A 72089-nucleotide genomic window follows, 5' to 3' on the forward strand; every position below is an offset into this window, starting at 1 on the left:
AAGGAAAAATTCACACTAGTTTTGCTGTCACTCCTCCAACTGCAAAATTAAGACCACAGTGTGTGATAAGTACTAGTTAAGATGAAGAAGGTATTACATTTGTACCATAAAAAAATTTGAGATAGTTTATTCACATTTTTATTATAGTATATTGTTATATTATTATTATTTGTTATGTTGTTAATCTCTTACTGTGATGAAATTATAAGTTAAACTTTATCATAGGTATGTATGTATAGAAAAAACATAGTTTTTTTTTCTATATGTTTCTATAAAAAACATCATATAGTGACTTCAGTATTATCCTCAATTTCTGGTATCCTCGGGGGACATATTCCCTATGGATAAAGTAGGTTTACTTATATCCTTGGATATAAAATTTAATATTTTTTCATATTCTTATAATGGATTTCATTTCTTAATTCATTTGTAAATCTTTTGTTGTTAGCACATAAAAATACAATTTTTGTTTATTGAGTTATCCAGAGACCTACCTAGCTAAAACAGTTTACTAATTTTATTAGTTTGTATGTAGCTTCTTTTGACTCTTTTTTATCTGTATATTCTCATAAGCTGCAAATAATAAAAAACAATTTATTTTCTCAAACTTGTCATTATTTATCTATTTCCCTTGCTTAGAAGTATTGGCCAGGAACTCCAACAATGTTATGATAAATAAATTGACAATAGTAGGCATCTTTGTCTCATTCCCACTCTTTAGGGAAATTGTTCTATATTTCTATATTAAATGTGTTGCTTGCTAATGTATTTTAGTTGAATGCCTTTATCAGACTAAGGGACTTCCTTGGTGGTTCAGATGGCAAAGAAGCTGCCTGCACTGCAGGAGACAGGGGTTTGATGCCTGGGTTGGGAAGATCTCCTGGGGAAGGGAATGGCTATCCACTCCAGCATTCTTGCCTGGGAAATTCCATGCATAGAGAAGTGAATTACTCCCTTTGCAAAATATCATTAGTGAGTATTCAGTTTTATCAAATGCACATTAAAATGTATTAATTTTATGCCAATAACCAAAATATATAGTTTTTAAAACAAAATTTAAGTATGAAAATTGAGTCAAGAAGAAAAATAGGGATTAAAAGGTATAAACTTACAATATAAAATAAGTAAGTCTTGGGAATAAAATGTACAACACGATCAGTTCAGTTCAGTTGCTCAGTCGTGTCCGACTCTTTGCAACCCCAGGGACTGCAGCACACCAGGCTTCCCTGTCCATCACCAACTCCCGGAACTTACTGAAACTCATGTCCACCGAGTTGGTGATGCCATTTAACCATCTCATCCTCTTGTTATCTCCTCCATCTCCTGCCATACAGTTAATAATGCTGCATTGTGTATTTGAAAGATGCTAAGAGATTTTGCAAGTTTTCATCAAAAGAAAAAAATCTTGTGACTATATACCATGATGGGTGTCAACTAATCTTACTGCAGTAATCATTTTGCAATACATTTGGCTCTCTATACTTACGGATTTAACTAACTGTGGGTTGAAATATTTTAAAAAATTGAAATTTCCAAAGAGCAAAACTTGAATTTGCTGCAAGTCAGCAACTATTTACATAACATTTACATTGTATTAGGTATTATAAGCAATCTGGAGATGAAAAAAGTATAAGGAAGGATATGTGTCTTGTATGCAAATACTATACTATTTTACATAAGGGACTTGAGCATCCTTGGATTTTGGTATTTTGCAAGGGTTCCTGGAACCAATCCCCCAAGGATGCTGATGGACATCTGTATATGTAACTTTGATTCATTGTGTATTGAATCTAATATATTGTAGGCTAATTATATTTTTTTAAAAAAACCATCAAGCAAAGAAGAAATGAAAGCTTTATAAAATTATCATCAAATAACTTTAATTTATAGGTGAAGTGCCCAACCACCTACAATTTTCTATGCCCATTTGGCTAAAAATAGACAATTTATCAACTATCAAGGAACAAGGAACAAATAACCCGTAATTTATAGAAAATATTCCAGAGACTAGAAAAAGAAGTAAAACTGACCAACACATTTCAAGAAGCTGCTACAACCTTGAAACCAAAATTGGTTTCAGCTGTTCCAGACAGTAAATATGGGCAATTCTATGAACACCTGCCCTCTGCATATTGGAATTTTATATTCTAGCTTCCATTATTTTTAGATTCTTTTACCTATTTCCATTTCTCTTTTGCATTCTAGAGATTTTCTTTCTTGGCTTTGGTTACTCAACCATTGAGCCAATTCATTAAGTTTCCTTCCCCCTCTGATTTTAAAACCTTTATTTTTTTTGAAATTTGCCAATTATATTTTCATTCCATCCTACTCTTGGTTTGTATTTTCTTTCCCTCAGTTTGTCTCTAAGGACATTTTAAACAGTCTTTAGTAAATTCTCCTCTTTAATACATTCTTTTTTTTGCTGCAATCGCTGATTACATCACAGGACAGTTTCTTCATACGGTTTCTCATACTCAGCGGGGGTCCTTTTGGGGGGCTCCTGGTGTGAATTGATTTGTGGGGAGGTCATGCAGAGTTCTGTGGGACTAACCAGAATCAGATTACTTCTCACAAGTTTCCCAACTCAGGACATTTTGCATCTTCTTAAAAGTGTTTCTTAGGGCCTCATAATAATATCCTTTGTAGCTAGGAGTTTTAATTTCTCCATGGCAACTCTGCTTCTGTCTCCTCCTTGATTAAGTCATCCTGCTTCCTGTCCGCTGTTAGAATACTTCCAGCCTCAATCCACAGGCAGGATAGTTTGCATGACTCTGGGCTTTATGAGACCAGATCTCCTGCAAATATATAGCCATACCTTTTCAGTTTCTCCAAAAGTTATTCAAATCTTACTTTCTGAATCATATGTCTAATACAAATATTCATAGAAATTTAGTTTGGCTTATACTCTTAACTTGGGCCTCCCAGGTAGCACTAGTGGTAAAGAACCTGTCTGCCAGTGCAGACAACATAAGAGACACAGATTAGAACCCTGGGTCTGGAAGGTCCCCTGGAGGAGGGCATGGCAACCCACTCCAGTACTCTTGACTGGAGAATCCCATGGGCAGAGGAGCCTAGTGGCTACAGTCCATAAGGTCAGAAAGAGTTGGACATAACTAAAGCGATTTAGCATGCACACACATACTCTTACTTGTGGGCTTCTCAGATGGCTCAATGGCAAAGAATCCACCTGGCAATGCAGGAGACACTGTTTAGAACGCAGAGTTGGGAAGATCCCCTGGAGAAGGGAATGGCAACCCACTCCAGCATTCATGCCTGGGAAATCACAAGGATAGAGGATCCAGGGGGTTGCAAAGAGTTGGACACAACTGAGCCATTGAACATGCATGCATGCATCCTCTTACAACTGTGAAAACCTGAATTCTTTCTTTTTTCTTTCTTATGTTGGGAAAAGCATAAAAGTATGATGGGGCTGATTATATCGCCTGAATGTCAGGAGTATGAATTAATAAATGTTATTTTTAAAACATATTTATCCCATTTGTAAAATATGTTTATTATTTATTTTGAAATTGGTGAGTGAACTAATGGATAGTGTAGTCCCTGAAAAGATAATGAAATTGTTCTCGCTTCAATTTATAGCTTATTAGGTACTTAGTGCATTTAGCACATCAGATGCACAGTATTAAAAGGAATAAAAACAAACTCACACTCAGCAATGCTTTTCTAAGTCCCATTAGAGCTCATAGAAAAGACCTCTGAAGAGAAAATTAATGGTGATTCTGTATGGATCTTGATATTTAAAATTAAATGCTCCAGGAAAAATCCCTTAAATTGAAGGAATAAAAAGAGTTTTCTTCACTTAGCATCCACTTCTGCAATGTATTTTGCACCTGTATGGGTTACAAATCCTGGGACCAAGGTTTTTTCCCCTATGTAATATTCTTGTGCTTCTTGCATTATTTAGGATGAAGGGCCTGCCTTACAAGTAAGTGAGTCTAATCAGGGTCTGGGTAGCCATCTGGAAGGCACCCAGGAAGAGCTGCCTGGACTCTGAAGTATCACTGTAGACAAACCAGAGTCAATAAGCTGGACTTTTCCTTTCTCATATGTATATGTGTGTTGTATGTGTATGTGTGTGTCCACAGGCAGAGCAATTATGTACCACTGAGAGAAACAGCATCTGCAATAACATTAGAACTGCTTGGTCCAACTGGACTCTCATTCCAGTTAATACTCTGGTGCACTCAAGGCTTCAGTTCAGTTCAGTTCAGTCGTTCAGTCGTGTCCGACTCTTTGCGACCCCATGAATCGCAGCACACCAGACCTCCCTGTCCATCACCAACTCCCGGAGTTCACTCAGACTCACGTCCATCGAGTCCGTGATGCCATCCAGCCATCTCATCCTCTGTCGCCCCCTTCTCCTCCTGCCCCCAATCCCTCCCATCATCAGAGTCTTTTCCAATGAGTCAATTCTTCGCACGAGGTAGCCAAAATACTGGAGTTTCAGCTTTTGCATCATTCCTTCCAAAGAAATCCCAGGGCTGATCTCCTTCAGAATAGACTGGTTGGATCTCCTTGCAGTCCAAGGGACTCTCAAGCGTCTTCTCCAACACCACAGTTCAAAAGCATCAATTCTTTGGCGCTCAGCTTTCTTCACGGTCCAACTCTCACATCCATACATGACCACAGGAAAAACCATAGCCTTGACTAGACGGACCTTTGTTGGCAAAGTAATGTCTCTGCTTTTGAATATGCTGTCTAGGCTTAGTCTGTCTCAAAAGGCTCTAGCTGAACGTCATGGGCTCTTCCAACTAGAAATGACCCAAAAGATTAATGTATTTATCAATTGTATCATGTAGATGGGGAACCTGAGGGAAAAGAGACAAAAAGAATTACAGGTCCCAGAGGATCAACATCTAAATGTGGTCGGTCTGAAAGAGAACAACCCGGAGGTCTCACTTTGGAAACGTGATAAGGAAAATGGCAACCGGAAGTGGACTTCTGTGGACTTCTTTGCGTCTCAGTCTCCTCCTCTTCTCACCTCTCACTCATAGAAACAAAACAAACCCTCATAACTGTCCCCTCACCTTGCAGGGAAAGTGAAAGTGTTAGTCACTCAATCGTATCCAGCTCTGTGCAAGCCCATGGACTGTAGCTTGCCGGGCTCCTCTGTCCATGGGACTCTCCAGGCAAGAATACTGGAGTGGGTTGCCATTCCCTTCTCCAGGGGATCTTCCCCACCCAGGGATCGAACCCGGGTCTCTCGCGTTGCAGGCAGATTCTTTACTGTCTAAACCAAGTTAAAAGCGCAGCCACCTTGTAATGATACTGTTGTGCCCTCAGGATGTGGATTTAGGGTTTTCTAGATCCGTGCTTATCTTAGCTGAAAGTCTCCAGATACTCTCCTAGAGGACAAAGTTTCCACATTCTTAGGACGTCTATCTAGATCAGAGAGGGAATGCTGACTTCTAAGCCAGTTCTGATCAAGGGAAGTGGGGTAGAATCTCAGAGCTCTGAGTGACGAATGCCCTGTGGCAGAATGGAGCAATTATAGGTCATTCATTCCTCGCAGTTCCATGTGGCTCATGCTAGCCTGCATCTTAGTATTTATTTTCTGCACTGACAAACTATTTTAAAATAAACTCTGGCTTTTATTTTAACCAGGTATGGTAAGACACATAGTCACAGGAATGAAAATGTCTCTCTTTCTGACTTACTCTGTTTGACAATCTCTAGGTTCATCCACATCACTAAAAATGATAGCAGTATAAAGCAACTATATTCATAAAAATAAAATGAAAATGAAAAAAAGAAATGATTGTCAGGAAAGAAGTTTTTAAAATAAATTTTTTTATTTTTAATTGGAGGATGATTGCAATATTGTTTTGGTTTCTACCATACACCAACATGAATCAGCCACATGTATACCTAGGTCCCTTCCCTCTCGAACCTTCCTCCCACTTCCCACCCTGTCCCACCCCTCCAGGTTGTCACAGAGCACCGGTTTTGAGCTCCCTGCATCACACAGCAAATTCCCACTGGCTAAAAACTCGAAGTTCCCTAGAAACAGGAGGCATGGCATGCCAGGCAGGGCAACCAAGAGGAGCACCAGGGCCAGTCAGGATGAGGAAGGAGCTAGGGGGAGAACATGACCCAGAGCCCTTATCCTGGTTTCCAAAGGAAAGCCATGAATAATTTCAGCAGGTACTGGGGCAGAGGGGCTGTCCCTAGTTGTGCGAGACCTGACTTGAGCGTGAATAGGGCAGGTGGCTATTGGCCCCTGGAGTGTAGGAGCCAGGTGGAGGATGTAGTTGGGGGTGTGAGCTCTGGATTGGCGAATTTGCACAGCAAAGATGCACTTTCAGACAAGTCTTCAGCTCTTTCAAAGAATTAGCTAGCCCTGGGGGGACGATGGAAGTGGAATTTCTCTCCAGCCAGTGAGTCTCCAGATGCCAGGGCATCCAGCACACAGCAAACATAGTCAATGTGCCAATATTCCTATTTCTGTCTGATTCCCAACAGCTCCCCCTCCCCTAGACTTTGTACATCATTCCAGATTCTTTCTTTCTGGGTCTGAAGCAGACAGTTGGGTTTCTGACATCTGCTTCAGGTGACATTCTCCAGGAGGTGAGCAGCCCTGGGGTTTCCTCTACTGACTCCCTCCCGGTAGCTCCCTCTCTTGTTTCTGTGTCAAGAGAGTCAGGCTCTTGAGTGCGGTGACAGCGGGGAATGACTGGAAGTCTTCATGGAAGAAAGAGATGGATGGAGCCTCAAGCCACTTATGACTTACTTCATAAGGTTATACTTTGGGGAGAACTGGGTAGTGGGATAAGGCATAGAGCAGAAGATACAAATTAGTATCAGGAAAAATGAAGGGAGTAGCATATATATATATATATATATATATATATGTTATTATTATTACTTTAGTTTTTTACTTTCTTCTGTATCCTAAGAGAATACAGTGCTTAGTCAGAGGATCTCAGAATCCTTCCAGCTAAGCAAACTATCTTCATGCCAGTTCTCCTTTTGCAATATAGGAACAATAATAGTGCTTTTGCCTGGTGTTACCAGCCTTAAAGGGGCTTGTGTATGTCCATTTTCTAACATAAGACCTGGCACGGAGTAGGTACTTGGTAAATATCTATTTCCTCAGAATCAAAGAATTGGTTTTTCAAAATCATCTTTGTCTTTTCTTCGGCGTGAGCAGTATCCAAGATGGAAACAGCTATTCAAGCCACGCTAGCAACTTTATACCCCTTGTTCCCAGGCAGAAACATGGACGTTTCCAAACCCAACAGTATTGGTTGCAGTACTGCAGTTCACTAATGAAATTTCCATCATATTTCTGCTGTCCCAGCATTTCCACTCATACTAAGACTTATAAGACCTGAGCTGTTCTTCCCACATAGCTGAAGGGTATTAAAGGCTGCAGCAGAGCATCCTGTGGGCCGTGCAGAACGGATTGAGCCAGAAGGAACAGGAAACTCATGTTATGAGTTAATTAAGATTTAGTGAGGAAATTAAGAAATCATTTTTTACATTGCTAGCACAAGAATGCACAGCTAATGCAGAAATCCCCACAATATTGAAGTACACAGTTAAAAGGCCAACACACACTCGTGAATGTGCACGGCTCACTCCAAGCAACCACGGTTAACCCTTTGTGGCATCTTCCCAGAACTTCTGCTGTGCATCTGCATACAATTACTGAATACACGGCACAGTGGTAAAGAGCCCGCCTGCCAATGCAGGAGACACAAGAGACATGAGTTTGATCCCTGGGTCGGGAAGATCTCCTAGAGTAGGAAATGGCAAACCACCTCAATATTCTTGCCTGGAGAACCCCATGAACAAAAGTGCCTGGAAATCTACGGTCCACAGAGTCACAAAGAGTCAGACGGGGCAGAAGCAACTTAGCACAGCACAGCACAATACAAATAGATACACCCAAATATTTTTAAATGTTACTTTTATAGCAATATCACCCACAGTTTATGTAAATCAGTCCCTTTTGAGGAAAAATTAAGTCTGCTTCCAAATGTCAACCGTGGCAAAAAAAAAAAAAAAGCTTCAAAGGACATACATATTTCTTTGGGTAATTTTTTTTTTTTCTGGGATACTGTTTTAGTTTGCTAGGGCTAACTTAAATGCCACAAACTGAGGAACTTAAATAACAAAAATTTATTTTTTTCACCAGATCTGAAGGCCAGAAGTCCAACGTCAAGGTGTCAGCAGGGCTGGCTTCTTCCAAGGTTGATCTCCTTGCTTGCTGATGGTGACAGACATCTCCATGGCCCCTCCTCTGTGCTCATGTGCTTGTGTCCAAGTCTCCCGCTCCTATTACGACATCAGTGGTATTGGCCAGAGCCCAACCTCAAGGCATCATTAACTGAATTATCTCTTGTAAAGCCCTATCAATAAATAATTATATTCTGAGGTACTTGGAGGTTAGGACTTCAGCATAAGAATTTGGGGGAGCATAGTTCATCTGGTAGCAGCTGGTAATTCCGAAAGATAGTGAAGGACAAGGAAGCCTGGCGAGCTGCAGTTCACAGGGTCACAGAGAGCTGGACATGCCTTAGTGACTGAACAACACGTGCGGCTGGAAACAGTGTTCTGATTACCAGCTGTTTAAGAAATTGCTACCACACTCAGTAGCTGAAAATAACACCAAATTAAATGCAGTCACTGATTCTGATGGTCAGGAATTCATCAGGTCCACACTAGGGACGACTCGCTCCTATTCCATGGTGCCTGGGCAGAAGGCTGGAATCACCTGGAAACTCCTGGGGCTGGGCATTTTCCTGATGTTCCTCTAGAACCTTGCCCCTCCCCTTCGAGAGGCAGAATCTGTTTTCCCTCCTCTGGAATCTGGCCAGGACTTTCTGGCCACCTCTACTGCTGAGGATATGGTTGAAGTGACATTGTGCAAATTTTGAGACTAGCTCAGAAAAGGAAAATCAGATTTTGAATTTTCTCGGGCTGTCGCTCAGTACCCTCAGCTTTAGAACCCAATTACCACACTGTAAGAAAGCCTAAACTTATCCACATCAAGAGGAGCTGAGGCTCCCAACCAATAGCCAGTATCAACCTCCAGACGTGTGATGAAGCCTTCAGGTGACTGCAGTCCCCAGCCTTTGAGTCTCTCAACCAATGACCCATCCTCTTTGAGCAGAGACCAGCTCTGCTGGGAAACGTCCACATTCTTGACCCTATAAACGTCCATATTCTTGACCCAGTGATTATCATAAATGATTGATCATTGCCATGAAGTTTGGGGGTAATTTGTCACCAACCACAGTTGCTATAGTCTACATTCTGGCTCTCCAAGATTCATATCCATTCCACAAGCAAAATATATCTATCTCAAACCAATATCTCCAAAAATCTCATCCTATTAAAGCATAATCTATAACCCAAGGTTACCTAACTCAGGCATGGTTGAGACTTTATGTATGATCCATTCTGAAGTGGACATTCACTTATATACATTTCCATTTCAAAAGGTAGGGCACGGAGGGAAGAAGGGCTCACTGGTTTCAAACAATTTCAGAGTCCAGCAGGCAAATTCCATTAGGTTTCAAGGCTGGGAAAAAAATCTGTGGCTCAAGCCTCTGCCTTCTAGGCCTATACCTTTTCTCTTTACACCTGTATATCTCTGTTACAGCCTTTCCTGGAGCAGATATGGAGAGAAAATGACCAAGATCCTCTTATTCTGATTTTCTTACATGAAGATACAAAGTGAATTGAATTACAGGCTAACATGTGTGCGTGCGTGCTCAGATGTGTACAACTCTTTGCAGTCCCATGAACTTATGCCCACCAGGCTCCTCTGTCTATGGGATTCCCCAGGCAAGAACACTGGAATGGGTTGCCATTTCCTATTCCAGGAGATCTTCCCCACCCAGGGATCAAACCCGCATCTCTGCATCTCCTGCATTGGCAGGCAGTTTCTTTACCACTGAACCACCTGGGAGGCCCAGGTTCATAAAACTCATATGATCCAGGAACACTCTCTTCCCATGCTTTGTAGCTTTGTTATATAGTGCTCTTGATTCATTTGTTCTTTAAACAAATATTTGCTGAGCAAGTTCTATGTGTTATACAGTGAAGGAATTCTGGGGCAAAGCTCAGAACAGTGCAGACAACAGCAAGATACCTGAACTTAGGGAGACCTCATTCTAGAGGAGGAGATGGATATTTGTCTTAGTCAGTTCAAGATGTCACAACAAAATATTGAGTGGTTTAAACAATAGACATTTATTTCTCACAATTCTGGACACTGGCCCCACTCAGACACTGTTGGTGGGAGTGGAAATTGATAGAGCCACTAAGGAAAACAGTACGGAGTTTCCTTAAAAAACTAAAAATTGAGCTACCATTTGGAGGCTAGTCTAAGATCAAGGTGCCAACAGAGACAGTGTCTCATGAAAACCTACTTCCTGGCTTACAACAGCATTCTTGCTATGTGTTCATGTGGCCTTTCCTTGGTACATGCTCTCAGAAAGAGAAAGAGCTCTTGAATGTCTTTCTCTTTTAATTAGGGCACCTCCAATCATGGGGTGTCCACCTTCATAATTTTGTCTAAACTTCATGGTATTGCAAGGACTCCATCTCCAAATACCATCACCTGGGTATTAGGGCTTCAATTTACATTTTGAGGGGACAAAACATTCACTCCATATTCATTAGATAGCAGTAATGGATAGTAAACCTCCCAGGTGGCGCAGTGGTAAAGAACCTGCTTGCCAATGCAGGAGACACAGGTTCAATCCCTGGATCAGGAAGATCCCCTGGAGAAGGGAATGAGAACCCACTCCAAAATTCTTGCTTGGAAAATCCAATGGGGAGAGGGGGCTGGTGGGCTATACTCCATGGGGTCACAAAGGAGTCAGACATGACTTCAGTTCAGTTCAGTCTCTCAGTTGTGTCTGACCCTTTGAGATTCCATGGACTGCACCAGGCCAGGATTTCCTGTCCATCCCCAACTCCCAGAGCTTACTCAAACTCATGTCCATCGAGTCAGTGATGCCATCCAACCATCTCATCCTCTGTTGTCCCCTTCTCCTCCTGCCTTCAATCTTTCCCAACATCAGGGTCTTTTCGAGTTCAAAAGCATCAGTTCTTCATCAGAGTGACTTAGTGACTAGGAAGCAATAATAAATACACAATAAATAGCAAATAAGTAAAAATATAGTCTTAGATTTTGATAAATATTTTCAGAGAAGTAAAATGGAGTGTTGTAGAGAATACTCCTTTAGACTGAGTGATGGCTTGAGACCTAAGACATAAGAAAAGATGTGAAAAGAAGAGAGAGAGGCTTTGTAGACAGAAAGGATAGCATCTAAGAGTGCTTGGAGAGAACTTCCGTGGTGGTCTAGTGGCTAAGACTCCAAGCTCCCAGTGCAGGGAACCTGGGTTTGATCCCTGGTCAGGTAACTACATCCCACATGCCCCAAGTAAAAGTTTGCAGGCTCCAATGAAAACAAAAACAAAAACAAAAACACCCTGCATGCCACAACTAAGACCCAGCACAGCTAAATAAATAAATTAAAATAGCAAAAAATGCAAAGTGCTTGGAGTGCTCCAAGAAGAAACAGAAGTCAGTGCGAAGGAGACTGGTGGGTGACACAGAAAGTGATACAAAATTAGGTAAAAGAGAAAAACAAGTGAGAAATCCTGAGATAAGAAGATGTTTTTATTTTATTCTAAATTCAGTTGAAAGCTACCAGAGTTTCTTTTTTTTTTTAATGGAATGATATTATTTGATTTACATTTTAAAAAAATCACTCTGCTTGCTCTGAAAAGCAAGAGCAGAAGGAGAACAATGATGAGCCTTTAAAGTTATCCTGGCAATTCATGAGCATGACTTGGGCCAGAGTGTTAATAACTTAAACAAAGAAGAATGGAGACATTCAAGATGTCTTTCAAGGGTGCAATCATTAAGACTTGCTGATGGATCAGACATGGCAGCCAAGGAAAAGACTGAAATCCAGGGGCATGTGCAGGTTTTGGTTGAGGGCCACTGGGTGAATGGTGGTGTTGTTGACTCAGATGGAAACAGTGGAGTCTGGGAGAACTTGAATTGCATGACAGGGTGTTTGGTGGGAAGAGGAGAATCACAGGACATATTATTTACTGGTTATGTTTTAAGTGCTTGTTAGTCAAGTAAGTGAAGGTGTTGACCATTGGAGAAGTGAGCTCAGCACTCAAGGCTGATCATATAACTAACTGTCTGAGCAGATATTTGTATATTAGATACACAAAGCCATAAGAGGAGGAAAGATTAAGCAGGAGGGAAATGTGGCCAGAGGAACAAATCCGCCTCTGAGATGAGCCCAGGGCGTTCCAAGGCTTAGAGGACATAGAGAGGAGGGAGAAGAACCCAGATAACGGACTGGGAAGGAAACACCCTGGAAATAGGAAGAAAATTGAGATGTGTGCTGACATTTTCAGAATGAAGTTACAATTGCTGTAAAAATTCTTTCTCACAACGAACATGAATACTGACTTCATATTACTCTTACACCTTGGCCTCAGATCTTAATTCTGGAAAACACATCAAAAAGGTCTAAGGAAGTTTTTAAAAACTTTTGGTATGAAAAAAGAAGGCATTTGGTAGTTGCCCTACTCTTACTTGAATACTGGTGCCACCACTGATGAGCTGTGTGACCAGGGACAAGTGACCTGACCCCCGTGAGCTTCATTTTCCTCACCTCTGGAATGTAGAGTATGACAACTACTTTGCAGGGTTGTGGTGGAATTTGGTAACAATGCACTTCACACACCTAGCCAAAAATGCATGCTCAATACATTGACACAATTATTAGCACGGTCCCCTTTCCACTACAATGGGAAGTATTGATACTTACCCCTACAGTCATGCACCCAAGATTTTCTAAGCTATCATTTCTCTCTCATCCTTTTCTTTTCTCCCTCCTTTGGGCTTCTTCCCATAGCTGGTAAGTTTTCCAGATCTCAAAGAATTCTAAACCAAATAAATATCATCCACGTAGGTGATAAACTTTCTACCATCACAATGGCATGGCACAATGTTTTGTGAAGTTGGGAGCTACTTTGGGGAAGGAAAGTGCAGATATAAGAAATCAGTATCTTGTGGGATTTAATTCCATTTTCACCACTTAGAAGCTATGCGAACTTGGATAAGTCACTTAAACTTTCTGTGTGTCATTTTCCTCATTTGTAAAATGGGAGCAGGAATACCAACCTTGTGGGGTTGTTATAAGGATTACACGAACTAAAATAGGTAAAATACTTAGAACCATGCTGTGTGCACAATAGTGAGGAAGTTTCACTGAACGTGAATTGCAATCTATATTCAGGATTTCAAGCAGATGAATTGGTGACCTCCCTTTCTCAATGTGTTACCAGAGATTCAGGCCTTGTGAAGCAGGTATGGGTTGGCTTTCGAGTTCCCTTTGACTTTGACATTTTCAGATGTGATATCTAATGAGACTCACTGTTTGGGGTGGGCTATGTCCAGAGGTGGGGAAAGCGGGAGACTCCTTGCTTCACAGTAAGAAACTGGGGCACATTCAGGGAGAGCTATGAATTGGGAGTAAAATACCAAAATCACTCCAATTTGAATAATATCTTTTCTTATCAAATGTCAAAACTTCAACTGCTTGTCTGGGTTCATATGTCCCATTTAGCTTTACAATTTTCTTTGGTAATTTTTCTTTAGTAATAGAAGCAGAATGATATAGAGAAAAGATCATGTATTCGGAGTCAATTCTAAATTCAGCTCTTTCAGTTTCTCTACTTACTACAGATTGGCTGAATGTCTCAGAGCCAGAGTTTCCCCTGCCCCACCCACCCCCCTCCCCAGGAAAAATAATAATATTTGCTTTGCAGGGTGATTATGAGAATTAGGTAAAATCATAATAAGCAAAATAATGTACATAAAAGATTTTGAAAGCTGAAAATTATGCTTTCCTTCTCTACCTATCCCGCTGGATTGCATCTCTTAAGTCTGCTTGTTCTCATTTCCTCCCTGAGTCCAAAAATATCAATGCAGATGGCTCTTATAGAACTTGGGGAAACATCTACATATTTGCAGTAGTAGGTCCTGTGATTGGGTGATATTTATATTCTTTAAAAAAAACTATTAAAATCAAACTTGAATGAATAAAAAAGAGTAATTTCTTCAAGTTCTAAAAATATCACTCAGAAATAATGCTCTTTCCAGACCCCTAATGCTGAGTAAGGTAAATCTAACCTCTTAGCTCAATAGGATACTGATAATTCCCTTTATGCCAATGGGAAAATAAACTACTGCCAAGATATTTTTAACTGGTCTGAACAAACACATCTTCATTTGCATCCAGCAAGATGTAACCTTAGCAACAGTGTGTATTTTTGGACTTCTTTTCATTTAATGCAAATGAAGCACCACTGATACACCCAGAATCAGATGACAGAATTCAACCTGACCAATTCATGTGTCTGATGTCTCCAACACTCTTGCCAGCCCAGCAAGATTCTAATTTCCTGTTACTAGCATTAATCAGTATGACCTGAATTGATATTAGTTTAGAGCACTGGTTTTTCTTGTTTGCTTTAAGTCACATTTAACTATCTCCCTGTTATAAAGGGGTCTAAAGTATGGCAGAATCTATACATCAGTGTGGTAAGAGTTCAGGTGTCACATTTTAATGGAGAATAAAAAAATGTGCTTTTGCTTCTTCTGAACAATTGAAAGTCGTTACCCTCAGGCAGTCGGTGTCTTCTATAAAATTGAGGCCATCATTAACTTGATTATTTCCCCTCCCTTATACAGTTGTGTTTAATAATGGATACTATTTCAATATTTCCTTTCTTTAAAAAGGGAAGAGGGAAGTCAGGTTGAGGGTATTCTTTTATAGTTTGCTATTTCTTGTAGCTCAGGTGGTAAAAAGTCCACCTGCAATGCGGGAGACCTGGGTTCAATCTCTGTGGGTTGGGAAGATACCCTGGAGAAGGAAAAGGCTACCCACTCCAGTGTTCTAGCCTGGAGAATTGCACGGACGTATAGTCCATGGGCGTCACAAAGAGTCAGACACGACTGAGCAACTTTCACTATTCTTTAGGAATGGAGAATAATAATAGTAATGATGATGGCAGAAAATGAAGAGAAACCAAAGAGCCTCTTGAGGGTCAAAGAGGAGAGTGAAAAAGCCAGCTTGAAACTCAACATTAAAAATCTAAGATCATGACATCTGGTGCCATCACTTCATGGCAAATAGAAGCGGAAAAAATGGAAGCAGTGACAGATTTTACTTTCTTGGGCTCCAAAATCACTGTGGACAGTGACTGCAGCTTGCTCCCTGGAAGGGAAGCTATGACAAATGTAGCCAGCATATTAAAAAGCAGAGATATCACTTTGCTACCAAAGATCCATATAGTCAAAGCTATGGTTTTTCCAGCAGTCACATACAGAGAAGAGAGTTGGTCCATAAAGAAGGTTAAGCACTGAAGAATTGATGCTTTGAAATTATGGTGCTGGAGAAGACTCTTGAGAGTTCCTTGGGCTGCAATGAGATCAAACCAGTCAATCTTAAAGGAAGCCAACCTTAAATAGTTATTGGAAGGGCTGATGCTGAAGTTCTAAATATTTTGGCCACCTGATGCAAAAAGCTGACTCATTGGAAAAGATCCGGATGCTGGGAAAGACTGAAGGCAAAAGGAGAAGTGGATGGCAGAGGATGAGATGGTTAGATAGCATTTCTGATTCAATGGACATGAATCTGAGCAAACTCTGGGAGATGGTGAAGGACAGGGAAGCTTACTGTTCTACAGTCCACATGGTCGCAAAGAGTCAGACACAACTTAGGGACTGGACAACAACAACTCTGCGTGACACTTGGCATATAAAACTGCTGATGCTCACTTGGACCAATGTTTCCTTTATAGGGTGAAAATGAGGATGGAGGAGTAGGGTTTCTCTGAAGACCGCCCCTCCCATCTTCTGTAGTTAATACCTGGCTTATGTTCCTGTGCCAAGCAGTTCAAAGATGGACATGTATGGAATGGTTTTTCTATGTGGAAGAGCAAGAAATTCTCACTTCTCACCAAAAGCAAAGGAACAAAAAAGCGAGTAATATAGGGCTTTACCAGTCCAGTTTGAATAGCTGAAGCTCTTCTAGCACTAGTTTCTCAGGCTTCTGCCTGCCACTGCCATGACCAGCTGCTCTTTAAACTTGTTTATCTGTTGTGTGCTGGAATAAGTGATTACATGAGTGACTACATTGCAATTTGTCATCACAACTCACTCAGTCATAGGGTCACACTTGGTTAAATCTGTGGATAAATCATGGACTAGGTCAGAGGGCTCAAGAGCGGAAATGCGAATGTATATAAGCATCTCTAGGTGCCTGTGTGTCTGAATATGAACACAGGTGGTCTTGTGTGTATGTGTATTTATGCCTCAAAGTTCAGGAACCTGTGCATGTGACGTTATGGATGAGGGCTGTGAGCATGTATGGAGGTCTGTGAGTTCATAGGGTGTGTCTTTAGTTCACATGCGGTGTTAGTAAATGTATGCCTGTATTTCTGTACGTATGATGTTGTGTAGGAGGAAGGGAGCAGCTGAGGATTAGGTGTCACTTATTTGTTCACTCAAGAAATATTCATTTAGGGCATGAGCAAGCCAGACTTGGAATCTGCGAGGTCATGGGTTTAGCCAATGGAGGAATCATGCCAAACGGACATGAAGAAACATTGGCTTGGCTGGTGTGCTTTGAGCAGTGCAGTGGCAAAGTCCTCTGACCACGGATGCTCCAGGGGTGGCTCTGGAGCTCAGTGATCTCTGCCCTGTGAGTTCTGGACCCCTTTGAGTTTAACTCCATCTCACATCCTCCAGTACTTTACAGCTCCCAAGGCCCTTGGACCAATGCTTACTCTTGTGTGATCTTCATGTACCCCAAATGGGATGGGTTATTAGAACCATATGAATGGATAAAGAGATAAGGTACACATATACAGTGGAATATTACTTTGCCATAAAGAGGAATGAAATTTTACCATTAGCCACAACATGGATGGGCCTAGAGAGTATTATGCTAAGTGAAATAAGTCAGATGGAAAAAGACAAATACTGTATGATTTCACTTATATGTGAAATCTAAAAAGTGAAAAAAAAAAGGAACAAATACAATAAAACAGACACAGACTCATAGGTATAGAGAACAAATCAGTGATTGCTAGAGGAGAGAGAGGTGGAGGGGAGGTGAGGGGAGAAACCCGTGAAGGGGATTAAGAAGTACAAACATCCAGCCATAAAATCAATAAGTCATAGAGATGTAACAGCACAAGGAATATAGTCAATAATATTATAATACATTTGTATTATATGTGTAATCTAGAGAAGTATCATATCAATAAGCTGTATGCCTAAAACTGATATAATATTTCAAGTCAACTAAATTTCAATTAAAAAAATGTAAAATACAATAAAGATGGAGAAGTCGAGGCTCCAGGAGATGGCTAGTGGGTGACAAAACCAGATGCGAAAGTTCAAGTCCAGGTCATCTCAACTTGATTGTGGTTCACATTTCAGGATTCTGCCTGCCCCGCAGGCTAGGACTTACTCAGGGCAGCGCATCCTTGCTGTTGAGCTCCACCCTGACTTGGTGTCTGGGGTTGGATCTCCAGGGTCTGAGACTGAGGTGCAGGAAGCTGATTGGAGAGGTCCTTCATGATCAAAACCTGTGAAGAATGAAGGATGTAGGACCAGGCAAAGGAAGAGGTTGCATAGCAGTGTGGTTGCAAGAAAGGCCTGAGCTGATGCCATGGGCAGTGCAGGAGCTGGGATGGCCCTCGAGTTGTTTCCAGTAGAAGAAAGGAGCCTGGGGCCATTGTAGCCCATTACTAACCGTCGCTGGAGGTGAGCTGCCCCTAGGAAGGGGGTGACCTTGGGCAGTGTGGCTTCATTTAATGAAGCGGCATTCAGGGATTCAAGCAGAGGAACTCAGCTCAGAGCCATCTGTTCTCCACTCCCAGCAGCCAGGGGAATGAGTGACTCAGCCCTCCGGGGAGATCTGGGTGACTCCACAGGACAGTAAGGAAGAAGTTGTGAAATTGACTTTTCTCTGCAACATACTTCCCTGTTCTCTTACCAATGGTTTCTCCTGGAATGTTTGGTTTTTTCCCTCACTGGCTGTCCTAGATTTTTAAACACTGCTGCCTTCTCAGGGGACGTCCCCAGAGGTCCTGTGGTTAAGATTCTGTGCTTTCAGCGCAAGGTGTGCAGGTTCAATCCACGGTCAGGGGATTAAGATCCCGCACGCTGTGCAGTGTGGCCAAAAAATAAATGACACTGTTGCCTGTTCTTCCCCTTCCTCCTGAAACTGCCCTCTGGATATTGCCTCAGCGTGTGTGTGTGCAGGCAGGTGTGCCTGTGTGTGCTTGTGTGTGTGTGTGACCACCATCTACTAAAGCTCATGTGTGTTAGTTTCTCAGGTTGGGAACTCTGTATTTCCCAGCAGCCTTGAGCACCATACAAAAATGGGATGGAAATAATAGCATCCAGCCCTGGTTTTGCTCTGTGTCTGTGTTCAGAGCATCTCTGGGCCCCAAACTTGCAATCTTGAGTGCAGAGCCTCCACCGGAGGAGGAATAACTCTGGATTTGGCAGGTTTGAGGCCTCCTGTGTCCTCTGGGACCTCTCAGGGTGCCAGTAGGGGGGCCTGCTTGGGCAGTGAGGGATTCAGAGACAGATGCTAAGAGGCCGGGCCCTGTTAAAGAACAGTGGCTCCATTCTCTGCAGAGGGTCAGCAGTCACCCTGCGGCAAGTTCACTGAACTCCTGAATTCAGACTCTTGATTAGCTAAGCCACAGGGGCATGACCCCCGGCCCCCAGATGTTCTGTCACTGGACAGATTTCTCTCATGATCCAGGGGTCATGCCAAGGGCCTAATGTGAAAGGTCTTTCCTCCCTGCAGAGTCCATCCTTGCCCCACTGCCTGTGGTTCATACTTTCTAATCGGGGAACTGGGCTCTCTGATTTGGCTAAACTGCAAGTAGGGCAATCCAGCCACCTGCTGTAGCTGCCTTCCAGGCCAACAGGTGGGAGGAGGAGGGCTCACTGTATTCTTGGGCATCTCAGGTCTCCAGAAAGATGCTCCAGAGTTTGCCATGAAATCCCTGCTGGTTGATAATAGAATTTCCCTCAGTAGAAAAACCATATTTTACCAAGGGTAGTGCAGATATAGAGAATACTGTTTAGTAGGATAAGGAGCGAAGGGGTGTCTGATAGTCACTTCAGGGCTCAGGCCAGAGATGTGGTCCTTTCTGGAGCTGAACACGCCAGTGATGGGGAGGAAATGAGTGACATGGAGAAGACTCTGGAAGAGGATAGAGCAGAAGCTGGGAATGGCTCAAAACCAATGTTCCCAAGTTTGCCAAGCTGACGGTGCTATCTCAACCTGGCTGGCATGTGACCTTGGGAAGGTCAGACAGGCTCCAGTGTGGACCTGGTGTTGACCACGGATTGTCTCCTAGTTCCATTTTATGGAAGCTGGCTTGGGAAGACAAACTGTATTTGTAAAATGGCTCACCTCTCCTGGAGTCCAGTGGAGCTTTTCAGGGTGGATGACATCTGAGATGGGGCTTACCTGATGAGTTGGGAGTTCCATAAACAGGTCTTTTCTGTTTTGCTCTGTGCTTGGAGGGGGAGGGGGCAGCACCCATAATTGGTAGGGTCTCTCAGGGATTGAGTTGTAGCCAGAGTCTTCATCACTGAATAGATCAGTAAGCAAGACCTTCCAGGACAAGACTAGTCAGATAAACTCTAGCAATCCCCCTCCCTGGGAATATATCTGGAAAAAAATGAAAACAGTAATTCAAAAAGATACATTCACCCCAATGTTCATAGCAGCACTATTTACAATAGCCAAGACATGGAAGCAACTCAAATGTCGGTCAATAAATGAATGGATGAAGCATACGTGGTATGTATATACAGCAGAATGTTTGTTGTTGCTTTTCAGTCACTAAGTCATGTCTGGCTATTTGCAACCTCATGGACTGCAGCACACCAGGCCTCCCTGTCCCTCACCATCTCCCGAAGTTTGCCAAAGTTCATGTCCGTTGAAGTGATGCTATAAATGGAATGGAATATTATGCAGTCATAAAAAGAATGAAATAATATCATTTGCATCAGTATGGATGGACTTAGAGAATATTATGCTTAGTGAAAAATATCAAAGACAAATACTGTATGATATTACTTACATATGGGATTGAAAAAAATAATCCAAATGAATGCATACACAAAACAGAAACAGACTCACAAATGTAGAAAACAATTACCAAAAGGGAAAGGGATGGTGAGACGGACAAATTAGGGGTGTCGGGTTAATAGATACGAACTGTTGCTCCTGCTGCTGCTAAGTCGCATCAGTCGTGTCCGACTCTGTGCGACCCCACAGACGGCAGCCCACCAGGCTCCCCCATCCCTGGGATTCTCCAGGCAAGAACACTGGAGTGGGTTGCCATTTCCTTCTCCAATGCATGAAAGCGAAAAGTGAAAGTGAAGTTGCTCAGTCGTGTCCAACTCTCAGAGACCCCATGGACTGCAACCCACCAGGCTCCTCTGTCCATGGGATTTTCCAGGCGAGAGTACTGGAGTGGGGTGCCATTGCCTTCTAAAGATACAAACTATTGTACGTAAAATAGATAAGCAACAAAGGTTTACTGTATAGTGGGGAATTTTACTCAATATCTTGTAATAATCTACAAAAGAATATTATCTGAGAAAAACACCGAATCACTATGCTGTACACTTGAAACTAACACAATATTCTAAACCAACTATACTTCAATCAAAAAAGAAAGTTAAAAAGAAGAGGAGGACTATACAAAGACAAACATGAAGACGTCATGCTCTTTGAAAATAAGGGACAATTTTGTTTTATAAAGTTCTTCCTTTTTATGTCTACAGTCAGAAATCTCGTAAGGAGGGATACAGGGAGGATGTGGCCTTCAAGGTTATGATTCCTGGACAGAAACACTTTTGTTTCGCCGAGAAAACTGAGAGCAGGCTGGAGCCTGCAGGAGAGCACTCTAGACAGGGCCAGTGACTGTGCCTCCCAGGGGTTTCCTGGGCTCTCCACGTGTCTTTGGGCAAATGCCTTGCCCTCTCTGGGTTACCCTTTGCGAAATCATAAACTGAAAAGTGCCTTTCAATTCTGACCCTCTATGGATCTATTTTTAACAAAACCAGACTCCCTCCCACACTCTAAGCTTGCCATGGCGACATGTGTAGCTACGCAAGCTTCTCAGAATTAGAAAGAAATAGCATTTGTGAAGTGTCAGCTCATCAGAAATGACTGGCAGCTGGGGGGTTCCAAGCCCCTCCCTGAAACTTGCTCCTGATGCAAACACAGCCCACCTCCCCTCCCTGGGCTGCTGCCGCTCCTATCCTTGCTGACTATGCCGTGTGTTCTCAGGAACAGAAATAGAAGCTGTCTGCCACAAAGCAAGTGTGCTCCTAAGAGGATGGGGTGGGTGCATAATTTTTTTTCTTTTTTTTTCTTTTCCAGCTAATACTCTGTTAAAGAAAACAATCTCTGAAGTGGAAGGTGGTGGCCTTTGCACCACCTAGGAAAAGCTGTGGGCTAACACAACATCTGGGGGACCCCAGCTAGTTGTTGTTCAGCTGCTTAGCTGTGCTGTTGCTGCTGCTAAGTCACTTCAGTCGTGTCCAACTCTGTGCAACCCCATAGATGGCAACCCAACAGGCTCCCCTGTCCCTGGGATTCTCCAGGCAAGAACACTGGAGTGGGTTGCCATTTCCTTCTCCAATGTATGAAAGTGAAAAGTGAAAGTGAAGTCGCTCAGTCGTGTCTGACTCTTCGCGACCCCATGGACTGCAGCCTACCAGGCTCCTCCATCCATGGGATTTTCCAGGCAAGAGCATTGGAGTGGGGTGCCATTAGCTGTGCTAAGTCTTTGCAACTGCATGGATTGGTGCACGCTAGGCTTCCCTGTCCTTCACTATCTCCTGGAGTTTGCTAAAACTCATGCCCTTTGAGTCAATGATGCCCTCTTAGCATTTCATCCTCTGACATCCCCTCCTCTTCTTGCCCTCAGTCTTTCCCAGCATCAAGGTCATTTCTAATGAGTCAGCTCTTCTCATCAGGTGACCAAAGCATTGGAGCTTCAGCTTCAGCATTAGTCCTTTTAGTGAATATTCAGGGTTGATTTCCTTTAGGATTGACTGATTTGAACTTTTTGTTGTCCAAGGGACCCTCAGGAGTCTTCTCCAGTACCAGGATTGGGTGCCAAGAAAGCTCCAAATCTTTCATCAACACAGGGATGTCGTGGAGCTGCATGAGGGGGCTTATCAACATTCTGGGTGTGAAACTGGCAAAGAAAAGCATCACCAGATTATTAGGACACAGATGCTGCCTTCTTCTCAGCTTCAGTTCAGGATTCTCATGAACAAAATTAAGCTGGCATTTCTGAGCTCAAGTGGCCCATAGACCAGAAACCACAGGGTTCTGAGATCACACTTCCCAGTGTTCTCTTGAAGCAGGACTCCCCTCTCAGCCTCTCTGACAAGGGCATCCAGCTGCTTCATTTACCACCTGAAATCTACACAGGGGTCAGCAGGCTCTCTTGTGCCCTCGTCTGATCTGATCTCACTGTGGAGTCTATCAGCAACTTGAAAATCCCATCACAGGGAGTGGAATCAGGAGTCCAAGTCCACAGGTCCTCGTGTCTAAGCTGCATAACCCTGGGCAGGCTTTTCAGATCTCTCTATACATCTAAGTCAGCTGTAAAATGGAGATTGTGTAAGCAGTTATCCTGCCAGTCTTGAGGGTTATCGTAAGCATTGAGTATAGCACTGGGTGTCAAGCTGTTTGAAGCATGGTCTGGGCTGAGTGGATGCTCTGTTCATAGTCCAGGGCCAGACACAGGGAGCTGAGATGGAGGGCTAGGAATAGGACCCAGATGACAGCTACTTGGAGGAAAGCTGGACTCTGGGGCACAGGAAATGGGGCATGGGAGAGAGCAGAGGAGGCAGAAGTCACCCCTCAATCCCAACTCACCCCAGAACTCCCTCTGGACACCCCTAAATCCGGGAATCACTGGCTTTCTCCCATCTGTGAGTTCATGCCTCCTTTCCCTGGGACAGGTCCCTGAGAGGCCAGAGATGCCTGTTTCTGTGTTTTCTCCATAGGAGCATCGAGTTCGACTGGCCTGGCGCATTGCAGGAGCCCAGGAGCCCTTTCAGAGCCTCTCCTCAGCCTCTCTAGTTCCCAGATGCGCCAGCACGGCTCTCTCGTGATGCTTTGCTGTCCCAGGCTGGGCACACAGACACCTCCCTCCCCCCCCTCACCTCTCCCATGAGCCCTAGTGGGACTTCAGCCATAGCTTGTCACCAGCCTCCTTGACAGGCTTGTCTAGGACATTCAACAAGAGTGGACCCATTTTGAACCCCCAGTGGGCACTGGGGGGAACTCAGACATGAGCGAGTATGGTCCCAGCTCTTGTGGAGCTTGGAAAACTCTTAATGAATGAACCCCTACCAGGCCTGAGAAATCTTGACTGGCTCATTACTTAGCTGAGGATGTGGGGGTTCACAATTTAACTAGAGTCACGTCCACAAGGAGCACCCAGAACAACTCCCTCTCATTCATGTCAGAGCCTTTGTGAGGATTTTCATACCCATTTTCCTGATGAGGAAACTGAGGCTCAGCCAAGACTGACAAGTGGCAGAGCCAGGACTAGAAAGAAACGCTTCCAATCCCAGATAATGAATGTTCTTAATAAATCACAATGCCTCACATGGCATGCTTCTTGAGAGGCCCAAGATAAATTCTGGGATGAGAATAGTGAAAAGAGGGCAAAAATAGATTTTGTTCTGCCCAAGGATAAGCAGTTATCCAATAAATGAACATGAGTCAGTGGGGAGGCAGCATCTTCTCCTCGGAAAACATGGGTGTAATTCTGCAATTAGATGTTCCAGTAAAAGTGGGTGGGCAGCAACTCGGAAATATAAATCACTTCCAGGAGGCTCGGATGAGCAGCTGTGGCTCCACGGCTGGGGGCCAGAGAAGGTCAGGAACTTGATGCTTTATGCGGTGACCACCTTGAACCTGCCCCCGACTTTGGCCACATATCCTTAACTGGGATTCCTTCTTCTCTTCTGCTTCTACAGTCCCTCCTCTTCTCCCCATCTTGATGATATTTATTTTTAAAATGTGTGTGTGTGTGTGTGTGTGTACAACCATGTCACTTCTTTAATGAAAATACTTCATTAATTTTCCTAGCTTCACAAGGTGGAATCTGAACTCTTCAGTGTGGTTTACAGGGTCAGCTTGTATTGCCCCCAAAGCAGACCCTGAGATAGGATTTGGGTTCCAGGCTGTCCAATGAAAGCAAGATGCCTGAGGCATTCACCCACCAATCCTAGTTCCTCACTGGTGAAGCCTTGATTCTGGGGGTAGTAACTTCCCAAGACTTCAGTCTGTTCCATGCACAACCAGCACACTCCTGGGAGGAGCGTGGGCCCCCAGAGAGGGAGGTACAGTTGCTCGAGGTACCACTGTGTGAGGAGTAGTCCACAGAGCCAGCCTATAGGATGCGGGCAGCTAGTGTGGCATCTGTGGCAAGGACTCTGCACGAGTCTCCTTCCTGAGCTGCATCTTCTGCTCCTATACCCGGTCCCAGATTTCCCAGAGAGGTCACTCAATGAGTAAGAAAAACACACCAATCACACACAGCTATGTGCCTTAACAATAGTGCATTTGGGACCTCTCTGGCGGAGATCAAGACTTCACTTTCCAATGCAGCAGAAGTGCGTTTGATCCTTGGTCGGGGAACTGAACTCCCACATGCCTTGTAGCCAAAAATCCAAAGCATAAAAATAGAAGTATTGTAGCAAATTCAATAAAGACTTGTCAAAAATGGTCCACATCAAAAAAAATCTTAAAAAAAAAAAAAAGAGAAAAAGACTGTGTTTATTTGAAGACACAGGCAACTAACCTTTCCTCGGTAGATTGACCAGGTTGTAAGTTCTGGACTCTTTTCTTTAACATAAATTCCCACACCCTCAATAAATAACAGGCATGAGAAGAAATCAAATGAAGGTAAAGCTTATAGCAGCAAAAGCTCAGCTTCCCATGCGGTGGGCAGGAGGAAAGGCTGTGAGCAGCGCTCTCCCTGGACCTGGCCAGAAATACCTTAAGAACCTCTTGGGATATAAGTGCATCCTTTGGATTCTCCTTAATAGGACAAAACAGAGATATGAGCAGGTGTCCCGTGGACTGTAGCCCACCAGGCTCCTCTGTCCATGGAATTTCCCAGGCAAGAATACTGGAGTTGGTTGTCATTTCCTTCTCCAGGGGATCTTCCCCATCCAGGGATCGAATCCCAGTCTCCTGGGTTTCCTGCATTGGCAGGCGGATTCTTTACCAATGCACCGCCTGGCTGTTCCCAAACACGCAGTCTTGTCTCAGATCCCCATTGTCTGCACATTCTGTTCCCTTTGCAGAGACTACTCTCTAGGGTTTGGTCATCACCACCTCTGTGAAATCCTCTCTGACCAACACATGTAGATAATCACCCCACCCTCCTTCTTCATCAGACTTGTAAATACTTCATTATAACACTGGAAATCATTAATCTCTTTCTGATCCTTGTTCTATTTTTAATGTAAAGTGTTCATGATCATAAGTCTTAAGGCCTAAAGATTTTGAATCTGTTATAATTTTAATTATTTTAATAGCCAAATCAGATATTTTGTAGGATAATATGTATGCCTTTTTTAATTTAAAATTTTAAAAATCTATTTTAGGCTAGTGGTCATAAAATTTCCATGATTCAAAAACATTTGCTAAATGTCTTTTATGTGCCAGGCTTAGTGGGACACACCTAGAATTTATTATTCCTAACCTTGAGAAATTTATTTTCCTGCTAAAAAATTGACATCTAAACCCAGGAAATAATGCCAGTCACTTAGCAAACCAGCAGGAATTCATACTGCAGGGGAGTTCACCATGAGCTGGGGCAATGCTTTAAGGATGTGAGCCTTGGGGGAAGAATAGAACACAGTATTTTTGATGCCAGGAGGAGGACATCCTAAATGTGCAGCATCAACTCAGAACCTTATGGGAGGGGCTTCCCTTGTGGCTCAGTGGTTAAGAATCCTCCTGGCAGTGCAGGAGACATGGGTTCGATCCCTGGTCTGGGAAGATTCCACATGCCAAGGAGCAACTAAGCCTGTGCACTGTAACTACTGAGCCTGCGCTCTAGACACCAAAAGCTGCAACTACCCACACTCTAGAGCCCATCCTCTGCAACAAGAGAAGCCACCGCAGTGAGAAACCTGCCCGCTGCAGCCAGAGCGTGTCCCCCTGTTGCAGCAGCTGGAGAAGAGCCCTCACAGCAGTGAAGACCCAGCAGAGGGTCTTCAGAAAGTAATTAATTTGAAAAAAGAACCGCACGGGGAACGAGCAAGATACGAGGCTGAGAGAGACGAAGACACTGCCCACCACCTGGAATAGCCTCTTGGTTCTGGAGTGGAACTGGAATGTGGATGGAAGGATGCAGACAGGGGAGAATCTGGATGCCAGCCGGTGGAATCTGACATCTGACTACATGAAACCAGGAACTTTTTAGAAATTATAGGGACATTAAGATGTCTGTGTTTGTGTAAAAGAATGAAACTAGAACACTTTCTAACACCATACACAAAAAAATAAACTCAAAATGGATTAAAGACCTAAATGTAAGACCAGAAACTATAAAACTCTTACAGAAAAACATAGGCAGAACACTCTCTGACATAAATCACAGCAAGATCCTCTATGACCCACCTCCCAGAGTAATGGAATGAAAACAAAAATAAGCAAATGGGACCTAATTAAACTTAAAAGCTTTTGCACAAAGACGGAAACTATAAGCAAGGTGAGAAGGCAGCCTTCAGAATGGGAGAAAATAATAGCAAACAAACCAACTGACAAGGAATTAATCTCCAAAATATACAAGCAGCCCATGTAGCTCAATACCAGAAAAATGAACAATCCAATCAAAAAATGGGTCAAAGAACTAAACAGACATTTCTCCAAAGAAGACACACAGATGGCTGATAAACACATGAAAAGATGCTCAACATCACTCATTATAAAGAAATGCAAATCCAAACCACAATGAGGTACCATCTCATGCTAGTCAGAATGGCTGCCATCAAAAAGTCTACAAACAATAAATGCTGGAGAGGGTGTGGAGAAAAGGGAAGCCTCTAACACTGTTGGTGGGAATGTAAACTGGTATAGCCACTCTGGAGAACAGGGTGGAGATTCCTTAAAAAACTGGAAATAGAACTGCCATATGACTCAGCAATCTCACTGCTGGGCATACACACCGAGGAAACCAGAGCTGAAAGAGACACGTGTACTCCAGCATTCATGACAGCACTGTTTACAATAGCCAGGACATGGAAGCAACCTAGATGTCCATCGGCAGACGAATGGATAAGGAAGTTGTGGTACATATACCCAATGGAGTATTACTCAGCTGTTAAAAAGAATGAATTTGAGTCAGTTGTAATGAGGCAGATGAAACTGGAGCCTATTATAGAGTGAAGTAAGTCAGAAAGAGAAACACCAATACAGTATACTAACACATATATATGGAATGTAGAAAGATGGTAATGACGATCCTATATGCAAGGCAGCAAAAGAGACACAGATGTAAATAACAGACATTTGGACTCTGTGGGAGCAAGCGAGGGTGGGATGATTTGAGAGAATAGCATTGAATCATGTATATTACCATATGTAAAATAGATGACCAGTGCAAGTTCAATGCATGAAGCAGGACACTCAAAGTTGGTGCTCTGGGATAGCCCAGAGGGATGGGGTGGGGAGGGAGGTGGGAGGGGGGTTCATGCTGGGGGGACACATGCACACCCATGGATGATTTATGTCAGTGTATGGCAAAAACCACCACAATATTGTACAGAAATTATCCTCCAATTAAATAAATCTATATATATTTTTAAAAGATGTCTGTGTTTGAGGAAGGTTAGTGTGGCAGCTGATGGGAGATGGATTGGGTGGGGATGAGGGGCTATCCCATTGAGACCTTCGGGAGAACACAGCACAAGGTGGGCATAGAAGAAGGAGATGCAGGTTTGAGGGGATACTGCTCTGGATAGCAAGAGAAGGGAAGGATGCTGTGTGAGGACTGTAAGGTCTGGCTCTCAGCCAGGAGATCAGGTGGTTGTGGTGGTGGGGAGGCTGGAGAAACTGACCCCAAATGGTGAGAGTTGTTAAAGCCATATGTGTGGGGTGTGTGTGTGTGTGTGTGTGTTCAGGTTTTGGTGTGAGAAGAGGAGACTGAAGCAGGGGAGGACACAGAGGCTGCAGAGGTAGGGGATAAAGCTCTTGCCTTTGCACACAGCTTGATTTCAGTCCTACTTGCTGCTTGAGCCATTCTTTGCAGCTCATGGAGGCCCTGACTCTCCAGAGTATCAATAATGCAACATGGAAACTGCAGGTCTGTCACTGAATAAAGACACTGGGATTAGGAAGCGAGCCATTTGAGAAGCTCTCCCTTCATCACCATCATCACAAAGATGGCCTGTGTTCAGAACCTGGTGTGGAATTTGATGCTTTGCTTTTCAATGTATTACTGTACCGTTTTCCTGCTCTTTTGTTTTGAGCGATGACGCTATTTGATTTTGTATGTGAATAAAAATACAACCATTCACAGCACAGACATAAATACATTTGCAGATGTTTTACGTGGGAATCACTTAAGCTCAGTGGCTCTCAAAATATTTTTGCCATGCCAGCACTCCTGAGGGGTATATGAAGAGTCTGTTCATACTTCTCCAACTTCACTGAGAGAGAATGGAAAGACACACTGTCCCTTATTAGTGGAGTCAGAAGCTAGGAGAAAGAGATCAAAGTCCTGCAGGTGGTTCTGATGGTGATTATATATTCTTTTTCAGATTCTTTCCCCATATAGTTTATTGAAAGATATTGGGTATCCCTGAAATGGCAACCCACTCCAGTATTCTTGCCCGGAGAATTCCATGGACAGTGGAACCTAGTGGGGTGACAGTCCATGGAGTTGCAAAGAGTTGGACACGGCTGAGCAACTGAGCATGTGTACATGGTCCTTGTTGATTATCTATTATACATATATGCAGTCCATGGGATCACTAAGAGTCAGACACGACTGGGTGACTTTACTTTCATTTTTCACTTTCATGCATCGCAGAAGGAAATGGCAACCCACTCCAGTGTTCTTGCCTGGAGAATCCCAGCGACGAGGGAGCCTGGTGGGCTGCCGTCTAGGGGGTCGCACAGAGTTGGACACGACTGAAGCGACTTAGCCGCAGCAGCAGTGTATATCTATTAATCCCAAACTATTATTTTCTTGCTCTTCATCCAGTATTTGACTCTCTGAGTGTCTGTATCCCCGCCTAGACGGTGGGCTCCTGGAGAACAGGTGCCACGTTTTATTGGTCTCTGAAGCCTGGCACCTAGTGTAGTGCTTGGCACAGAGTAGATCCATTGTGAAAGCTTATAGATTAAACGACTGGGTGGATGCCTTGAAACACACATCTTGCCACCCTCAGTCCCTCTGCCTTGATTCCCTTCCAGACCTCCGTGGGGGCCCTGGCCTCAGCACCTTGCTCTGGAGTCTCCTCTTTGGGACAGCTGCTGTGTCTGCCTCCTCCATCTTTGGCATCAGGTCCGTGTTCCTCTGAGAGGTTAGATAAAAGTCTTCCCACCTCCGCAGGTTCATAGTCACACGTGAACGGGACACACTATGGTAACTTTTCAGTAGCTCCTCACGTGTGCAGAGTATTTCAGCTTCCCCGGCCGTCGCATCTTTTATTAGCATCAGCTCGCTGCCATCCTGGGAAGCATCATTATTCTGTTACGCTCCAACAGCTGAGGGACTGGGGAGTGCAGTGACCCTTAGGACAGGGACCCTAACCAACTCAGAGCTTGGGTTTTTCCACTTTATCACATTTGATCTTTCTCATCAGGTTCCGTTTTCTTTCTGGCTCTTGGGCTTTGTCCAGAGTTTCTCTCTTGGTGCCTGACCCCTGCCTCTTCTGAGTCTTTGGAAAGGACCCACTTTCCCGAACAGGAAAATCCAACAAGATCTGTTGTTTCTGAGATGCCCGACGTCTGACCTCTCAAGTCTCACGTTTCCCAGTTGGATTCCGGAAGCCAGGCTGACCCAGAGGACTTTGGAGCCTCCTTCAGAGGCTTGGAGCAAAATTGATTGACAAGCACTGTTTGGTATTCATCTTCTTAAAATAGAATGCTAGAATATATGGTGTTCTATTTTTTAAAGTTTTATCTCCTCCTCGCTACTCCACCCTCCTCCTCCTCACCTGTCTATTCTTTGAAGCATTTCAAGCTCATCACAGGTATAGGCAATTAAATGTATTCGCTAAGTCATCCTTTGCTTTATCATAATGACATGGAACTCACAGTTTTCTTTCTGTAAGAGTTTGCTAAAATCCCTGGCTAGAACACAAATCTGGCTAGAAACTGTCATCTGGTCATCTCATCTTAGTTATGGGTTTTGTGACTTCAATGAAGTCATTTAACCTTTCAGTTTTCTCACTGATCACGTTGCTTCTCAATTATTTATTTATATAATCGCCTCCCTTACCAGACAGTGAACCACCAGCAGGAGGGGCGATATTTTGTTCAAATTTGTATTCTCGACACTTAGCACAGTTTCCAGCAAATACTGGTCGAATTCAGCAGAGCACTGAAAGCCAGAAAGATGTTGGGACACAATTAACTGCAGAAAAGGGACACCAAGAAGCCCCCTCACCTATCTGATGCTTCGCTTGATGTTTGAGAAGGACAGTGGCAAGGTCAAGGGGGCAAGAAGGTGTGATACATGTGTGCATGTGTGTGTGAGTATCTGAGTGCATGAGTGGCATTTGCTCTGAATGGAGGACACAGAGTAGTTGGCATAGAGAAGGAAAGGCACCAGGAGCGACCAAAAAAACCTGACTAACCCTAGTGGAGCATTTCAAATCACATCCGACACGAACAGAGGACATTGACTCAAAACCCGCTGGTCAAATACCCATGACCTAAGCACCACTGTATGGCAACAGTGAAGAGTTCTTCTAATTTGCTAGGCGACCAAGTGAAAGTTACCTCTAATTTAGGATGATGATGTTTAAATTTTCAAGAGGGCAGAGACCAGTGAATGTTGCTAGCTGGAGTTGGCAGGATGCAAAAATACACACAGGTTGTTGAATATCATGAAAAATGCACCCAGATTGTTGTGCATCATGCCATTTTCTGGAAATCAGAGACTTACCTGGAGAAGGAAATGGCAATCCACTCTAGTACTCTTGCCTGGAGAATTCCATGGCTAGGGGAGCCTGGTGGGCTGCTGTCCATGTGGTCGCACAGAGTCGGACACGACTGAAGCGACTTAGCATGCATGCATGCATTGAAGAAGGAAACGGCAACCCACTCCAGTATTCTTGCCTGGAGAATCCCAGGGACAGAGGAGCCTGGGGGGGCTGCCGTCTATGGGGTCGCACAGAGTTGGACACAACTAAAGCGACTTAGCAGCAGCAGCAGACACTTATTAGAATTCGCTTGTTTGGGTATTGTTTTATATCAACATTGCTGAGGAAAAAGCTAAAAAGTGCTGGAAAACCAAAATATTAGTACAAAGAGTTACTGGGCTGATGACAAGAAACATCCAGAAGGTTGAAATTGTTTCTGGGAAGAAGATGGTGAACTATATATGAAAGTAAGAATGGCCTAAGTCACCACATGTGATTAGTATAATTGGGGCCAAGATGGAGAAGGCAATCCTGCTCAATAATTTAAAAGCACAAGAGATACAACAAATGGGTCCTAGGAGAGCACTCAGTGCAGGAGATAGGGAAGGGTACTGCGAAGAGAGGAAAGTATTTGCACCAATGGGGAGAGGAGGGTGGAATGTAATTTATGACCTGTGCTTAGTTGCTCAGTCGCTCCTGAGTTGGGAAGATCCCTGGAGGAGGGCAAGGAAACCCACTTCAGTGTTCTTGCCTGGAGAATCCCACAGACAGAGGAGCCTGGTGGGCTACATAGTCCATCAGGTCACACAGAGCTGGACACAACTGAAGTGATTTAGCAAGCATGCACACATGATTGACATATACACTTTATATTGATACCATGCATAAAAAAGATAAGAACTTACTGTATAGCACAGGGATCTCTACACAGTGCTCTGTGGTGACCTAAATGGGAAGGAAACTTGAAAGAGAGGGGATATGTATATGCGTATAACTGATTGACTTTGCTGTACAGCGGAAACTAACAAAGCATTGTAAAGCAGCTAAACTCCAACAACTGTTTTTTAGAAAAGAATAGGAATGCTTCACATCATGTTTTTTTTTTCAGAATAATTTCAACATGAAATTGATTTTCAAGATAATGCAAGTTATTAAATTTATAGAAGAAAATAGTCTGAAGAAAGCATAGATTCTCAGCCATCTTTGAAATCCGTATGTATTCCAAGGCTGTCTCACTAACAGTTTTGGGATTTAGCAGCTCTCTGTTCTCCGACTCTCAAATGCTTTTCCCATTGGAGGCTGCAAAGAGGTACACCTTCATCCTTGTACAGGGATTTGGGGAAGCACTTCCTGTTTCACCTTCTCAAAGCTTCTGTTTTCTTTTGATTATTTTCCCTCATGGAACAGGGAAAACAAGACATCAAGAACAAAACCACGCCATTCCTGTGAGCCTCACACCTCGTACGTGTTTCATAAAACTGCAAATGCTTTCTCCGAGCATCCAGGTAGCTTTCCTGTAGAACTTCAAGTTTTGTCAGTTTTCTTTAAACTTCAGAAGCAGGTTCTTCCCTGACATGATCTGGAGACATCTGAGATAACAGAGAGCTGTGTTCTTGTGTCGATTTATCTTGAAGAGCCTGTTTCTGCACACAGAGCCCAGGATTCCTTCCATATTCCTGACTGGGTCTCACAATGACTTTATTCTGAGTAGATTCTGTTTCAAGGGTCATTATTATGACCCTGTTACCTCTGAGGACCCACGGCAGGATGATGCAATAAATACCATCCTACAACATCATAAGCGGCATCTTTTTTTTTTTTTTAAGCCAAAAAATATTCACGAAAGATATTCACTGTGGCTTGAGGGCTCTTCATAGGGGCATCTGGTTTGCACCCATACTCACCTTTCTCATAACATCAACGAACCATAAATATCAAAGCCGGACTGGATCTGAGACCACCTGTGGCCCAAGTAAGAGAGGGAAATTTGACCCAAGATATCCTGAGTTTGGGACACAAGCAAATATAATTCCTACGCTAGAATGTCTAAAAGAAATTAAACAGGCATTACATTTTCATTTGCTTATTAGAGTGAGGGAGCATTCAATACTGAAATTTATTCATTCATTACTAAGTCGTCAGATGAGAGCCGACCAGGAGTTGGCAAAACTGACCAACTGGAGGAGTTTGCAGAAAGACTCTGGACCAGGGCATACTCTCTCCCAGTCCTCCCTTCTCAATGCACTGTTTTCTCTCTCCTCCTCCATCACAGAAGGTGAGTCCACCTTCATCTCATCTGAAAAGCACCTGTGACCATGGAATGGAAACTGTCTCTACCTGAGACCTCAGTGTGGAGATGGTTGGCCTTAATGCCTACTCAACATTTCTTGACTTTCGTTTTTCAGGTTCACCATCTCTTCTTTGAGCTTCTCAGAGTCCTGGGGTCTAATCACTGCCCTGACACTCACTTACTGTGAGTGATCCTGGGCTATATTTCTTTCTCTCTTAGCCATGATTTCTCTATCTGAATTTTAAGGAATCTTACTAGATGCTGTACTGGAAAGCAGCAAGCAAAACTCAAGTGAAAGGATTTAATATTATGGTGATGATTTTCCAACCACAGGGGAAAGGGTTTCCTATGTTTGTTTCGCTGCAGTGTTGACAGCTTGTGTCCACTGAGACATGAGTCTCCTTCCTATGCGGGAGGCTCTTCCCATCCTCTCTGGGTGGAGGTTCACATCCTACCCTCGAGCAGGAGGAGAGTGCTGCAGGGCTCCTCAGAATAAAGATCTACTTGTGCTTCACTTCCAGTGAAGCTCATCCCTGTCACCTACATGAAATAGGACATCTCAGGCCATCAGCAAGAGGAAATTCCAAGCCTGCTACATGCCTTTCTGCTCATGACTCAAGAGCACGAGCAAGGCTCCAAATAGGCCCTGGCACCTGCCTCATTTTCCAGGCTCTGCACCCCCAGTGGGCTCCCCCCCACCAGGCTCCCTGTGTTTCAGACACATAGGGACTTGTCCTTTTCCATTGTCTGTGTTTCGAATGGCCTCTGAGCCCATATCCACCCCCCTCCACTTCATCTGAGGGTCTTAAACTCAGCCTTCAAAAACAGCACCCCATCCCGCAAGAAATCGACACAGCATTTGGCTGCTTTAAAGGAGAGCTTTCAAGGCCTTCTCCTTTGGCATTCTTGATATTCATTTCCCCCCATTCTTCTGGTTTCATTATTTTAAAACCTTTTCACAACTGAAAAATGAGTATACATGATATACATACACACTTTGAAGAAGAAAAAGAGAATGAACACCCAGATGCCAATCATCTGGCTTGATTAAACTTTATGGAAAACTTCTGGGCACCTTTTCTTAATTCTCTTCCTTTCCCTTCTCCCCAGAGGTCACCACTTTCCTGAATTTTTAAATTACCTTTTTCATTTATGTAGAGTTTGACCATATTTGTTTGTACACTTAAACAATAAACTACATAATTGTGCCTATATTTGAATATATAAAAATTGAATCAGATAATCATACTCTTTTGACTTGCTTTTCCCACTCACCATTGTATTTCTGAGATTCATCCATGTTAACGCATATGTTAAAGTCCACTAGTTCTTCCGTTATATAAATCATCACACTATAGGCATCTCTTCTTCTGATGATATTTTTTGTTATTATAAGAAAGACCCATATACATTTTTCCTGCTAAAGATTGCAAGTGTCTTGAAAATATATATTTAGAAATGGCAGTGTTGTGTCAAAGGATATGCATACTTCGGTTCATTGGGCAATTCAAAATTATATTCAAAGGAGATTGGATCAATGGGCCCTTCCTTCAGGTCCATCTATAGTGTCCAGGTTCTTTTTTTCTTTTTATCTTTTTCTTAAACTTTTTGGACTTCTTTTGGATTGATTTATATCCACCCCTCATACTTCAATTTTCTTCAACTGGTGTAGCAGTTTACATGCACTTACATGTATATCTATTCACCATATTTAACTTAAATTCTAAACTCAGTCAACATTTTTAACTTCTAAATAATACCAGAATTTCATAATATTAAATCTGACCATCCCAACTATAAGTAGTATGCAACTGTTGTTCTAAAATTTGAGCTCTTTCTTATTTATTTAACTGCACAAAGTACACATATGATAGTTGCTTCATGCAATACATTTTTATACTTACCCAAGTGTTTAGCATTGTCTTTGTTTACTATTCCATCTTTATTCTCCAACTTGCCTTCTGGAATTATTGTATTTCATCCTGAAGAAGTGGATATAGAATGCTAGACTGACAGTTATTTTCTTCCTAGAGCTTTGAAGATGCTATTCTGCTTTTCATTAGGCCTATTTAAAAATCAGACTCAGTCTACCTGAGCTTCTTTATAAGGTATTCTGGCTTCTGAAGAATTTCCTTTTTTTCTACCTCAGTCACCCACCTCAAAAAGATTTTTAATATTTTAGCTGCATTTACTTATTGAAGATTTTAAAAACAAATATGTAGTTTATCATAATGTCAGAAATGAGATCCTCATCCTGAAGATTCTTCAGTCTTAATGCTGACTACAGCAATTGCCATAGTCAATTTATTTCTGTGACTTTTGTTGAGAGCTTCTTAAAGGCAAAACCTTCATGTCTTCATGTCTAATTCCAGTGCCTGACACAAAGTAAGGGTTCAGTCAAAGCTGGTTGGATGAATGAAATAATACATTTTAAAATGAATAATGCAATAACAAGAGATTTCCGGATACCAAACAGAATCAGCTTCTTAAACTCGGTTACCCTGACATTCCAGGTTGATTGATTATAATTTAGATATTAAGAGCAATCATGGTCTTCTCAGAAATTCTGAGCCAGTAGCAGATTCCTGGGGTCTGAAACCAGGCTGAGAGTTAATTAGCTCGAATAGCTAATTCTCTGAGGGATTGTGGCAGGAAGTGTGGGGAGGGGTGGACCCAAAAGGCAGCAAGGTGGACAGGTGGGGATGTCTGCTTAGCAGCTGCTTTCAACCTGGTTTTCATAGGGGCGGGGAGCCTCCCAGGAGAGGGCTCTGGTAGTAAGTCAGAGCAAATTGAGCCCTTGTATATCCTGCTCACACTTGCCAGCATTGTCCAGAGGTGAGAAATATAGCTCTTCTTCTGCACAGACTCATCAGAAGACTCCGAGCTGGCAGACACTGCTCATTTGTCCATTGTCAAGCAGTTGTGGCCGAGACTTTTCTGGTGGCATTCATCCAAGAACTACCGGACATGAAAGAGTCCTAGTGTAACACAAAACGAACCTCCTCCATATGATTTCACAACTGCAATAATCAGAAACGGCCCTCTAGACTCAATAGCTGCCCCTACCCTCAACCGAAGAATTCTCAGTAACTTCAGACTTCAAAGGGGAATGGATATTTGCACGGCCTGACCCTTTATTCCCATTGTTTGGCTGGAGGATGAGGCACTGACGCCATTGTTCCCTCACAGGCTTGTCACTGCTGGGATCCCTTTTCAGGACAGCTGGGACATGTCACTTCCCTGACTGTGGACCTCGGTTTTGTCATCAATATAGTGGGGAGAGCAAAGAAAGCTCTTTAAGGGCTTTGCTTGCCTATCGAGTCTAGAATTCTGGGATTGAGAACCTTTTACTTTCTGATTTTATTATAGGTCACAATTTACCTCCTATTTTGGAAACAGACAAAATTGTTTCCAGTAAGGCCTTCAGAATCCCCAGTCTCCCAGTAAAAACAGTGTAAGTGCATGTTTAGAGTCTGTTATTAAGTACTTTGCCTATGGGCTTCCCTGGTGGCTCAGACAGTAAAGAATCTGCCTGCAGTGCAGGAGACACAGGAGACATGGGTTTGATGCCTGGGTTGGGAAGATCCCCTGGAGGAGGGCATGGCAACCCACTCCAGCGTTCTTGCCCAGAGAATCCAATGGACAGAGGAGCCTGGAGGACTATGGTTCACGAGGTCACAAAGAGTCGGACAGGACTGAGCACACATCCAGGCACCACTTCTGATAGGAAAGTCAGCCCTGGACATGAGGAGAGGGGCTCATAACAGAAGGCGGCAGATTAGCAGACACAGGCAGCACCATGGGAAGCCCACTGTTCCTGGGAACCCCGGGCAGGGCCTTCTAATTCAACAAAGGCATGAGCCCTGCCCAGGGCAGCACAGTTCAACGTGAAGTTGAACAAATGTTGAGACTGAGCGGGAAGAGAGACATAGGAAGGTACTGGGGAAGAGTAGATGATATAAGGGATGAAGAAGTAAGAAAGGGGAACACATGTCGAGGAAGCTGGACGCCCCTGGAGGAGAAGATACTAAACAGTGGTCAGAGTTGGGGCTGGAGAAGCAAAGGGTTCACACAGTGACAAATCTCATGGGTCCATTTAGTAGCGTGAACTGTGTCCTGGATGAACAGTTGAACTTCACAATGAGAATAGCCTGATTTCACATGGCAAGGACTTGGAAGTACATGTACAAATTGAAGCAGGCAAGGAAGCAAGGGGTTTGTGTGTGTGTGTGTGTGTGCATGCCTGTGCACACACATTCCAGGAGCAGCCAGAGGGCATATTCTACTCTGCTGGGGCCTCTTTGAAGGCCGGAAGATTTTCTTTCTAGGATGTTCCACTGGTCTGACAGGCATAGCCTCTGACAAAGTCAGTTTTAGGAGGAAAGGCTGCACAGTAGAGTCTCTGAAAATTCTTGGGGAAAAAAAATACAAAGTTAAACATTTTTGGCCTGTGATATCATATATGACAATGTTTGGTACTGTTCTCGGTAAAGACAGAGAGAGAACAGTCTCACATCAAGGCCCTTTCTTTCCCACCATACGAAATGGCACTTGGTTTCTGAAGCTGGCTTAGCTCCTCTCGCCCCCATGAGCCTTCATGCAAGCCACAGGGCAAAGTGGGCCTCCACACCCTCCCCTTCTCAGCTGGCTGAACCCCTGCTGAATTTAAGATGCAGAGTTCAAGTGCCTCCCATGCAGGTTTCCTGCTCCTTGTCCCTGTCCCCTGCCCCCTGGCAGTTCCTCCCACCCTCCTCTGGGGCGGGACCAGGCACAGTCTCCCTCATCAGAGCACCCTCACCGGGTACTTCAAATGTGAACATAGCTGGGGCTCCCCAGAAAGGGCAGTGTCTCTCCTGTGTCTGAGGACTTCCCAGGTGGTGCTATTGGTAAAGAACCTGCCTGCTAAAGCAGGAAACATTAGAGACATAGGTTCTATCTCTGGGTCAAGGAAGATCCCCTGGAGGAGGGCATGACAACCCTCTCCAGAACTCTTGCTAGGAGAATCCCATGGATAGAGAAGCCTGGTAGGCTATAGTCCATAGGGTTGCAAAGAGTCGGACACAATTGAAGTGACCTAGCATGCATGCCAGTGTTTGGATCACTGCCCAGAACACAAGAGCTGGGCTAACCTCAGATCAATAGATCTTTTAATCATGAAACTTTGAAACTCACTTCACTTTAATTAGGTGGAATCACAACTCTTGATTTTTAAGAAAGACATCTCAAATCTGAAAAACACCTGTGAAACAGGGTTTTTGAACTTTAAGTCAAAGTACTGAAATCTCTTTTACAGAACTGTCTCTGCTTTCATTCCTCATTCTGACAGTATCATCTTGCTTCTTTAGAGGTTGTAAGATTTAGACTATAGGGGCCAGAGTCACCACCAGGGGTTTATTTGTTTACTTTTGTCTGAGACAGTTGCAGGCTCCCCATCTGTTTTGATTATTCTACTAGGGAGGCTTTACTACGGAACAAAATGGAATCACATGTGTGTTTAGAGTTCCTTTTTCCGGCTTGAATGCTTCTGCTTTACACAGAGGAGGACCTTCAGGAAGGGGCTGAAAGCATGTGATTCAAGGGTGAATCTGGGTGATGATGAGTCCCAGGTCCTCAGAGGAAATAAAGACGATGGAGGAAACTCTGAGCCCCTCAAGATCAAGGCTCTTCTGTTTGCTGAGGATGGAGGCAGGGAACAAATGGCTCGAACATTCTTAAGTATGTGCCTGAGTTTGCCAGTGGGCTGGTGCCCTAGAGGTTCATTGCTCTCTCTGGCCGGCTGTGTCCTCAGATCTGGAGCAAGGACCCAGTCTGGGCACCCGGCAGGGACAGGCTGGACATGGGCACTGCTGCCGTGTCCCGAGCATGCTCCATGTCCCAGGCACGGGGTGAGGACTTTGTAGACACGACACCTCTCATTCAGTCCTCATGGTTCCTTCATTCCAGAACCATTTCATTAACTGCCTCCAGGCATCTGAATGGGTACTGGTGATACAGGCATTACTCAAATGATTAAAATAAGAAAAGTCCAGTTCCCCACTGAGCTTGCATTATGTTTGGGAAAGTACATAAACAATAATCAAACATGGTGGTGGTTGTTTAGTCACCAAATTGTGTCCAACTCTTGTAACCCCATGGACTGTAGCCTGCCAGGCTGCCCTGTCCATGGGATTCTCAGGCAAAAATACTGGAGTGGGTTGCCATTTCCTTCTCCAATAATCAAACATACAAGCAAATAAAACTGAGTGTCAATAACACAACAGGGAAGTAAACAGGGCAAAGAGATGCCGGGTAATAGCAAGTGTCTGGTGTCTTATCTAACACTAGGAAAGAAGACCTTTGACAAGATGGTACTTGGCAGAGAGCTGAGTGACATGAGGTGGGGAACGGCAATGTGAGGGTGTTGAGGCACATTGTGTATAGCAGGTCTGAAAAATTACAATCATCCTGAGAATTACTATTATTCCCAAGTTACAGATAAGCTGTGCCAGGCACTGCAGGGCAAAGTGACTCGTCCAAGGTCATGGAACTGGTGAATTTCAGCTGTCATTTGAATTCAAGTCTCTCTGACTCCAAAACCTTTTTTCTTCCCAACCCATGGCCGTGTTTCCAGGCAGCTCTTTGTGGCTGTAAAAAGGAGAATCCGATGACTCCTAAGCTTCTGATCTTGCTCCTCCATTCTGGGAAGTTACCTGGAGCTTCCTCCATCCATTCATCTAGCAGCGACTTGGATTCAAATGTACAGTGACTACAATTACAAGGCTCCCATCTGTGCTGGGCAGCCAGCGAAACCCCGTGTCCGAGCTCCTGAATTCTGCCTGGAGACAGCTGAGTGGGAGGGACAGAAGTCAAGCCTGGAGAAGGTTCAGAGAAGCAATCTGGGGGAGCCTGGGAGGAGACTGGAGGAGACAGAATATAGGCTGGGCTTGCTCAGGGAGTGAGCGGAGCAGAAACCCTTCTGGTTGATGTCTACTCAGCTCTCCTGTGCTCCTTACCTGGGGCAGCCAATGTCATCTGCTGGCCATTCTTACTCCCCCCGCCTCCCTGTTCGCAGAGTGTTGTCTGTTCCCCTGATCTGACCTTGGTCACATGACTTTCACTGGTTAATGGAAGATGGGTGGAGGTGACAGGCATCTGTTTTGATCCAAAGCTTTAAGGGTCAGAGCAAGGCTCTGCCAGTGACTCCATCCTCTGCTTTTTTTCCATGAGGGGAAAAATGCCCAGTATCTTCCAGTCCCAGAATGAGTGGACATGATGGGCAGACCTTAACCCAACCCATGCTCTAGGGCTGAATTCAGCCAATCCCAGCTGAGCTGGGAGATGCCAGCAGTGTCACAGCTGACCCTTCCACACGTGAATGGAACACAGCTATGTGCTTTAGCAAGCCAATGAGATTACTGGGGTGACCCAAACAGGTAAATCCAGGGGAGCATCTTGGAGCACCTTTGGGCCAGTGACTTTCCATTGAGCTCCCATCAGTGTCATTTGGGAAGGTTTCAAAACACTGTTGAGCTCCACTATCAGGGACTCTGACTGAATGGTCCAAAGGCTGGGCAAGATGTCAGCATTTGGGACACATTCCCAGGTGGTTCCAGTGTGTGGCCAGGGCTCGGATGCTCTGCTCCCATAGCATCCAGCTTTGCCACCATCTCAGTGAAAAAGAAATGACTGATGGGAGTCCCTGGAGAGTAGCAAAGCCTGTCCTGGAAGTGAAGCCTTTCTGATCCTCACTCTCTTCCTTACTAAATGGGAAGCTTCCCGGAGCTCTTCTGGCATCATCATTCTCCATCTTTCCACGGCCTTTGAGCCCTGAACACAGCAAATCCCACCTGGTTGGGGGAAAAATATACAGCTGGGTATAGGATGGTGGCCCAGAGGTTAAAGCGTCTGCCTGCAATGTGGGAGACCTGGGTTCCATCCCTGGGTCGGGAAGATCCCCTGGAGAAGGAAATGGCAACCCACTCCAGTATTCTTGCCTGGAGAATCCCATGGACGGAGGAGCTTGGTGGGCTACAGTCCACGGGTCGCAAAGAGTCGGACACGACTGAGCGACTTCACTTTCACTTTCACTTATAGGATGTGAGATGTCAGTGCAGAGAGGCTGCTCTGGGGAGAAATCCAATCAATGGAGTCAGGAATTGCAAGCATATCAGCTTTTCCCACTGTCCTTAGCGCTAGACTTAGTAACTAACCCTCCCCCGTGCTCTCCACCCCCCACCCCCACCTGGACCTCGATGCTGGACTATTCACGGGATGAGATCTGGCCATCACCTTCCCGCCGTCCACACCACTCCACCCAGCATTTCGGATATAGCACACCCTATAGGTGGAGGGTTGTTTTGTTTTTAGTTTTTTTAATGCAATGGTAGGGAATTTCCCAAATCATCAATCATCATATTATATCTTTTGTTCTGGATCAAAGGCCTTTCAAATCTGACATGCCCCTAAAAACAAGATCACATGAGTATGGGCACACCCATTTAACTGGAGGTAAAATGAGAATAATCCTGACTTTTACAGCCTCTTGCAATGGAGTTGTCCCTAGTTACTGTTCTGCCTCCGTCTCCACAGAGACTACTCTGGGCCCAGTAACCATGGTGATAGGAGGAGACATGAGCAGATGGGAGCTCTCTTTCCAGAATTTAAACATCCTCATGCTGGGGGAGGTGTGTGGGAATGAGGGCGGGCTGTGGGGGGCAGCGGAGGAAGAAGGCTGAGGGAGGGGGGAGAAGTTACAGCTTCTGAACCCAGGGATGGATGAACTGCAATGCTGGGGACACACCAGAAGGCACTATTTTTTGCTGCCGAGCCAAGCTCTTCTCCTTGACCTCAAAAATGATTTATTCCCCTCTCTTCCTTTTGCTGTCAGATCCTTCTAGACCGTACCATTCCTAGGGAAATGGAGACAAAAGGTGTCTGTACCATGCAGACTTGGAGGCATTTTTTAAAACCATATTTGAATGGATTGCATGAATAAATTTTTAATAATGTATCGTTCACTTAAGGAAAGAAGAGTTTGGAATCATGTTGATTTAGATTCAAAGTGACTATGGAGCCCTCGAGGTATGAAATCAAGGCGGTAAGCCTGTTTCACTTACTCACCACGCCCCTCCCCCTGGGGGCAGCCTTGGGTCAGTGCATTTTCCCAGAGACTCGGTTTATATCTGAGATGCTCTTAAGACACCTGCTGGCTTTGAAGTTATGAGAAGACCAAAAAAAAAAAATCTCTTTGGATGCTAAACTGAGACTTTTGGTGTCTGTTTCTGCCGAGACCCCTCAGATGCCGACATCAGTGAAACAGGGCATCTGCGAAATCGCAGAACGTGTTTTCAGTCCTCAGTGGAAAAGAAGGCTGACGAACAGACAGGAGAGAGTTCTTTGGAGAGAATTTCAGTTTGCTGAGGATCTTTTCCAGTTCCTGGGAGAGAAGACAGTGGGTCATGCTGCCTGCCCCCAACCCAGTATCAGGGGTTGGGGAGGGCAAGGGCAGTGAACATCCGTAAGCCCACCAGAAGAGCTTGACCCATGACGCTCTGGAATAAGGGGAAACACAGGGACTTGTACTCTTTGTCCAATATCCCATGTCCTGAAGTGTCAAAGCCTAGTTACCCTGGAGGACACAGTTTCCCCCAAACCATTTCCTTCCCTGGCAGCTGTGGGGGCGGGGTTGCCACTGTGGTGGATGCTCCAGGTGCCTCTCTACACCCCTTATTCCCGCTAGATCATCAATCTCCTCAGTGCTGTACGTGTGGGCCGCCAACCATTCACAGCTGCCCCCAACGGGGCTACCTTGTGCCAGCAGCCAACAGCCGACTGGCAGGGGGTACAAAAGGCTGGCCCCAGCCTTATTCTGCTGTTGTTCAGTAACTAAGTCATGTCCTACTGTTTGCTACCTCAAGCATTCCAGGCTTCTGTGTCCTCCACTGTCTCCTGGAATTTGCTCAAGTTAATGTCCATTGAGACTGTGACGCTATCTAACCATCTCATGTTAGATGCCGATGCAATGGGACAGTCTGTGCCCCAGAGGTCCCTTGGCCAGAGCTAGTCTCCAGGCGAGGCTGCATCCTAGCTTAGGTTTCTTACCAGCTTCATCTTGCTTCCCCTACTCCCCTAGCCCCGAGAGCTGCTGCTGCTAAGTCACTTCAGTCATGTCTGACTCTGTGCGACCCCATGGCCTGCAGCCTTTCAGGCTCCTCTGTCCATGGGATTTTCCAGGCGAGAGTACTGGCGTGGGGTGCCATTGCCTTCTTCGAGCCCTGAGAGCACCCCCTCCATAAATCACTTTCACAGGAATCCCTGCCTCAGACTCTGCTTTTCTGAAACCTGACCCAAGACAGCATCCCCTTGCTCCCAGAGGCCAAGGTCTGTCACACTATCTAAGCATCTTCTAGACCTGCTGCCCCTCGGATCCAACAAAACAAGCATCCACTCACAGCCTCCTGTGCTTCTGTCTGCCCGCTTCTCCGCTATCCTGTATCCTCTGTCCATCAAAACTGCCAGGGCCCTGGCCCCTCTCCTCTGGGTCGAATCCACTCTGTTCTTCTTCAACGTGGACTTTAGGACTCATCCCTTCAACCTTTCTTGCTGATGCCCTTCAGTCTCTGTCCTGCTATTTTTGCCGTCGTTGCCTTTTCCTTGGGTGTCCCTAACTCTGCACCCTTGAAACTGTCTAAAGACTCATGGGGACCTCAGGGCAAAGTCACACCACCATGCAGACTGCTGCCCGAGGATGTTCATGGTGTCCAACCTGATGCTGCCAAGAAATCCTTCTGTTCCCAAGTCAAATTTGTGTCCCATCCTAGCTATTTAAAATCTTTATGACGGTTCTCAAACTGCCCACCCACCACTTCCCACTCCTTCTCTGCAGAGAACCTTATCTCCTACTTTGCAGAGAAAATAGGTAGCGAGAATACTGTCTTCCTCTACTTCCTGGCTTCACACCTACTGGCTGCTCACAGCCATTGCCATCCTTAAAAACCCCTTCTCTGCAGTCAAAAGACAGCCCTGCTCTTCAGTCCCGACTCAGCTCTGACTCCCTTGCTCTTGCACTTCCTCCTGGCCTTTCCATCTCCCTGTCCCTGGATCTCCCTCAATCACTGCAGTTGCTTCCATCTTGTGTTCACCTCTGAAGCCCGTCCTGTCTTGTCCTCTGTGTATCTGGAGTTTGCCCCTAGCCCTCATTTGAAGCTGTGTTCCCTGAAGCCCCCAAACATCTCCGTGAAGCTCACCCTACCACCACTTCATAGGACCTCCAGTCACATCTCTGTGACTTTTATGCCCCCATCCACCTCCTCCTGCCTCACCCCCACCCCTTCTGTTCTGTGACTCCCCAGCCATGCTCAAGCCACTTGGGCTATTTCTTCTCTGGCTTTCATACAAGCTCCTTATTCTTCTCTGATCCTAAAATTTCCCTTTTCTGTTGCCCCGGCCCTCTTCTTTTTGTCGGAATATCTATTCCCGGGGCCATGGCTTCTACTCCCTCACTGAAGATTTCTGAGTCCCCAGGACCAGCTCACATAGGGTTTTCCATTCATCTAAATGGCAACTCACTCCAGTATTCTTGCCTGGAGAATTCCATGGACACAGGAGCCTGGTGGGCTATAACCCATGGGGGTCTCAAAGAGTCAGACACGACTGAGCGACTAACACTATCCACCTACCTACCAGATTCTGCTAGTCAGAACCCACAAACCCCTTAATCCAAGCATATAAACAAAAGAATTCATCATTGTTTACCCAGGACATTTTTTTCCTGGGTTCCTGATCTTCATGGGCATGGTGGGTTCAATGGTGTTCTCCCCAAAGATACGTCATTCTGGACCTGTGACTGGGACATTATTTGGGAAAAAAAGCCTTTGCATATGTCATTTAGTTAAAAATCTCAAGATGAGATCACCTTGGGTTAGGGTATGCCCTACATCCAACAGGGCTTCCCAGGTGGCTCAGTGATAAAGAATCTGCCTGCCAATGCGGAGATGTAGTTTCAGTCCCTGAGTTGGGAAGATCCCCTGGAGAAGGAAATGGCAACCCACTCCAGTATTCTTGCCTGTAGAATCCCATGGACAGGGGAGCCTGGCAAGCTACAGTCCATGAGAACACAAAGCCTTGGACATGACTGAGAGTGACTGAGCAGCAGGCGACATCCAATAAAAATGTCTTTGCAAGAATCAAATGTTCTTGTAAGAGAAGGGAAGAGGAGGTCACCAGCAGATGAAGGCAGAGACTGGAGCAAAGTAACTATGAGGCAGGGATGCCAAGGGATGCTGGCAGCCACCAAAACTTAGGACAGAGGCAGTGAACAGAACCTGCTTTTGGAAGCTCCAGAAGGAACCAGCCCTCACAGCATCTTGATGTTGGACTACTGGCCTCCGGAACTGTAAGAATGCATCTCTGTGATTTTAAGCCACCCATGTCGTGGTGATTTGTTATGGCAGTCCTAGGAAGCTAAGGCAGTGGGTGGTGCCACCTCCCACCCTGGCTGCTGGGGCTGTGGTTTTGAGTCCTGGTCAGGCTCCAACAAGTTTCGTGGGAGCTTTTTCTTTTTCTTGGTTTATTGCTTCTCCCCCTCTGGGCTCTCTTGGTTCCCTCCCTGAGTACTAAGCTTGAAGCCCTCGATGCAGGTTCTGGAGTTAGAGATCATGAATGGCTTTTGTTACCTTCCACAATTTACTGAACGTTGTGTTTTGTTTCCTCACCTGTAATCACAGGGCTTCCCTGGTGACTCAGTGGTAAAGAAATTGCCTGCAATGCAGGAGACCCAGGTTCCATCCCTGGGTCAGGGAGATCCCCTGGAGAAATGGTAACCCATTTCAGTATTCTTGCCTGGAGAATTTCATGGACAGAGAAGCCTGGTGGCTACAGACCATGGGGTCACAAAGAGTCAGACACGACTGAGCTACTAACATTTTCACTTCACTTTTTGCCTTTAATCTGGGTGTAATAATTTGTACCAGCACAGGCTGTTAAGAGGTTCAAACAGGTGAAATGTGTCAGAGTTTTGTTGGCGCTTTTAGCTTAGTAAGCGGTCAAATGCTGAGCTGTTATGACTACCAGCCACCATCTACAGATTAGAACAGAGGTCAGAATCAGACCCCCGCCCATCCTCTGGGTATCCACACACCATCATGTGGCCACACTTCAGCTGGAGAAATGGGTCTGAGGAGCTAATATTTCCCTGTCTCTCTCCCACTTACACTTCTTCTGTTGAGCCCCAGTGTTCTGGTATAAGCTCCACGCTTCCCCATGTGGTGTGCAGGCTCTTCGTGATCTGGTCGCTGCTTCTCTCTGCAGGATCATCTGTTACACCCGTGTCCTGTACTCTAGCTGCTGTGAGCCCTCAGCTACATCCACAGCGCCCTCTTACCTGGGGGTCTCCCTCCCATGCATACTGGAAGAGGCCAAGGAGGGCTCCCCAAATAAAGCAGACGTGAAGCTGGGCCAGCAGGCTCCCCTGACTCCCCCTCAAGGGGCAAGGACCCCCTCCACGGGTCAGGTCATTCTGAACCTACCTTGCTGTCCTCCCGACCACACTGAAGTGATGGCTCCTTCACTCGCCTGGGCTCCCACACTCTCTGTAAGCTCCTTGAAGATGGGGTGCTTCTCACTCACATATCTTTTCTAACAACTAGCTCACCAGCTGGCATGTACTGAGACACCTGGTGACAACCTGTTAAAATAATTCCTTTATTGAATACGCTATGCCAGGCCCACGGCTGGGTCCTCAGCAGGGGATTGATAAGGTAATCTTTCTGCTACAACACATCCAGTGGAAACCTCAGCGCCTGCATGCAGGGGAAGCTTGTTTTCTTCTTTTATGAAAGTCACTGGTTGGGGAATGGGGGTCAGGGTGGGGGAGCTACGATCCACCACATATTCAGGAAACCAGGCTGATGAACATTCTACCATCTTTAAAAGCTCTGGTTGGCAGGTGGCGAAAGGCAGAGGACAGAAGGGTGTGAGAGGGTTTTATGGGCCAGGTCCAATGTGTGACCTGGCTCCTATTCTAATTTTGAGGCTGGAACTCTATGTCACGGCCCTGAGGGAACATAAAGGAAGCTGGATAGGACACCCTGGCTGGGCGGCCACTGGCCAGCAGGGGCAGTCAGCAGCTCTGCACTCATCCAATGTTCCCATTAACCCTTGCTGTAACTCTGCAAGGAAGGGACTACTGGCCCCATTTTGAGGCCAAGGGATGTGAAAGGACTCATTCCAGGTCACTCAGCACAGAAACCCAGGTATATGTCCCTCAGCCCACTGTGTTTCCTTTATGGCTTCTGGTGTTTGCTGGACACACAGATTACCAAGGCTGCCTGGCACTCTGCTCTGTTCTGGTCTCTTGGCTCTGTCTTGTGGTCCACCTGTAACTACTGCCAATGGCTGGTCACCTTTGGCCATGGTGAGCATCAAGCAGCCCTGGCTTCTTCTGAAACTTTCTCCAGGATACTGGAACCCAGTCACATGACCATTGGTCAACTCACTCCTCAACTCATTCCCCTGTTCCTTGGTTCTACCCCTTGGTTTTCCTGGAAGGAATGGGAGTAGCTATTGTGATGGAGCCTCAGGAGTTCCCTGCTATTCTGAGTCGCTACCTAACCTGCAGTTATGGCTGCCCATCTTATAAAAACAAACTTCTGAGATGAGATGAAGCCTTAGCCTTAGCTCAGTTACTAAGTTTCCTCCTGCACACAGAGCTGCACTCTCTCAAGGAAATGAGCCCTTGAAATTCACATCCTCTACCTGTTTCTTGCTGAGCTGGATGCTGATACTGACCTTCAAAGTACAGCATTCAAAGTCTTCATGTAGTTGTTCATTGGCTAAGCCATCTCTGACTCTTTGCAATCCCATTGACTGCAGCACGCCAGGCTTTCCTGTCTTTCACCATCTCCTGGAGCTTGCTCAAACTCATGTCCATTGAGTCAGTGATGCTGTACAACCATCTTATCCTCTGTCACCCCCTTCTTCTCCTGCCCTCACTCTTCCCCAACATCAGGGTCTTTTCCATGAAGGAGACTGCCTAAAACTTCAGATTCAATTTCCACCTCACCTTAGCCTGACTGAATCATTTGTCAGTTCTCCTGGGCTGGACCCACCCATGTGTCCCTGTCTTTGCACACCTGGGTAGTCAGCCAGCCGGGTCCAGTCTCCCCTGGGCTCCATCAGAACGCTCCTCATCCTTCTAAACAGTGCCGGCAGCCCACTGCTTCTAACCACATTCCCCGGCCCTTCTCCACTCCCCCCATCCCTTGTCCCTGATCTATAGCATTCTTCACAGCTCACAGACTCGTCTTCGTCTGTCTGCACATCAATCTCCCTCCTGGATCATAAGCACCTGTGCAGAGGCTGATTGGTTTTGGTTTGAATAGTCTCTGCTTAGCTCATTAGTCATACTGAATCAGTAAGTAAAAGTACTGTGATGGAATCAGAGATGCCTAGAAGGAATGCAGAGGGCATCAGTTAAACCCTCTAATTTATCATTTTGGGGGAAAAATAAATGTTGGGTTCAGCGAATTTAAGCAACTTCAAGCTGAAGTTCAACTTCGTTGAATTGTGCATAGCTGGTTGACAACACATTCAGGTTCATCAGCTGACAGTCCTGACTTAGTGGGTGACAGAGAGAACCATGACATCCCAAACTAACTCCTCAGTTGAGCCTTTCAAAGACTATATTCTCCTTCACTTGTCCCTAGTGTTCTGGGGACTTTGGTCAGTGGCATGTTGTCCATGGATAACACCAGTGGGGTCCTGTCGATGACAGAGCGCCACATTAGGGGCCAAGCTTGTACTTTGTACTTCAGTTGCTCTACCTCTTTAGATGGCCCTAGTGGTAAAGACCTCACTTACCAATGCAGGAGATATAAGAGACGTGGATTTGATCCTTGGGTTGGGAAGATCCCCTGGAGTAGGAAATGGCAACCCACTCCAGTATTTCTTGCCTGGAGAATTCCATGGACAGAGGAGCCTGGTGGGTAACAGTCCATGGGGTCACAAAGAGATGGGTATGACTGAGGTGACTTGGCATGCACGCCCCTTCCAGAGCTGTGGACGTGACCACAGATGATGACACTGCAGAGAGAAGGGGGTGCTGCAAACCCATTCTTCCGTCTGGACCCCACTTTTCCTCCCTGGAGAATTCTGTTGCAGGAAGAGTCACCAGGACCCTGCAGTGGTCTTGTAAAGAGTTCAGGGAGCAGATGGATCCAGCAGATGTGAGTCATGGGTCTCAGGAGGCCTTCTCCAGTGTCCAGCGGTTGGCATGTCTCCCTGACTCCAGGCTGCCTCTGGTCCAGGCGATCCTGGATGGAAGAGAGGGTGATGGACAAGACCTGGAGGACTGAGGGAACAGTAAGTAAAAACAACTGGAAAGGAACTAGTTCCCTGACCCACGCGCTTCATCATCACATTTTTTTCCCCCTGCTGTTTGATTCTGGCTCCATCTCGTCTGTTTGTTTCTGATGCTTCATTGAGACCAGTTACTCCTGAGAAATGGGAAATGACACTGCATACAGCTGAGGTTTGAGCCATCCCTACTCATATTAAACTTGGGATTTTCAAATGATTTCATCAAAGAAAATCAGTGAACAAAAACAGAGGATGACAAGATCTTCGAATATCCCTCGCTGTTAGCAGGGGAAACTGCGGGCTAATTTCCACATAAATTTCCCCTAGAAGGTTTCTCTTTCATAGTTGTACCAAAACGATGATATCTGCCCAACCAAGGGGGCTCGCTTTTCTTTGGCTGATACAGCTGCCAGGTGGAGACCCTCCTTTTCCTGGGGTGCCCCCTTCTCTGCCTCCTTTTTGCTCTCAGGGCCTCGTCGGCATCATTGTCTTGCTGTAAAGCTCCCATCAGTCAGCCCAGCTCAATTCTGCCCCACACTTCCTCCAGTTCAACCCAGCACCACGGCACAGTCGTGCTCATCCCTCTAGATGGTCCAACCACGTCACTCTCCTGTTTCAAGCCCGTCAACAACCATCCATTGCTGTCAAACAACGCTGGGGTCTTGACCATGGGGCCCACAAGCTTTACCTCCTGCCTCTCCAGTCTGCTTTCTACCTATGTGTTAGATGCCTCTTCACCGCAAATCAAAGTCCCTGTTTTGCCGAATGCTTCCACCCCCAGACTCCAGCCTCTCCTGTGAGACCCGGGGTTTCTGCTTCCACAGTTCCCTCCCCCGGAACCCTGTCTTCCTCATCTCCCTCACTTCCGGTTCCTGTGTCTCCTCCGGCTCCTCCCTCACTTCCGGTTCCTACTGCCCCCCGACCCCCGACCCCTGCCACGCCGCCCTCGTGTGAGACTCTGGGGACACTCTCCCCTGCGCAGACCACTCGTCTCACTTCCTGTAGGGCCCTGCCACCCCATCTACACACTTGTCTGGCTGCCCGCTTGTGGGTACCTCCCGAAACCTGGGTCAGTCTTCTCTCCGTGGCAAAGATTCAGGGGATTCAGGGGTCCGGTGGGTTCCTGTTGCACTTGTTAGAGAGTAAGCGTGGGCCTCAGATGAGATGGTCGGCTCAGAGCTCTCCCTGGCCCCTGCCCGCCTTTGCCTCTTGTGGAGACAGCTGCAGGGCCCGCAGGCCAGAGCCCCTGGGTCAGAGAAACAACTGTCTTGTGTTCTCTCCAAAAATGAAGATTGCAACATCCTTGTGGCCTGGAGTTCACCGGGCTGGGGGAGGAAGCTGCCCTGGAGCAATGGCTGGGGCATGGGCCTGTGGGCGGTGCCGTGGGACCACTGGCCAGAGTGAGCCACAAGGGAGAGCCCCAGGCCCAGAACCCGGCTGCGGCTGGCTGCACCAGTCTCTCACAGGAGGCTGCTCTCCTCAGCGCCCTTCCCACGTTTCACTTTTCCTCATATCCGGTTGTGTGTCAACCCCTTCTCATCCCCTGGGAGCCTGCACCAGCACCAGAACAGATTTACCAACCATCAGCCTGGGCTATTTTTTGCATATCATTCAGCTCCAAGGGCATTCAAACGACCTTCTAGCAGGAAGGCACTGTGTCTTGGAGAGTAGCGCCACCTGGTGGCACAGAGAGTGAGCATCTTAATTCTACGTCCAGAGGAAGCTGAGTACCTGGCTCACCGCCCAGCACACAGGCTGTGTAACAACAGCAGGGTCTCTGCGGCCCTGGTTGAGGCTCAGAATAAGCCCTGCTGTCCCTGAGTCATCTGTCCAATGGTGGCAAGGCTGAGTGTGTGTGGCCACGCTAGGAGGAGCAGCCTGGAGTCTCAGTGTTCTGTGATTAGGAAAGGATGCTGAAGATTCAACCTTCTGGAATCTGAGAGCTGAAGGGTGGTTTAGAGATCAGTTAAGTCCCAACCACTCCTTTCTCAGATGGGCAAACTAAAGTCCAGGGAGGGGGAATCTTGCGATAGATTAGCTGAAGAGTGAGGACAAGAATCCAGGTTTCTGGGCTCCTTGACTTGCAATTATCCATTGTAGGACTTTAGAGCAGCTAACTGTGATGTCTGATATTTTTCTGAATTACTACTTTACAGAAAAAAAAAAAAGGAAACCTCTAATACGTTCTTCCTCTTTTCCAAATGTCTACCAATTGAGTCCAGCAATATTCCTCCTTCTTCCAAGAAATCGTCCCTGAGCAGCTGGAAATCTTTCTGAAGTCCTACAGGCAACCAGTCACTCATCCCATATGTACAGAGGGCCTGACCTAGACACTGGGATCAAGTATTCACAAGACAAAGTCCTGTGCTCAAGGAGCTTACATTCTAGTGTGGGAGACAGGTGATGGATGGATAGATGATAAGCTGTATGTAGATGCATTCATGCTCAGTCACTCAGTCATATCTGACTATTTGCGACCCTGTGAACTGTAGCCCGCCAGGCTCCTCTGTCCATGGGATTCTCCAGTCAAGAATACTGGAGTGGGTTGCCATTTCCTCCTCCAGGAAGTCTTGCCGACCCAGGGATCGAACCTGTGTCTCTTTGCATTGTCAGGAAGATTCATTACCACTGAGCCACCTGGGAAACCCCCATAGATAGAAGATAGATAGATTAACAGATAGATACAGGGATATATAGACAGATAGATGATGGATAAATAATTTCAGGTACTAGTAAGTGCTTTGAAGATGATAAATAAAGAAACATGATAAGGAGGAACTTTGAGTGGACAGCTTTGGCAAGGGTAAGCAGAAAGATGTTCTGGAGAGGGCTTGGCTACAAAGGAGGATGAGGAGGGAAGAAAAATTCAAGCAAAAAGAACAGTAAGTGCAAGCAATATCTTCAAGCCTGGGATAATATTAGCCGGTACCACCACAGAGGGAGCCAGAGAGGGAGAAACAAGTAGACAAGGAGAGAGTAAAGAGAGTTGAGACCAGGGAATTATGTGAAGACGAGATCTCGGGGTGAGTTGGGTTTGTATACTGCTTGCAATGGAAATCATGAGAGAGTTTAAGCGAGAACATGCTGAAGTCTTATTTTCAGCACAGGCAACCCCCTTGTGCCTGAGCTCCTGAGGACTCTTTTTTTTTTTTTTTTTTTAATTTTAGTTTTTTATTTTTTAAATTTTAAAATCTTTCTGAGGACTCTTGTTCTGACATCACCTCATCACTTGCCGGAAGCCCTTCCTCACCTGCCAAGGTGGAGGAGATGCCCAAGTGTTAACATCTTCATATCACTGTCACTGTGCTTCCCACCTTGTTTAGAATGAATGACAGATCTGTCTTTCTACTTTATTAGAAAGTAAATTCCTGATGGAGGGAGATAGGAGTAGGGAGTCCAGATTGGGAAAGTGGCCTGGATGCAAGGACTCCCTCTATCTGGAGGGAGGTGACTCAACCTGGATTTAGGTGAGTTAATCACTGCCTTACACCTCAGTTTCTTTGTCTGCAAAATGAATAATAGCACATACTGCCTGGAATTGTTATAGTTAAACCTGTGTAAAATACTGCCTATCAATGGCAGGTGCCAAGTAACCACTCTATAAATCATAGACCTCCTTCCTGGATGTTTTCTCAGGGCTCACATAAAGAAGGTTGGGCCCAGCGTCTCTTAGGGCCTCTGGCAGCAGTGAGCCTTGCTCGTGGGGTGGGATGACTTCGGAGGAGGGGGTCCAGTCAGGTTCTGATAGTGAGGCTGGAGGACCTGGCTGGCAGAAATAAGAATGAAGAAAAGCAAAAACAGATGGTTTGTTGATCTGATTATTCCTTTAGTTACACAAGTGAATAAGACAAAGCACACTGTGATCTTTCAGCCCCTCAGTCTGTTCGTCTGCAAAATGGTAACAATGTTCTCTGCTCTGATTGTCAGAGGGTTGCTGAGGGGCCTCATGTTCTAATAGGAGGAGGGGACTGGTGACCTGTGAGGGCCCTCTCTGAGGCCACACTGTGCCATGTGACATGGCCACCTTGCCTCTCTCTGGTTCCCTTGGTGAGTGAAAGTGAAAGTGAAAGTCTTTCAGTCCTGTCAGACTCTTTGTGACCCAGTAGACAATACAGTTCATGGAATTCTCCAGGCCAGAATACTGGAGTGAGTATCCATTCCCTTCAAGGGATCTTCCCAACCCTGGGATCAAACCTGGGTCTCCTGTACTCAGGGGGTTTCTTTACCATCTGAGCCACAAGTATGATACTGCTAACTTAGTTTGCAGTCTCAGGCTGACACCTGAACCATCTTGGATATGTGGAATTCTGGACCATTTAGAAGGAAATAAATCTCTCTTCTAGTAGCCTGGATCCAGAATTCTGTTCTGGCATTCTTTGCTTATGCCTTGGAGTTGAGGAGTCATTTATGTGTCACGCACATAAGCCCAAGTAATTGATCACCTAAGGACTGAAACAATTTCTTCCTTCCTCTCTACCACTGTGGTCACCTTCATTATTTGAGAACCTTTAGTCTCCTGGTCTTATACCTAGTCCTCTGCGGGCCACCCTGCATATTGCTGCTGAAAGAATCTTTGCAAAATGAAAGCATTCAGTTCTTACAACTCATCTTCAAAGAGTCCTCATCACTCACAGGAGACAGACAAAGCCGGACAGTCAAGGCTTTTCTTCTCTGACTTGGACTCACCTCCACCTCCCTGATTCTCTCCATTTCACACTGGATGCCCCAGTTCCCCATGGATGTATCTCACACCCTCAAGAAGATCCTTGATACCTGTGTAACCTCAGGTCCTGCCTCCTCTTTGGAAGTCCCTTCTCTCTTCATTCTGACCTTCCAAATTTTATTCCTATACCAAACACCGTGTTCCCTATGAAGTGCTCTTTCTTTAGCTCAGTCAGCCCTCTGGTGCCTGACCTCCTTCAAACGTCAGGAATATCAGAAGCAAACACATATCCAAGCCTAATTTTATCAACTTTCTATGAGTCAACCTCTGAGTGTGTCAGATGTCTGAACCCCAGTCAATTATGACCAGTGTGTGAATCCAAGGCAGCTATGCTTCCTAACAGAAGAAGGTGACCCTCAGGCAGGCTTGTTACAAAATGTTTTGAGATGACATTAAAAGGTCATGCAATGACCATTTTTCTTTATTACTAAAGTTTGGAAGTATATATAATACATTTCAATTCTTAATTATATTTAGTTTTACAAAACTAAAAGCCTTTCAATGCATATTAACTTGAAATGAGACATTAAATATTCACTGCCTGCAATGCCGGAGACACGAGAGACCTGGGTTCAATCCCTGGGTCAGGAAGATCTCCTGGAGAAGGAAATGGCAACTCACCCCAGTGTTCTTCCCTGGAGAATCCCATGGACTGAGGAGTCTGCCAGGCTACGGTGCAAAGGGTCGTAAAGAGTTGGACATGCCTGAGCGACTAAACATGGACGATGACCTAAATGTAAACTGTCTGACCCTAGCCAAACGGAGAATTCAGTTGTTTTCAAAAAAAGGTGGAAATCTAATTAGGTATCATGCTTAGGCCCCATGAGGCCACCTGTGATGTATAACTGATACCATAAGGAGTACTGATGTTGGTGGTTTGAATTTGTGATTTTGATTGAAGCTGAATATAATTAATTATACAACTTTGAAATGCTCAAGTCTAACTTCACTGAAATTACATCATGAAAAGGCCATTTGCAGGATTCTTGCAGAAGGGAAATAAGCACGAATAATTCAGTTCAGTTCAGTCGCTCAGTCATGTCCAACTCTTTGCGACCCCATGAATTGCAGCATGCCAGGCCTCCCCGTCCGTCACCAACTTCCGGAGTTCACTCAGACTTGCATCCATTGAGTCAGTGATGCCATTCAGCCATCTCATCCTCTGTCGTCCCCTTCTTCTCCTGCCCCCAATCCCTCCCAGCATCAGAGTCTTTTCCAATGAGTCAAGTCTTCGCATGAGGTGGCCAAAGTACTGGAGTTTCAGCTTTAGCATCAGTCCTTCCAAAGAACACTCAGAACTGATCTCCCTCAGAATGGACTGGTTGGATCTCCTTGAAGTCCAAGGGACTCTCAAGAGTCTTCTCCAACACCACAGTTCAAAAGCATCAACACTTCAGTGCTCAGCCTTCTTCACAGTTCAACTCTCATATCCATACATAACCACAGGAAAAACCATAGTCTTGACTAGACGGACCTTAGTCAGTAAAGTAATGTCTCTGCTTTTGAATATGCTATCTAGGTTGGTCATAACTTTTCTTGCAAGGAGTAAGCGTCTTTTAATTTCATGGCTGCAATCACCATCTGCAGTGATTTTGGAGCCCCCCAAAATAAAGTCTGACACTGTTTCCACTGTTTCCCCATCTATTTTGCATGGAGTGATGGGACCAGATGCCATGATCTTCGCTTTCTGAATGTTGAGCTTTAAGCCAACTTTTTCACTCTCTTCTTTTACTTTCATCAAGAGGCTTTTTAGTTCCTCTTCACTTTCTGCCATAAATGTGGTGTCATCTGCATATCTGAGGTTATTGATATTTCTCCCAGCAATGAAACTAAGCCATGCCTGCAGGGCAACCCAGGATGGGCGGGTCATGGTAGAGAGGTCTGACAGAATGTGGTCCACTGGAGAAGGGAATGGCAAACCACTTCAGTATTCTTGCCGTGAGAACCCCATGAACAGTATGAAAAGGCAAAATGTTAGGATACTGAAAGAGGAACTCCCCAGGTCAGTAGGTGCCCAATATGCTACTGGAGATCAGTGGAGAAATAACTCCAGAAAGATGGAAGGGATGGAGCCAAAGCAAAAACAATATCCAGCTGTGGATGTGACTGGTGATAGAAACAAGGTCCCATGCTGTAAAGAGCAATATTGCATAGGAATCTGGAATGTCAGGTCCATGAATCAAGGCAAATTGGAAGTGGTCAAACAAGAGATGGCAAGAGTGACCATCGACATTCTAGGAATCAGTGAACTAAAATGGACTGGCATGGGTGAATTTAACTCAGATGACCATTATATCTACTACTGCAGGCAGGAATCCCTCAGAAGAAATGGAGTAGCCATCATGGTCAACAGAAGAGTCCGAAATGCAGTACTTGGATGCAATCTCAAAAACGACAGAATGATCTCTGTTCGTTTCCAAGGCAAACCATTCAATATCACAGTAATCCAAGTCTATGCCCCAACTAGTAACGCTGAAGAAGCTGAAGTTGAATGGTTCTATGAAGACCTACAAGACCTTTTAGAACTAACACCCCAAAAGGATGTCCTTTTTCTTATAGGGGACTGGAATGCAAAAGTAGGGAGCCAAGAAACACCTGGAGTAACAGGCAAATTTGGCCTTGGAATGCAGAATGAAGCAGGGCAAAGACTAATAGAGTTTTGCCAAGAAAATGCACTGGTCATAGCAAACACCCTCTTCCAACAACACAAGAGAAGACTCTACACATGGACATTACCAGATGGTCAACACCGAAATCAGATTGATTATATTCTCTGCAGCCAAAGATGGAGAAGCTCTATACAGTCAGCAAAAACAAGACCAGGAGCTGACTGTGGCTCAGATCATGAACTCCTTATTACCAAATTCAGACTCAAATTGAAGAAAGCAGGGGAAATCATTCAGGTATGCCCTAAATCAAATCCCTTATGATTATACAGTGGAAGTGAGAAATAGATTAAAGGGCCTAGATCTGATAGATAGAGTGCCTGATGAACTATGGAATGAGGTTCGTGACATCGTACAGGAGACAGGGATCAAGACCATCCCCATAGAAAAGAAATGCAAAAAAGCAAAATGGCAGTCTGGGGAAGTCTTACAAATAGCTGTGAAAAGAAGAGAAGTGAAAAGCCAAGGAGAAAAGGTAAGATATAAGCATCTGAATGCAGAGTTCCAAAGAATAGTAAGAAGAGATAAGAAACCCTTCAGCGATCAATGCAAAGAAATAGAGGAAAAGAACAGAATGGGAAAGACTAGAGATCTCTTCAAGAAAATTAGAGATACCAAGGGAACATTTCACGCAAAGATGGGCTCGATAAAGGACATAAATTGTATGGACCTAACAGAAGTGTGGGCGCAGGAGGGCCTAGAGGAGCCATCCCATGTTGAAGGTCAGGAAGGGTGGCGGAAGGAGATACCCCTCATCCAAGGTAAGGAACAGTGGCTGTGCTTTGCTGGAGCAGCCGTGAGGAGATACCCAATGCCCAAGGTAAGAGAAACCCAAGTAAGATGGTATGTGTTGCAAAAGGGCATCAGAGGGCAGACACACTGAAACCATACTCACAGAAATCTAGTCAATCTAATCACACTAGGACCACAGCACGAATAATTACTCAATGTTAAAACGTAGCATATATTCTTACAGCAAAACTGGACCCCTTTAGCTTACTGATGTTGGTGGTCAAAGTGCCCTGGGATTGCACACATATGGGTTGTTGAACAGGTGTTACTGTTAAAAAAACCTGGGTGTTAGTGATCTAAATGATCAGCCTACTCTGGGACCATGTACACCAGTTTCAGTTCAGTTCAGTTCAGTCTCTCAGTCGTGTCTGACTCTTTGCGACCCCATGAATCGCAGCACGCCAGGCCTCCCTGTCCATCACCATCTCCCGGAGTTCACTCAGACTCACATCCATCGAGTCCGCGATGCCATCCAGCCATCTCATCCTGGGTCTTTCCCTTCTCCTCCTGCCCCCAATCTCTCCCAGCATCAGAGTCTTTTCCAATGAGTCAACTCTTCACATGAGGTGTCCAAAGTACTGGAGCTTCAGCTTTAGCATCATTCCTTCCAAAGAACACTCAGGACCGATCTCCTTCAGAATGGACTGGATCTCCTTGCAGTCCAAGGGACCCTCAAGAGTCTTCTCCAACACCAGTTGGAGTTCAAATGTTCAATGCATCAATTCTTTGGCGCTCAGCCTTCTTCACAGTCCAACTCTCACATCCATACATGACCACAGGAAAAACCATAGCCTTGACTAGACGGACCTTAGTAGGCAAAGTAATGTCTCTGCTTTTGAATATACTATCTAGGTTGGTCATAACTTTCCTTCCAAGGAGTAAGCGTCTTTTAATTTCATGGCTGCAGTCACCATCTGCAGTGATTTTGGAGTCCAAAAAAACAAAGTCTGACACTGTTTCCACTGTTTCCCCATCTATTCCCCATGAAGTGATGGGACCAGATGCCATGATCTTCGTTTTCTGAATGTTGAGCTTTAAGCCAACTTTTTCACTCTCCTCTTTCACTTTCATCAAGAAGCTTTTTAGCTCCTCTTCACTTTCTGCCATAAGGGTGGTGTCATCTGCATATCTGAGGTGACTGATATTTCTCCCGGGCAATCTTGATTCCAGCTTGTGTTTCTTCCAGTCCAGCATTTCTCATGATGTACTCTGCATAGAAGTTAAATAAGCAGGGTGACAATATAGAGCCTTGACATACTCCTTTTCCTATTTGGAACCAGTCTGTTGTTCCATGTCCAGTTCTAACTGTTGCTTCCTAACCTGCATACAGATTCCTCAAGAGGCAGGTTAGGTGGTCTGGTATTCCCATCTCTTTCAGAATTTTCCACAGTTTATTGTGATCCACACCAGTTTACCAATTCAAAATGAAATAGTTGATTGTCCATTCACTAGTATGAAGCCACTGTGCCCCAACTCTGGAAAGTGTGTTTTATCTGGTTCTTAGTCGTAAAAGAGGCCTGAGCATCAAGGCTGATTTCAGGAGGCTATATCTGACATGTATAAAACCTTGGGACATAAAATAACTGGGAACTGATGCTCACTTCTGTCCAAAGTCTCCCCCACTAGTCTCCCTCAAATGTAGTCTTAAGTTACAGCTGACATAAGATACCAAGAAAATCCAGTAGAGTTTTTCAGCATCTATGTCAGTAATCTCAGAGAAGGAAATGGCAACCCACTCCAGTATTCTTGCCTAGAGAATCCTGTGGACAGAGGAGCCTGGAGGGCTGCTGTCCATAGGGTCACATAGAGTCAGACACGACTGAAGCGACTTAGCATGCATGCATGCGTTGGAGAAAGAAATGGCAACCCACTCCAGTGTTCTTGCCTGGAGAATCCCAGGGATGGAGGAGCCTGGTGGGCTGCCCTCTATGGGGTCGCACAAAGTCGGACACTTTACTGATGCGACTTAACAAGAGCAGCAGCATGTCAATAATCTATTGTCACAATAATGCTGTGTAAAAAATCACCCAAAAGGTTACTATCTTAAAGTGACACCCACTTATTATTGCTCAGGAATCTATGGGTTGGTGGGGTGGTTTAGTTCTGCTGATCCTGGTGATCTCGATTGGACAGGCCTGATCTGAATCAAGGTGCACTCTAAAGGGTGGAAGCTTGCTGGCAAATTGCTGGTTCATCTAGGACAGCCTCGGCCCAGTCGCCTATGTTCCACCAGCAGGTTCTCACAATGATCTCAGAGACACAGTTTGGGTGTAGGGGGACAAGCTGCAAGGCCTCCTGGGGCTAAGTACATAAACAACACAGCACCACCTCTCCAACACTCCATTGACCAGAGCAAGACAAAGCCCAGAACAAATTCCAGGGGTGAGGAATTAGAATCTACTTCTAGGTAGAAGAAAATGCAAAAGCATAATACAAAGGAAGAAGAAATCAGGGCCATTACCCAGTCAATATATCGCAGCGTCCAAACATGGAATGAACATATTCATGTTTGCATTCAGAAAACATATGGTTGATTCTTGTTCATCACAGCAGAGGTGTATTCTATACACTCATCACCAACAGTGAATTAGTGAATGCTGAAGGACTGCTCCAAGGGGAAACATGGGGTTAGGGTCCTAGGAGCCTCATATCACAGTGTTTTCAACACCTCAGGTGCCAGCTGTGTTACATACATTTGTTTGCCAACCTCTTTGTGTAACAAGCCATTCTCATCAACTTTAAAAACATACGCTTCCACAAAACCCCTTTCTTGTGTAACTCTTTGTAGATTTCTTCTGTAGCCTCTAATCTTTAGGAATTACCTTGCCTAGGGGGCAGTCTCCAATACGGCATGCCCTCTTGGCCCACTGGAGGGTGGAAACAAAATTCTAGAGCTTCTAATTACATTGCTTACTTTCACCTCTTACTTTAAAAAAATGGTGCCATATCACCACAGCAATCCCCTAACTCTGAGGCACTCTAGACTCTCACCTGGAAAAATGCAATAGCCCCTTTTCTTAGACTGTGCCTCTCTCTTGACCCCTGCCCCATAGTACCAGTCTCTTCTTAGCAGCCAGAATGATACTTTCAAAATGTCAGATCAAGTCACATCTCTCTCAAAAATTTCTGATGAATTCCCATCTCACCAAAGTCAAATTGCTTGAGGCCCATCGTGAGCTTCCTCTCTGATTTCTTCTTCTCTAATCCACCACGGCTTACTCCACTCCAGCCACACAGAGCTCCTCTGCCCCTCAAACGTGCAGGCACACCCCTATCTCAGGGGCTTTGCACTGGCTGTTCTCTCTGACCAGAGTGCCTGAAACCCAGACTTCCAACAGGCCCAACCACCCCCCTCCACCTCCTTCAGTTCTGGTTTAAATCTCATCTTCTCAACCTGCCCTGTTACGCCTCACTCTCAAATCCCCTATACATTTGTTTCTTTCTCCCATAGCATTTGTTACCTTCTAGCATATCATATAACTTTCTTACTGATTTAGTTCAATTATCTGACTATGGGGAGGAAGGTATTTTTGTCTTTTTTATTCATAGAAATATCTCAAATGCTCTGGACAGTGCCTGGCATATAAGAACTCAATATACTCACTATTGGAAATATTGAATGAATAGTGTTCTTACCTGGAGAATCCCAGGGATGGGGGAGCGTGGTGGGCTGCTGTCTGTGGGGTCGCACAAAGTTGGACATGACTGAAGCGACTTAGCAGCAGCAGCTGTATTTTACATAAGATGCATAATATAATATTGATGCTATAATATATATAGCTTAACAATAAACAGATGTATGTTGTTCAGTTCAGTCGCTCAGTCGTGTCCGACTCGTTGTGACCCCACGTACTGCAGCACACCAGGCCTCCCTGTCCATCATCACCTCCTGGAGTTCACCCAAACCCATGTTCATTGAGTCGGTGATGCCATACAACCATCTCATCCTCTGTCATCCCCTTCTCCTCTTGCCCTCAATCTTTCCCAGCATCAAGGTCTTTTCAAATGAGTCAGCTCATCGCATCAGGTGGCCAAAGTATTGGAGTTTCAGCTTCAACATCAGTCCTTCCAATGAACACCCAGGACTGATCTCCTTTAGGGTGGACTGGTTGAATCTCCTTGCAGTCCAAGGGACTCTCAAGAGTCTTCTCCAATACCACAGTTCAAAAGCATCAATTCTTTGGTGCTCAGCTTCTTTTATAGTCCAACTCTCATATCCATACATGACTACTGGAAAAACCATAGCCTTGATTAGATGGACCTTTGCTGACAAAGTAATGTCTCTGCTTTTTGATACGCTATCTAGGTTGGTCATTACTTTCCTTCCAAGAAGTAAGCATCTTTTAATTTCATGGCTGCAATCACCATCTGCAGTGATTTTGGAGCCCAGAAAAATTAAGTCAGCCACTTTTTCCACTGTTTCCCCATCTATTTGCTATGAAGTGATGGGACCAGATGCCATGATCTTAGTTTTCTGAATGTTGAGCTTTAAGCCAAATTTTTCACTCTCCTCTTTCACTTTCATTAAGAGGATCTTTAGTTCTTCTTCACTTTCTGTTGGGTAGATACTAATCATTTGTTTGTTTGTTTTCCTTATTGGAGGGCTGGAGAAAGACATTTAATGAACACTGGCTTAGACATACGCAATGTAATGAATTTAAGGTCATTCTAATGTCTTTCTAACTGTGTCCAGCAGATGGCGCTCATTCCCAACAAGTCGCCAATAATCCCACAAGTGTTAAGAGTACCTCCTAGTCTAGGTGCTTGTATGAGAGTTATCAAAATGGCCCTGATACCATCCCGAGACACAGCCATGCTAATGTTTGGATAGCCTGTCCCTGAAATTCCTGGCGGATCGGGAAGGACCTGGCAAACAGCTACCTAGTGTCCAGGGACTGGGGTGCTGGCCCAAGATGCCAGAGGCTTGGGAGGGTCAGGGGATGCTCGTGGGGCCCCTCAGATCCCCAGCTGCTCTTCAGCCCTCTTCCATTGGAATCCCCTTCCCAGTGCAACGCCAAGACTCTCCTGCACACAAGACCATCCTCTTTACAATGGCCGCTGCTTACAAGAGCAGGTTATGTGCCAGACTAGGAGAGACCCATTCTTACTTGCTGAATCCCCCCCACAGGGGAAAAGGGGTTTAGAACTGCATTTTACAAAGAAGGAACCAAAAGCTTCAAATAATTAATAGAAAGTGGTGGATTGACAGGGCATCTCTATGGTTCTTCCTCTGCACATGGGAGTCCAAGGAACTAAGAACTCGGAGGTCGGTGAGATCTGATTCCCTGCCCTCCAAGAATTCACCCTCTAGTTAGAGAGGGGCATGCGCATTCACACACACACACACACACACACACACACACAATTACAAGCAGATTGTGATAAACCTTGACACAAAAGTACTAAGAAATTGCGAAGGGGGACCTTCTTCAGCGCTCACAGGTTTCTACATTGTCTTGCAATTAGACACATTTGTTCCCAGCCACTCATGAGGGAATTTTTTCAGTTGCTTCAGTCGTGTCCAACTCTTGGTGACCCCAAGGACTGTAGACGGCCAGGCGCCTCTGTCCATGGGATTTTCCAGCAAGAATACTGTAGTGGATTGCCGTTTCTGCCTCCAGGAGATCTTCCCGACGTTGTGATCGAACCCACGTCTCTTATGTCTCTTGCATTGGCAGGCAGGTTCTTTACCACCAGCGCCACCTGGAAAGCCCTCCAAAGTGCTTCTCACACTTTATTTGGGCTCTTGTTAAAGAGGCGGACTCTGCTCCAGTAGGTCTGGTGTGAGGCCTGGGATTTGGAATCCTAATGGCCTGTGTGGATGCTGCTGCTCTGAGACCACACTGAACCGCAAGAGCTGGAGGAGAGCTTGGCCTATAACCTACTTTTTTTTATGGCCCAAGAGCTAAGAATGATTTTTGCATTTCCAAAAGGCTGTGAAGAAAAGGGAATGTGCACCAGCTCCAAGGTGGCCCTCAAAACCTAGGATGTTTCCTATTTGACCCTCTACAGAAAAAGTCTGCAGAACTTGGGACTAAAGTGACCCTACTGTCCCCTTTCTGAGCTCTATGGGAAGAACAGGCACTTCTTCTCTTTATTTTTAATTTTTTTAATTGGAGTATAGTTGCCTTATAATCCTCTGTAGATTCTATTGTACAACAAAGTGAATGATATATATATATACACACACACACATATATATCCCCTTTTTTGGATGAATTAGAAGAACAAATTCTGTTCATAGTGGTTTGGAAGAAAGGGCCAGGCTGACCGAACTTCTTTGCTTCTTCTCCTGTGTCCTCTGCCTGTTGGCAGGAAGTCTATATTCTGAGAACAGAGTGCATGTTGGGAATCTCTGCTCTGAGGATGGCCTGCTGTGGTCCAGCTGATACAGTGATGAGGTAAGTCAGGGCTGAAGTGAGTCTGCTTTCCAGCCAATCAAAGGCAAATTCTCCCAACGGCTTTATCAGTAATCAAGGTGATAGTCTGGCCTCTGCTACATTCTTCCATCTGTATCTTAGCGGTTCGGAGATAAAGGGCGGAGGGTGCTTTTTAAAACCCCAAAGCCAATCCTCTACTGTTTCCTCCATGCATTTCCTCTGTGTCTCTGTCTCCTTGTTGAACTCAGGGCAGGCACCGTGCCTGCAGCCAGGGCTGGCATTTCGCACCTGACTGATGGACTCACATGAGCCCCAGGGTCAACACCCCAGTGCTGCCAAATGACTCTGTGTCAGCCCATGTTACTGACTGATTGCCACATCAGAGGGCTCATTACAAGTCTGAGCCGACTCCTGGGTTCCTGTGGAGAGCAGCCATCAGCCACTTTGCAGCAAAGGCCCGAATCACAGGAAAGCGGGCCTGATTTGACAGAAGCAGCAGCCATATATTTTTTGCTCTTGGAGGTGTAACCATGGTAATGAGAGCAGACAAAAACCGTTCCTTAACACTGGCGACGCTCAAATGCACACAGCACTTTGGGGTAGTGGAAATGGGGTTTAATTTTAGAACCTGAGCATTGCTTCAGGGAACAAAGGGCATTAGAACCGGGCCTGTCAAAGACCTGCAACAGCTTCCTCTCCTTCCAGGAGCACACATCCTGTTGCAGGCAGTTTGCATCCATCCGTTGGGGTGTTTGCTTTGTTCATGACATTCTTCTACCTGGTGCAGCTGCTGTGACGGGGATGTGCCTTTAGAAAGTCGCTCTGTTGTGACTGTTTCCAGGAGCAATAAAAGAACTGAGCTCAAGAAGATGCAGCTGTGGTAATCATTCTGCCTTCAACCTAGCTGTTAATATCCTCGCCACAATCTTTATAGGATAGGTGTCAATGTTATCCCCATTTTACAGATGAGGAGACTGAGGTGCAGAGGTGATAAAGTGACCTGGCAGAGAGTCTGCACTCTTCCATGATGTCGTGGGAGACAAAGGTTCCCTGTCAGATCTGTGAGAGACCTTTGGAATATTTAAGTTGGTGCTGGAAAGGCCTGTCTCTGCTCCCTGGAAACGCAAGTCTGTTGTTACTATTTCTGAGTGCAGATGTGTGTCCTCCCAGAGTCCCAGGGCTGAAGGAGAGGAGATGAAAGGGAAACTTTAACCCTTGACAGAGGTAGGAAGTACATGTAAAACCAATCTCATTTCTCTGAAAGCAATTTTCCAATATGTATTCAGAGCCTTTCAAATGTCCACATGTGCAATCCACTACTTCAGCTGTTACGAATCAGCCTAAGAGAATAACCAAAGTTTAAGAAGGTTTTTCTAACAATATGGAAACCACAGATTTTCCATATTTTCAAATTATATAGGATATTTTCAAAATAGCTTATAAAACCAAGGATCGGGACTCACTCAAGAAAATAAATCTATGAAGTAGAAAAATATAGAACTAAAGATCTTATTTTCAAGAAATTTTTTAGTGATGTGGGAAAATATTTGTGATATAATACTGCATGGAAAAATCAGGAAATAAAATTATTTGCAGCATCATCTCATCTATTTTTGTGTAGCTATTTTATAAATATGACTGAAAATATTTCATAGAGATGGAATTAAATTAGGGGGGTATTTTAATTTTTTCTCTATATTTTCCTAATCTTTATAATAAGCAAAATCTCTTGCAAAACAAGTTTTGCCAACAGAAGAGATAATAATAATAAAAAGAACTGCTTTTTTTATTAAGTGCTTATAATATGCTCGGCAATTTGAGAAAGTGATTTATCTATATTTAAAGTACTCTTCCTTACAAAGTCTGGCAAGAGAGTTTTTATCAAAAAGGAAACTGAGAAACTGACTTTGCTAAATGAATGAATTACAAAAGCCAACAAATTGTAAGCATTTGTTACCTGCTCAAGAAATTGTGCACTGGAGAAGGAAATGGCAACCCACTCCAGTGTTCTTGACTGGAGAATTCCAGGGACAGGGGAGCCTGGTGGGCTGCCGTCTATGGGGTGGCACAGAGTCGGACACGACTGAAGTGACTTAGCAGCAGCAGCAAGAAATTAAATGCAGTCCATTTAGCTGCAGGAGAGGGTTGAGAGATTCATGGGAAGTAAAGACTCAAAACTGAATGAAGCCAGAACCCAGAAAGCCTGGAATGCCATGCTAGGGAGGGCGACTCTATTCTACAGGTAATGTGGAACCAGCTGTGCAGGTTAGGAAGGAAAGAAGGAAGGAGAGAGGGAAGGAAAGAGAGAACAAAGGAAGGAAGGAAGGAAGGGGAGCAGGAAGCAAGGAAGGAAAGAAAGTAACAGAGATGTGTGTGGGTGGGGGTGTGTGTCTGGTGAATTCCCAAGGAGTGGTGTTCAGAAGGATTTACGAACATTGCATGTCTATTCCAGCCTTTGTTAAGCACTGTGTCTCCATCCACTGTCACCAACATAGACATAACTTTGGAGCATGTTCTTGGAGTTATCCTGGATGGAAAAGCAGAAGTAACCCAGCCTTCTGGGGTACCTGAAAGTAGAGAGACACACTGAACATGGAATGATGTTTACAATTCTTTTTCTCTGCCCCTTCTTTAGGCACCTTGTGCCACAGTCTCCATCATCCTATGTGACTAATTGCAGCATCTTCACCTCCGACTCTAGGGTTCAGTTCAGATGACAAACCTCGCTCACTTGCCCTCACTCTCGCTTGCCCTGAGGCTTCTCCAGCCCGCACACTTGAGGCCGCATGCGTGTGAGTGTCTGTGCCGCGCCGAGCTCTCTCTCTATTACTGTGTCACTCAGCCTTGTCACTCACCATTCCCAGCACCAGCAGCACTTCAAACTTCCCGACTGGAGATTGGAACAGCAGTCAGATCTGCAGTCCTGACCGATCAGAACTCTTCCTGAGGTTGTGCATTTCAGTCATGTTCTTTTCATCAAGGTACGCGCTTCTGTAAATATTTGTCCATATTGATGCTTTCATATCACATACTCCATGTCAGGTACAGGTCTCAAGACTTAACTTATGTTAACACCAACAATCCTTCAAGGCAGGAGTTATCTGCATGTTATACCCAAGAGGGCTTTCCTGACTCGCCTGAGATCCTGCCATTGATTAGGTGCAGCCAGGATTTGAACCACAGTTTTGGTTTCTAAGTCAGTGTTCTCGATCAAGCTGCTGCTCATCTTCAGAATAGAACATATTCTGAAACCAGTGACATAGGAAATCATTATTAAAATGTGATCACAGCGAGCCTATAGTTTGTTACCCATGGTGCTTCAACCCTCAAGCTTTTGATGTAAATTTCTGACAGATTCTAAGGGAATGGGTGAATGGTTAATTACTAGATTTAATGTTTATTCTCCCCCTTTCTTTCTCTGCTACTCAAAAGACCCCACATTTTCCCTTTTGTTTTTCTTTTTTTGGGGGCAAATTCTCTGCTGATAATATCACTGGTACCCATAGTTTCACCACTTAGCCCCTTGTTGATGAGTTCCCTTTCCAGCTTTGAATTTTCTCCCGCGGTCCAGATCTAAACACCCAGCACCATAAGCAACATTTCCTCCTGTGTGTTACGCAGAGACCCCAAGCTCAATGAACCCCAAAGAGGACTCAGTGCCTCACTTTCCTGTCTTGTCACTGGCACCACCAGTGTGCTCTTGCCCACACCACGATCCCAGGGTCAGCACACCAGGTTTCCCTATCCATCACCCACTCCCGAAGCTTGCTCAAACTCATGTCCTTTGCATCAGTGATGCCATCCAACCATCTCATCCTCTGTCGCCCTCTTCTCCTTTTGCTTTCAATCTTTCCCAGCATCAGGGTCTTTTCCAGTGAGTTGGCTCTTTGCATCAGGTGGAGCTTCAGCTTCAGTATCAGTCCTTCCAATGAATATTCAGGGTTGATTTCCTTTAGGGTTGACTGGTTTGATTTTCCTACTGTTCAAGGGACTCTCCAGCACTGGAATTAGAAAGCATTAAGTCTTTGGCACTCAGCCTTTTTTATGGTCCAACTCTTACAAGAAAAACCATAGCTTTGACTATATGGACCTTTGTGGGCAAAGTGATGTCTCTGCTTAGCCCATCCTTCAAGATTCAGCATAAACATCTCTTCTTTATGGAACTGTAACTTTTTTTTTTTTTGACTGTAACTTCTTGGCTCTCCAGATCACTTAGCTATTTTTTTTATCTCCTTCATATGGCAGTTAATACCACTTTTGTCAGCCTTTGTGTGTCCTAATTCCTCCTGCTAGACCAGGAACTCTGGATCAAGTCTGTTTCATCTTTGTTTTCTGTCCAGAATAAGCGTTGCTACCAAAGTGCTCATTGAAGGCAGTTGAGTGAATGAACAAGTGAACAGAATCTGCTTCAAACAATGTGTTAGATGGTATTAAAAAAAATGGCCACAGTAATTTCCTTCTTGGAGTCGTTTTCCCCACACTGACACTGGACTTGCCTATGTGATCTGCTTTGGCCAGCGGAGTAATAGTGAGCAGGACACAAGCCGAGACTTAAGCATGCCTGGTCCTCCCTCTCCTGTTGCCCTTGCAACTCTGACCATCACAGGAGCGGCTCAAGCTGTTGTTCTGGATGCTGAAACAGCTAAAAAGAAGAATTGGACGCTCCCACTTGCCAGCTGACCAAGGCATGCGAGAGCGCCCGGGGGAGGTCAGGTGAGCTGGCATAGACCTGAAGAATACAGAATAATACAATGAATAAAAGTTCTGGTTTTAAACTACTTAGTTTTGGGGGGGGCTTTTATCATGCAGTGAAAGCTAATTCACTGAATACCCATGGATTACTAATTTTCAAAGAATAGCAGTCAAGTGAGTAGTACTATAGACCTAAACTTTTTTTTTTTTTTTTTGCCCCTGGTATAATAATAATTGGGCTTACCAGGTGAAACTAGTGGTAAAGATTCCCCAGTCGCCAGTGTAGGAGACATAAGAGACACAGGTTCAGTCCCTGGGTTGGGAAGATCCCCTACAGGAGGGAACAGCCACCCACTGTCCAGTAGTACTCTTCCTTAGAGAATCCCATGGGCAGAGGAGCGTGCTGGGCTGCAGGCTTCATAGGATTGCACAGAGTCAGACAGGAGGGAAGCAACTTCCCACACATGCCTCATAATAATAAAGCTCTCTAGTCAAGAGGACTTCCTAGTTCAGAAGTGGAAGTTCTGTCATACACTAGCTGTGTGACATTGAGCAAGTTACTTCATGTCTCAGATAATGGCACCTGCCTTTGAGGGTTGTCAAAAGAATTTAATGGAATTGTGTTCATAAAGCAACTAATACAGACTCCAACACAGGATGAACTTGATATAGGTTGGTTATTTCTCTTGGTTGGTCTAGGACTTGAAAAGCCAGCTCTGACTCTCCTCCCCCAGGTAAATGCCTCTGTTTTCATCTCTGTCTTTATCTCTGTCTCTCGTCTTCCCAGAACAGGCAGTTCTTTGCTACTTAAATTTATTTACTAAACTGACTAATCCAGTCAGAACCAAATCCTCCTCAAATTAAGTCTTAGATTGGTTTCTGGGGAGTTAATTACTTACACAAGTGTATAAGTCAGATCTGGAATTTCTAAAGTAATATGTGCTCTATTCAATGAATACGTCCCATCCTTAAGACCAGCAAATAAATAAAATAGCAACCAGATAGGAGGACAATCTATTATTCTCCCTGTGGGGTTCCCTCCCATCACATCCTCCAAGCATCCGTAAAATGTCTTAGATGAAAGGATTCTTGATTCTTCTTTTGTTATAATTTTCAGGCAGTTTGGAACATTCCTGGGGTGCTGAGGGCAACTCTTCACCAACTATTTAATACTTATTATTTATTGGTTAATTAGCCATGGTCTGTGCCCTTACTGTGCTTTTCCTCCATGAAGAGGTAAGGATACAAGCGACTACTGTACCAGCAGGGATATGCTGATGGTCACACATCAGAATATTAAGTATACAGTGTGTTCCAGGCACTAGGATAAGCATGTACTATGTTTTAATGTCCCAGGAAAATTTTAAATAGTGACCACCTCATCTGAAATTGACCCCTTCTCCCACCCTCCTCTGCCCAAGCTATGTTGGCCATGTCCCCTGCCTCTTTTCTCTGAATCATTTATGGTCCTCTGAATTTATTCACCCATCTGTTTAGCGCTTTATTGTCATATGAGGCTTCCCTGGTAGCTCAGTTGGCAAAGAATCCACCTGCAATGCAGGAGATCCTGGTTCAACTCCTGGGTCAGGAAGATCCCCTGGAGAAGGGGTAAGCTACCCACTCCAGTGTCCCTGGGCTTCCCTTGTGGCTTAGCTGGCAAAGAATCCTCCAGCAATGTGGGAGACCTGGGTTTGATCCCTGGGTTGGGAAGATCCTGGAGAAGGGAAAGGCTACCCACTCCAGTATTCTGGTCTGGAGAATTCCATGAACTATACAGAGTCTCAAAGAGTCAGACTCGGCCAAGCAACTTTTGCTTTCACTTTTCACTGATTGTCATCCTCTCCATGAGATTATATAAGTTCCACAAGGGAAGGTGCTTAGTTTGCCTTCTCTGTTGCTGCCCAGAACAGTACACAGAGGGCTCTCTCTGGCTAAATGGTGTGGAGTGGGCATCAGAGCAATGGGTCAGTGGTTTGTTTCTCTCACCAAATGAAGGAGTTTTCCGAAACTGGTTCCATTTTGTCTCTGTAATACGAGCTCCCAGCACTGTGCCGGAGACTCCATTAATATTTGATGCCTTGAAACTCTGCTGAAAGACAATAATATCCATTGAAAATAGGCAATTTCAAATATCTGAGTTTTCCAGAATATTAAGGAAACCTGGCAATCACATTCTTTTGAATGGACATATTTAAAAAGCAACTGCACTGACAGTTAAATAGATGTAAAACTGGTCTTTTCATTCACTTATTTGTATTCCCTAAATAATTTGGGTTGGTATAACCTAATTTTGTTAACTCAAGGTTGTCACTGAAGGTACATTTCTCAGGCATTTTCATATTATGCTGTGTTTAATGATTGCCATGTCTTCCTTCTCTAAGCTTTTGGAAGGCAAATCATGTCCAATTGATCTTTAGATCTTTAATGATGAGTTCAGTGCTTTGCTTCCAGTAGATATCAGTAAATGTTAAGTTGAATGGATGAATATATGGATGAGTGTTCCTACCACCCTGTGCTGTGACCAGTGATGCCCTCAAGGACAGTCCAGGGTATTGGCTAGCTGACTCGCATGTGTTAGCTCCGAGTGATCCAGGTGGCCTTTGAATTATAGACTTGTTAGTTTATTCAAGTTTATAATTACTGTGTGTCCATCTGATGGTTTTTCTCCCTTTTCCCCTCTTGACTCTGGTTATGCCTTATTTCTGTTCAGTTTGTTTGTCTGCTAGGGGTAACAATGAAACTATTTAACAGTGTATCCTGCAACAGAAATTTTTTCCTTTCTCTCTGCTTCTTGTCTCTTGCGGGTAGAAGAGCACAAGTTTGTGAGCTTTGGTGGCACATTAAAGGAAACTGCATATTCTTGGACCCTATTCTCAAGAAGAGGTGGTTCTGTATTTTCACCCATTAAATCTGGTTGGTCTTGGTTACTGTTTAGAGCAAAAGAACA

General features: G+C 44.9%; 1 long non-coding RNA gene across 1 annotated transcript; it reads right to left on the bottom strand.

The window, feature by feature from the left end:
* Window positions 1-42512: 42512 nt before the first annotated feature.
* LOC138435478 (uncharacterized) lies at window positions 42513-50735 on the bottom strand. Its single transcript, XR_011255120.1, has 4 exons — window positions 50578-50735; window positions 49392-49843; window positions 47060-47217; window positions 42513-42969 (listed from the first exon to the last, which is right to left on the bottom strand). It is a non-coding gene; the product is annotated as an uncharacterized lncRNA (long non-coding RNA).
* Window positions 50736-72089: the final 21354 nt, after the last annotated feature.

The sequence above is a fragment of the Ovis canadensis genome, chromosome 3 (genome assembly GCF_042477335.2).
Source record: "Ovis canadensis isolate MfBH-ARS-UI-01 breed Bighorn chromosome 3, ARS-UI_OviCan_v2, whole genome shotgun sequence".
NCBI classification, from domain to species: Eukaryota; Metazoa; Chordata; class Mammalia; order Artiodactyla; family Bovidae; genus Ovis; species Ovis canadensis.